This window comes from Equus caballus, chromosome 3 (assembly GCF_041296265.1).
Source record: "Equus caballus isolate H_3958 breed thoroughbred chromosome 3, TB-T2T, whole genome shotgun sequence".
Lineage (NCBI taxonomy): Eukaryota > Metazoa > Chordata > Mammalia > Perissodactyla > Equidae > Equus > Equus caballus.
The window spans coordinates 111,297,242-111,369,330 of record NC_091686.1 but is presented as its reverse complement, the minus strand read 5'-3'; positions in this window follow the sequence as shown (position 1 = coordinate 111,369,330).

The window sequence follows — 72,089 nt, the reverse complement described above, 5'->3', positions numbered from 1 at the left end:
GCTTGATGCCAGCCTTACCATTTACCAGAATTCTGTTGGAGCTAATGGGTCCTTACTATGGGCCAAATACTGTGTTAGAACCTGGATATATACAGATGAACAAAGCCATGTAGTCTTTGCCCCCATGGGACTTTCACTCTAGATGGGAAGACAGACCCTAAATAATTACACAGATAACTCTGTAATTATAATTATGACAAGAACTATGGAAGAAGACTAAAGGTTATTAGGTAATTATAAGAGGAGGAATAACTACATGGAGGTGAGGAGGGACTTGTCATCAAAATCTGCCCCAAGGTTGTGACATCTCAGCTGAGCCCTGAGTTTATCCAGCTAACAGGAAGTAGCTCTCCAAGCAAGGCACGCACTTGTCTGTCATCTGGCATGTCAGTTCCTGAATTTTTTTTGAACACTTGCTCATGCTTTGATTTTGGTACCAGTCTCACTCTACTCTGGGCATATTCCATTTCAGATAGGAAGTAATTGGCTTGGGCTTCAAACAGTGAATGCACGTTTCTTCTCTCACTGGCTTAGGAACTGGTTTGCTGCTACCTTCTCTATGTCTCTTGGTTTTTGCTTTCTTCTGCCTGCTTTGTGCTTGCACATTAAAATCGAAGAGGAAGAGATTTTAGAAAAATACATTTTTCATTTTAGAAAATGCTAGTTGTATTGAAGAGTAGTTCCCTGAGATGCAGAGAAAATTTAAATTGCATCTCTTATTTGATACGACTGCTGGTGAACATAAGAAAATAGCATCCATTTATTAAGGAAGCCATGTGCAAATGCAGGGCATGTTTGCAAAGGCTTATTATAGTACAAGAGGCAATTGCTGCTTTGTTTATTTGGTTTGTGGCTAAGTCATTACAATGCTCCTCTTCTAGAAAAGAAAATGTACGCAGACTAAGATGTCTCTGGCAGCATAATTGCTTCCATTTTATTTAAAGATAATTCAGATTTTAAAAACCATCATTGCAGTGGACATTGCTTATTTTGAGCTGTCCAACATCCATTTGCCTACTCTTGGAAACGTCACTCCAATATTCTTCATAGTATTGTATTAGTTAAAGTAATGCTGACTGTTTCAATAAGTAAATGGTAAATTTTCAATGCCTAAGCATTATAAAAATTGTATTTCTCACTCATGCCATAGTCTAATGTTGGTATTCCTGGTAAAATGGCTTCTACTTACTCATTCAGAGATCTCTGCTCCTTCCATCTTCTTGGCTCCGCCTTCCTTTAAATTTTTAGAGTCCTCTCTAGCTGACAGGTGGGAAAAGATAGAGAGGATCACATGTGGAAGGTTGTCATGAGCAAAGATTTCATGCCGTTGCCCACAACTCAGTCACATGGCTACACTTAGCTGCAAGAGAAGTGGGGAAATGCATTCTGGTTCCCTGTATGGCAGGAAAAGGAACTAGCTCTCTAAGCTGCAGATATCTATTGCTTCCCCATGTTTCAGAGGATTCTGACTCCACCCCAAAAAAGATGAAGCATGTAGCTCAGCCCTCACTTATTTTGCTCAGGAATGGACACACGATCTAAGCTAGTTCAATCAAACTGAAACTCCAGACTTTTGTTGAATGGTTGGGAGGCATGCTCTTTCTTGACGGAGATAAACAAGGGAACATGTAATTCTATGGCAGCCATCTTGGGATGATAGGTGGGCTGGGGTGGGGTGTCTTAGAAAGAGAAGCCAACACTAATAGTGGACCCAGAAATGGAGACCAAGAAACCAGTTTCTGGTCATTGTTTTAGTTGTTGATTCAGCTTTCCCTTAAGCCTTATCTAGTTTTCCAGTCAGAGGAGCCAGTTAGTTCCCTTTTTTGTTGAATTCAGTTTGAATTATAGTTTCTCTTCTTGAAAATTTGCCACCTTGCAGATGGCATTATAAGTGATACAACTACACAAAGATTTTGGGAGTATATACTATTTATGTGACTTGATTTGGGCATGATTTAATTAGAGAAATGGGCTCTTTCTTAATTTAAGGCATTGTAATTACATCTGATTACACGCTCACTAGTTCAACAAAGGCTTTGTATCTTGCATCTATTATGCTTTTTAACCTCACCTGGGACAATTTCCATTACAAACACTGAGTTCCCTACTGGCCAGCTCTTTGACATCCCCCTTATTGGCATTATTGGTCATTTCAATGGTTGCACTGTTTAAACTCATATCTCTCAATACATTGGATTTCAAACAAAAGCCAGAGTAGAACAGGGATCAAACTTCTCCCCATAGTTACACACATGTGACTGATAGCATTCAGCATTTTCATTTCATGCTTCTTGAGAACTAATGATCAGTGCAATGGTGTGTTCAAATTTGTTTATAAATGCCCTGGTAAAACACAGAACTTCAAAGTGTATAATGTTATGGTAAAAAAGTGGGGTTTTCAGGATTTCTTTGAGACTGAAGAGTAAGCAAGCAGCTAGAGGAGGCATGGCCTGCTTTACTGGTTAGGCTATAGATTCAGCTGTAACAAAATAAAATGTCTTAAACAAAATGGAAGTTTATTTCTCTTTCACAGAGAAATTTGAGTGGAGAATATGGCTCTGCTCTGTGAAGTTTTCAGAGACCCAGGCTCCTTCCATTTTCTTGCTCCTGTATCACTAGAATGTTGTTCACATGATCCAAGGTGGCTCATTATCAGTCAGAGTTTTAGCTAGGGAAGCTGTGTTTAAGATGGAGAAGGGAAGGGGATGAGATATTAGTAGGAATATGTTAGATTGTGCTATGGTAATAATCATATTCAAAATATTAGTGGCTTATTTTTTGCTTATGTGATATGTTTATCAAGGGTCACTAGGGGTTCTGCCTCACATTCCTCTCACTCAGGGACACCAGAGGATGGATCTGCACCATCTGGAGCATTGGGAGGGCCTGTGGCAGAAGGGCAAGCTGGAGAGTCTTACATTAGCAGTTAAATAACTTTGTCCTTCACCTATTGGCCAGAACTGATTACACAGCCACACCTAATGTTAAAGAGTCAATAAGTACAATCCTATAGTGGATTGTAAGTGAACAATCTTAAAGACTACTACAGAGGACATTTCCCTTGAAAGTGTGACCTGAAAGTTGCACATATCAGTTCTTCTTACTTCCTGTTAGTCAGAACCGAGGTATATGGTTACACCTAGCCAAAAAGGAAGCTAGTAAATGCTAGTCTTCATTTCTGTTACAGTGGTTATGATTTATCGCATTTCCTGTAGATTCTTTCTTAGCATTTCCATCTCTCTGCTTACATTGTATTTGTTCTTCCATGTTGTCCAATTTTTCCATTATGGCCTTAGAATATTAATTATAGTTATTTTGCTTGGTCTGATAGTTTCAAAATATCTGAATCTGCTTCTGTTGCTTGCTTTCTATGTTAAGATTGTGTTTTTCTTACCTTTGAGCATGCCTTGTAATTTTTACTGAAAGCCGGATGTGGTGTATTAGGTAATAGAGACTGAGATATATAGGCCATTAGGGTAAAGTTTTATATTTGTCTTGCTAGGAATTATGCTCTGTTTACTGTTTGCATGAGCTGTAGGTGTCTGAGGCTTCAATTTCCTATAATGTCCTTGTTTTTGTCACCTGGATTGTCTCTGGATTTCCTTAGGGACTCTTTCTTAAATAGAGTCTTAGCCTTACAGTTCTTTCAGTTGTAATCTTCTGCTATTATCCAGGAGCCCTGTTGTAGTGGAAAGGTGTGGGAGGAAGGAAAACATTCCCTACTCCTATGATTCACTTCCATAGTGAGCATGTGCCCCTGGGCTGTGACCATTACAAGTGCTTCTTAGCTTTTTATTTTTCTTGCTTAGGTGAGACAGGAAGTTTAGGGGCAGGCTGGAGTTGGGTATTTCCTTTCTCCCACATGTTAGGTTGTGATAAAGAAGTTTCCCTTAAGGACAGATGAAGAAGAGAAAGCTCAGGATATATTTCAAACTGGCTACTTTTCCCTCCCCTTACTGGAAGAATAAATGGAATTTCTCCCATTCTTCATTATGAGAATTTGATGGGGCTTCTGGAGGTAACACTCATGAAAGTGTGAGGGTCCTCCATAAGACTAGGCCCCCAAGAGTTTTTAACTCTCACAGTAGTACACACTCAGCCCCCAAAAGTTCGCCAGTTTTAGTTGAGTTCTCCTACTCATTCTTGGCTCTAGATGATACCACTCCTGGTAAATTGTATTCCTTGTATTTGCACGTCTGTCTGTCTAGTTTTGAAGGCATTGGTTTGTCCTATGACCTCAATTCTCTGATGGATCTAAGTAGAGTTGTTGATTTTCAGTTTGTTCAGCTTTTGTTCTTGTTATGAGGAAGAGAGTGACAGTTTCCAAGTTTTTTATGTGTCAAAGCAGAAGCCAGCTGTCAATAGCATTTTCATCATTAAAGTAATACCAATTGGTAAATGTTGTCTTTATGCTTGGAGGCCATGTGTCCAGCTAATGATTGGAATTCCATCACTATATAATAAGAAGGGGAGGATGGATATTAGGGGGAAATGGCAGTCTCTGACACACTCGCATGATTGCACTGCAGGTGAGAATACTACAGGGCTTAGGTGTCTCTGAAGAACCCACAAAAGCAACCATTAGAGAACAAATCAGCATTTGAAATTTGCTAAGCAAAGAGAGTCCCAGTGCTAGATGATAACTGTGCCAATAAAGCTGGAACTTTCTGTCCTCTCTCTTTCTTCTGCTGTGATGCTGGAGAGCCACTGGCAGTCTAAGGAAAGGGCAAGAGGAGTAGAGTTGAGGCAAAACAGAAGCAACTTTGCCCTGCACTTCAGTACACATGGGGAAGGCTTTAATTTTATGAGAGTTTGAAGTTTTAGTGTAATGACAAAGCCTTTTATTACCTAACTGTGACCAGAGGACAACCGAATTACGGGAAAAGCTGTGGAAGCTGTGACAGAGACTGCCAATTGCCTATTCATTCTCTCCTCTCTACTTTATAACAAATCTGAATTTTCAACTAGGCACATTGACCCCATCTAAAAAACTACCTTATACAGCCTTTACAACACTGTAAAGAGAAGTGTTGTATTGTACTTGTAGTAAGTGTCTTTAAGCATTCCTTTCCTTCTTTTCTCTTTTTCCTACTCCTTAGAATGTGGATATGATAGCTAGATCTCCAGCAGCCATTTTGAATCATGGAGATGGGGGTGAGGGATGTCACACTTTAGGTTTGGGAAGCAGTGAGCTGGAAAGAACCTGAGTCTCTGGGAACATGAAGTCACAATACCAGACCTGGACATTTCACCCCAAGATTCATTTTATATGAGATATAAATATGCTTCTATCTCATTTAAGTCTGTCATTTTCAGCATGTCTATTTCCCCTAATGAAACCTATCAAAGATTATATACAGGGGGTAGAAAAATGGGTCCATGGGGAAGGTTTGCAGGTCTGCAGTGGTAAGAAAGAATAAACTTGATTTCTCTAGAAGCTAGCTCATTCACTAAACCAGTTACCAAATAAGAAACTCAAGCTGAGCAAGGTCTCCAACTCAAACTAAGAAAGAGGAGGGAAGCTGTGTAAGCTCAGGTCCTTCAAGAAGCAGACATCAACATGGCATTAAATAACCAAGAATTTTATTGGAAAAAAACGCCTGAATGAGAGAAAATAATGAGGGAACTGGGTAGTGCAGGGAGAGCCATCGGACACCTATGAAAGTGTGACCCAGTGTGAAGCGAGAATGGGGAGAACATTGGATGGAAGTGAGACAGACTGTCAAGCAGCCGAAGGAAGGTTGGGCTAGGCCATCAGAGAGTCCTGGAACCCAAGCTAACCCTTGGAGGAATCCTGTGTCTCTCAGAGATGGGTCTGTCTTAATATCCCTGCCACACTCAGTCTGTGGCTGTGGGCAGCCTGTGCGAGGCATGGTCTCACACAAACCCCACTGAGAATTGCAGAGCTCAGCAGGTAGAGCCCTTCTCAATTACACTCCCTAAACCAGGTGCTCTGTAAAGTGCATTCTCATGGCCTCCGCAGAAGCTAAGGGTAGGCAGCTTCAGACAGCAGGTACCGAGATGTGCATGGTGTACCACTGTACAAGGTGAGTAGACTCACAGAAAAGTGGCAGGATCACCCTGCATCCAACAGGGTCAGGTGTCACAATGAGGGTCTCCTGTGGGAGGTGAAGAAGCATGTCAGTAATGTCAACTCAGGTGTCACCTTGAAGGAGATGCAAAAAGACCTTGATGTTTATGAAAACATGGACTACCAGGCTTTAGGCAAAGTTCAAGTTGAACTCAACATCAGCTGCAGTGCAAGACTCACTGCAGTTCAGTTCCACATAAGACATCCAAACCATCACTGCGTTTGCCAAGGTTTTAAGTGTACCAGGGGACAGTTCCACAATCATAAAGGCAAGTTGACTTTTCACAAAGTGTTGTATGTATAACAGTGGTAATATATAATATTATATTAGGAGATTAATAGATAAAATTATTTTAATAATTGTAACTTGATTTTTAGGGTTCATGGATAGTGATACATTTCCAAATACATGGTGATTTAAAGTTTTTAATTTAAATTTTAATTATTAAAATTTAATTTTATCATATGAAATACAGGCAGATGGCTTATGGATATGGCAAAAAATTATGAAGTGAGAAGGTTATCTACAAGGCTAACACAGCTGGCAAATGACATGGCCATGACAAGAACCAAGACCTTCTGACTTTCTTGGACATTCTGTTGGCTCTCCAAGAATAACTGGCTTCCAGAAAAAGAAAGCTGGCTACAGTATGAGCTGGGCGACATGCCTTTTAGAGAAACAGGCCCACTGTGGAGTAATATTGAAGATTTAAAGAACGTCCCAACTGCCAGTTCTATGTGCTTTTTCAGGTACATCAAATGTGAGGAGGGAAAATTGGATTCAAACAATATCCAAAAGAGAACCAAGATCGAAATTTATGTCAGCTATGGAAAGTACTTTCTAGGAAGTAGATTAGAGTCTGGAGACATCAGGATGGAGCATGTGAACCCAGAGAAGATAGTAAGAGAGGGAACAGTGGATGGAATCATGGCGTGACTGCTTTCTGTGGGACCTCTTGAACTTGTCAAGGGCTGGGAGAGGGAGCTGTTTAGGGGACGGGACACTTCTAACAGGAAAAAGAACATGGATGGAAGGTTTTAAAGGTTTATTTTGTGCTTCTGCTTTAAACTTTGAGAAGATATTTAGAAAAATTTAAGCTGTATTTTAAGTGTGACCCCTACTAGTGGGTAGGAGTCGTGTCTCCTTGAATCTGCCATGCACACAGTAGGTGTGCAACAAATGTTTAGAGGAGCAATAATCGAATGTTTTACATCATTACTCATTGATAAGGAAGACAAGGAAAAATAAACACTTTGGGAACCTCTCTGTTTGACATATAATTTCTTTCCTCCTTTTGTTTCTTAAGTGCTGCTATCATGGCTACATGAACGAGAATGTCCTAACTGCCTTAAGGGACATCTGGATTGAATGTCAGGGATCAGCAGAGAGAGCCCAGTTTAGAGGACAAGAGAATAGTGACAAGAATGTAAACAGGTTGAGCATTGTCAGATATAGTGAATATTTAGAATTGTCCAATAATGTAGAACCTTGTTCTCTTACTGAGTACATGCTGCCTGATGTTTCTTGCCCTGTGAAGGAATGGAATGTTTATGACTTGCATGACGTCCTTATTTTTTGGTTCTGTTGGGACAGGAGGTTTGATTGTCAGATGTGCTTTTAGGCAGCCTGTTGGGCAAATAGTGTACAGATAGGACCAATTCTCAGATGCCCCCACATCCCTCTCAATCAGGATTTGCTGTGTATCTTCCCCAAGAATTCTGGCAGCTATATTATATCAACTCTACTATTGAAATAACGGGAAATTCTACCATAGAACACGGGCTTATCTCTATGATAACTACTAAAAGGTATTTGGGCCATTGTAGGTACTTAATAAGTATCTGTTAATTAAATGAATAGGTAAATGTTTCTTATTCCAATTGTTATAATCGATTTTTAAATGTATTTTCAATTATGCTAGTCATTCAATATCCCCCCATAGTTTGTTAATTTCTTTGAAGGCAAGGGCTGGGTACATTTGTACAATAATTTCAAAGAAGTAATATACTCCAAGCGTTAAGAAAGAAGGCACTAGATGAGGCAGCATAAATCCTGAGTTTTTCTCTTGGTTCTATCAGGAATTGCATTGTAATTAACATTGATTTCATGCTCACAATATGTTAGGTATTTTACACAAGCTATCTTATTTAATGCCCTCAATAAAGCTATGTGGAAGGTACAGCGGGGGTGCCTACTTTTCCACCAGGACTCCGTGTTGTTTTCTCCTTCCTTGGCACTCTGCTAGACCATGTTTCCCAGCCCTCTTGCTTGTGGGAGCACATACACAACTAGTTCTCAGCAATGCAGTGGTGATACAAGTGATCTGAGTCACCCCTGGGTCAAGATGGATAATAGCTGATGTGTTTTCTCCACACCCTCTCTTCTCCACCTACTGCCTGAAGCAAAGATGGGGCCCTAACAAATAGCAGAGCCATACTATGAAACTTATCATTCTTAGCTCCATTTCACAGAAGAGGAAACTGAGGCCAGAGAGATTAAGTAAACTACACAGAGTAGGCAAGTGGCAAAGTTGGGATTTAATTAAGTTGTTTAACTCAGCCTGTCTTCATAACCACGAAGTGTACAGCTAGCCATATAAAGTCAAGTCACTCTAGCTTTAGAAGTCTCCACTTCCTCAGCTGTAAATGAAGATATTAAGACTGCCTTCTAGGCATGTTACGGGGATTAATGAGTTAACATACCAAAAAGCCTGGTAAGAACACAGCACAAAAGAACTCAAAAAAAATAGGAGTGTGTGTGTGTATGCGTGCATGTGCACATATTTGTAACTTTGTCACATCAAAGCACTTTTTAATAAATGGTCTGTGGTTGAGGCCTGAGAATCTCTTTATCACTCGAGGATTTCTGTTCAGTGACATTTGCTGGACAGGATTTGACCTGTTGTATGAATTATGCCTTCCATCTAAGGACACTGTTTGGATACTAATTTACTCTCTTGCTTCTAAGCAACCATGAATAGGGAGAGGGTCAGGCAGCTCCTCAAGCTGTTTCAGGGCAGCAGCTGTTACTGGGTCCTAAAGGAAGCTGTGTTCGTCCTGAGGAGAAAGGCAGCCAGGCTGAGGATGGCAGAGTGGGTGGTGAGCAAGTATGTAGCAGTGCAGGACTCTCCTGAGCTTCAGGAAAATGAAGTCAAGATCATAATTCAGAGATAAGACTGTTTGATTTTTACTTTGAATAAAAACATTTTGAGGCAACATAGTGTAGAGGACTAAGAGTCAGAAGAGTAGGGTTTGAGGCTTTAATTTAACTAATCTTTGGTCCGATTGCATGTGCTTAATAATTTCTCTAAGCCTCAGTTTTCTTATCTGTAAAATGGGGATAACACTGAGTCTGACTACCTTCCTAGAATTGTTCTGAGCATAGAATGCAGTTATGCCCATGAAGGTGATCCACAAAGGCCAACCCATTGTACAAATGTAAGTTCTTGTTGTCACTGTGACATTTTTGTGACTCAGTTGCATTTGTAGCTTTCAGTATCTGAAAGAAAAAACACACACACACACCTCATTTTCCGTATGGAAGAAAGGATGTATCTGTTCCCCAGCCCTGCCTGATTGTTTGGTCGTTATATGGCGGTTTCTTCTAGTTCTCTTCCTTGTGAATGGTTTTGTATGCAGGATAGGCCCATGCAGGTACAGATGTTACACTGTGGACTTAACTAAGAAGAGCAGGAAAGATGGGGAAGAGCTATTGATTAATTAATTAATTAGCTTGCTTGTTCGTTAATTCAACATTTATAAGAGCCTGCTAAGTGTGTTGGGTACTGGGGATAGAAAATGGAATAAGACAGAATCTTGATCTTGCTGCCAAGTCACTCACAGCAGAGTGGAAAACACAGACACCTCAATGGGTGTTATATAGTGATGTCATAGGTGCAACGAGAGAGCTAAGTTCAGGGGACTCTGGAAGAACAGAGGAGGGTACTTAGTGTATCCTGCGGGTTGGATGTGGAGCTCAGGGAAGGCTTCCTGCAAAGGATGACTTCTTGAGTCTTGGAGCATGATCAGAAAATACTCAGGTAAAATGATCTGGTGAAGGTGGGAAAAGAAGGGCATTATGGGTGGAGAGACTACTAATGATCAAAGTTACAGAGATAAGAAGTAGCACAGTGTAGTGTAAGCAGCTTGGTGCTCCTGGAGTGTAACAGTATGTTTGTGTGTAGGGCGGGGAAGTGGAAGGATGAGAGGAACATGTTAAGAAAATTTTATCTTGAATGTAAACATCAAAGGGCTTTAAGCAGGTAGTGATTGAGGATGGGGTGGGGTTATAGGCAGCTATGTCAGGAGAAATACTATTGTAGTAACTTACATGAGAGATGATGAATTTTAAACTATCTATGGCTATGTAACTGGGAGGGAAGTAAAAAAAAAAAAGGAATCAAGAGATATCCCGGGTGGAAAAGTCAGCAGCCCTGGAAGAGGGAAGAGCTGTGGTTGAATTCCAGCTTTCTAGTTTGGGTAATGGGTTGATGGTTTTGCCACCAACTGAGATGCAGAATGCAGGAAGCCATTCAGATTTATGAGAAGACGGTAAATCCGATATTGTATTTATTGAGTGTGAAAGGAAGGCAGATAGCCCCCAGTTGCAGGAAGCTTGTGGCTCCTTCCCCGTGCACGGCTAGAACTTCCTGGGCGTGCATGGGGTGGATCAGAAACATTTAGGGACAAGTTAGTGGTAACGAAGTGGGGGAATTTTCATTGTTTGGAGCAGATATTGCTCCTTGCTCTCCATGGCAGCTCTAATTTAGATGTCTTCTCTTGAACACTCTACCCTTAATTCCAGGTAGTGTCCCTTGGGCTCTCCTGACTAAAAAGTGAAAAATCAAATGTAAGATTCGGCGTCCCACAGTGGCTAAGTGCTCTGGGCAGGGAGTTGAGAGTCTCAGGTTCGAATCCCCACTCGGCCTCTACTTAGGTAAGTCAGTTCACCTCTTGGGCTTCTCCTTCCTTATCTTTTAAAGGGTGACGTGGGAATTGTTGACTTGTAAATTTCATTCAAGTCCTGAGGTTCTGTGAATTATCTATGTGTTTTCCTGTTTTATGATGCTGACTTCCAATTCTAAAATTAGTAAAATATTAAGTAATAGACTATCTTAAGTAAAAAAAAAAAGTAAAGTTGCAAAATCTTCTAAATTACTGAGTTCCTGGAAACTGGTCATAAATCTGTTCACAGCACCCCCTCTGCCACCTGGATTTCCATTAACCCAGAGCTCTATTAGCCAGCCCTGCACATGCAGTATAATCTCAGAGTGGGGCTCAAGTTTATGCCCTTGGTATGCTGATGATTGATATTCATTGTGGTTGCCTTGAGGCAATGTGAGAATCCAAAGTCATCAAAGACAGAGGAAATTATGTCCAGCCTAGTTTCAAAGGTGAACTGTATTGCTTTCGCATGATTTGAAAGTCATTAATCTATGTGTGGTGTATATCAGGGCTCCCTGACCTTTTTGTGGGGAGAGTTTTTTAATTTCCGTGAGACAGATTCTTTGATTAAGCAGAATTTCCTTTTTCTCTGAATATATTAGATAAGAGGGTTTCATATTTACTTACGAGATCCCTTGCTATAGTCAGCTTAATTTTATGCTCGTTTGATGTTAAACACAAGTGAAGATGAACCTGGTCTTTGAGATATATAGTGGGGAGATCTCTGGGTTGAAAGAGTCCGGAGACCCAAGTGGAGGTCCTAGCTCTGTCACTAATGAACTGTGTGACCTTGGACAAACCTCTTCATTCTCTGGGCTTCAGTTTTACCATCTATAGGATTAGAAGGTTATAGTAGATAATCTTTAGGTTCTTTAGATTCTAAATTGACATGTGTCTCTCTCTCCTAAGTGCTTCAGTTAAATGAAACATTCATTGACTATACTATTGTGTTTTGCATACAAGATCTTATCTAATCAACATAATGTTAGTTCTATATTATGACTAAGGAAACTGAGACCTAGAAAGAATAAATATCTTGTTAATGGCAGAGCCAGAGTTTAAATTCCAGTGTTTGGTTTTCAATCCCAGTGCTGTTTCTTACACATGCTCTGCTGTGGCTCTCATGAGAGCAGAGTGGGGTGGTGGCTCTGAGAACAAACTAGGGGTTTTGAGGACGAAAGGCTTTGTCTGTCATTGTCTCTTGAGAGGATGATATATATTTCCCTGTCTTTCTCAGTTTAAGAAATACTCTGCACTGCTTTTTTGTGGCTTCTGATTGTTGCTTTCAATCTTTCTTGGATCAGATCACGTCTCTTGGCAGTTGCAGTACTGTAATATGAGGATCAGCTCTGCCTGCCTGTCTCAATAGCTGGCAATTTATCTCTGGGTATTTTTAGGTGCCTCAGATAAAGGTAATATAAATATAATGAAAGAATGAATTTCTTTCTGACACTTTGTACCATTTGTATAGAAGAATGAAATCTCCTTTAAAAATGTTGCCTTTCTCAAAATATGTTCTCTGGATGTAGCTCGCTGTTACAAAACAGTAAAAATATTTTAGTGGCCAAATGAATTTAGGAAACTTTTCTTAACATAGTGGGAATTCTCATAGCCTTTAAAACAATAATGTTCATTGCATATTTAAAAGGGGAGAAAGCATGTGCTCTTTCCCCAACCACTGTTAACCATAGAATCTCCCCCATCCTGTGTCCTACCCCCAACACCAGAATGCTACAGGCCTGGTTTTCTGAAGAACTGATTTTGTAAATAGTGTTCTAAGGTGCTGTGTGCCCGAAGGGAGGGTAAATACCATTTATTAAATACCTACTATGTGCCAAGTACTTTTATAAGTGTTGTTTGTATTTACTTTTTTTGGCTACATGGGGTAGTCTTTTGATCCATATTTATAGATGAAGAACTTGAGGCTCACATGGGTTAAGAAATACAGTTCACAGAAGCATGGCCTGGAATCAAACTACATCTAACTGTCAAGTCCCGATTGTTCACTACACTTTACTGTGTGTCTCAGGGTGATATAGTGACAGTCTCTCAGCTGGGGCTGAGAGAGCAATGTTTTCTACAGCAGGATCACTCTGACCACACTGGGACCTGTGTGAGCTGGCTAGAGGCAACATGGCGGCTTATCTCCAGGGGTATCTTTCCCATCCATTGCTCTTTTCCCTCCCGCTCTTGGGATTTCTGCAATGGTTTCCTCAGTCTTCTGGGAAAAGGGTTATTTCTGGGTCTGTGAACAAGGCAGAACTTGTTGGGCTCCTGTTTTGTGGGAGGCCTGATTCAGAACACTATCTTCCACCATTGGCTCTACCTCTGGAATGGGAAATTTCACAGGAGAGAGGAGAAAGCCTAACTGTATGGCAAGCTTAATGGAAAGGTGACATTCATGTCCACATCTTGGATGCATTTCTATGACATGTGGAGTGTTTCGTATATGCTGTTCATTTTCTGACAGAGTCAGTGGGGCCATCTGGAAAGAATGGGGGCTTTGGAGTCTGATGGTTCTGGGGATGAATTCCAGCTCCAGCACCTATTTGCTGTGAGGCCTTGGACATGTTACTTTATGTTCCTGACCCTCACCTGCCATGCAATGTGCCTAGAGGATTAAATTAGGAAACGCATGCACAATCATTGGCACGTGGTAGGAGTTCAACAGATGGGAACAATGATTCCTGCTATTATTGGTGTAATCTGCATACCTGAGCCCTTTCTTTACATCTCACCATAGCTCTTTTTTGCTGTCTTTGGTGAAATGGAGAGCAAAGGAATATTTCTTATGGTTTTTCATGGTGGAGAGAGTCATTTGGTGGTCTGTCATCTTCTCAGGATCACTTCTCTCCACAAAGGGAGGGCAAGGTCTTAAGAAGCAGGAAGCATTCCGGATGCTATTCTTCCATGGACTGAGCATTACTGAAATACAGGGTGTAGGTTTAAGCTCTTCTTCTCCTAAAGGATGAAAATGAGTAACATAAAATCAATTTCAAGGACCAGGAATTATGGCTTTAGTTAGCTAATCTGTTTCCTGTACCTTATTTAGTAGAGGAGAGGACTATGGGGCAGGGAGGTGTCAAGAAAAGATGTCATGGTTTAGGATATCCAGTGGGGACCATATTTCATCCCTTTAACCTTTTATCTTCCCACTGCCTCCTTCTATACCCACAACGTAATCTTTTCTCCACTTCTGGTGTCTCCAACACTTTCCTTGAATTCTTCCATCTTTCAGTATAAACAGATTCTCAGCTCCATCTGTCATTTTGTACTTTGGCTGTGTTGGTTTCAGCTGACTATTAAAGGGATTTTTCCTTGTTTAGTCACCTATTGCCTCCAAAGTGGTGATAAGATAACTCTAGCATTCTTAGTGGAAGGCAGGGAAGAGTAGTGTGTATTAGCACCAGTTTCACCATTTTTCAACAAAGGTGGTTATGTCTACACTTGCCTAAATTACTTCAAGAGGGAAAATAAAATGAATTTCTCTACAGAGGGGCATTCCAGGAACCCAGCAGTCACAAAGGAAGACCAGTCAGGTCTGCAAACAGAACATGGACCTGTCAAAAATCTAATGACAATATGAATAAAAAGTAATAAGACACTAGATGAAATTCAAATGCAGCACACACACATTTTGTAATGGAACAACACCATCACCACCAACAAAAACACCCACCACCAAAACAACAATTAAACTCCCATGATTCCCTATGTAAACAATTCTGTAGAAGAATTGAAGGAGGAGATTGTTACTGTTGAGATCAAATTTGTGAGTGCAAGAATTATTTCAAAGCACAAAATTAAAAAAAGAAGCAAAACAAGAGGGAAATGATAAGAGTCTTAGGGATAGATCTATGAGGCTTGGATAGACATTTTAGAAGAGGAGCAATGAAACAAACACCTGAAAGGTATCACCGGGTCCTAGGGTGAATTGATGAGAGAATAACCAATATTTTCAGGTGAGGGTAGATGACGAGAAGAGGAACAAGGGGCAGAATCAATCTTAATTTCTCTTTCTCTCTATAAGTTAAATCAAAGAAGATAAGAACAGATTGAAAATATGTAGTATAAGTGGTAAACGAAGGGTCTTAAAAGAGAAGGTATGTACTGATTTACTGTGAGGAAAGATCAAATAATTATCTAGAACTAAAAGCAATAATCCATTTTGGCAAAACTAGGATCCTGGGGTGGAGGAAGGGGAGGAAATAGGCTCGTCTTATTAGGGTGGAGCAAGCGGAGGGAATAAAATGACCCACGGGAGGAAATAGTTGGTATCTTGTTTTCTCATGAGAATAGAGGATTTTGTGATGATGACAACCAGGAAAAAGAAGGTGGTCACCATGAAATGCAAAATAATAGGACTTCAAAATGAACAAGGGGAAAAATAGAAAAGCAACTTGATCCAATCAGCAAACAGAAAGGAAAAACAGGAAATAAGAATGTAAAATAAACAATCAAACTAAAGTATCACGAAAAGAAGGAATCAATCATACAGAATATGAGTAGAGTGAGTTTCCGCCTTTAAAATACAAAGATTTTCATTTGGATCAAAACATAAAACTGAGCTATATGTCTAAAAAAATCTATATCTATGTCAATATCTTTATCTATATTTTTATCTATACTTAAAAAAGTGATAAAGAAAGAGATGGGCCAAAGAGATACAAAAGCAAAAGGGCAAATGTGAGCAAAGAGAAAGCAGGCATGGCAGCATTATTATCTGGCATGAGAGAGTCCACAGTTAAATGCACTGAATAGAATAATAAGAGATATTATATAATTACGACAACTTGTGAGGACAATATATTTATATTCATTTGTCCACCAAATAATTACAAAAATCAATCATTTACTTGACCATCAATTAAACCTTCAAAATAAAAAAAAATAGAGATTGGATAAGACATATTCTCTGATCATAATTCAATAAAAATTAAAATAAATAATAAGATGACAAAAATCTTATAGTTTTGTAAATTATGAGAAACTCTACTAGATAAACTTGGAAAAAAAAGGAATTTTGAAGAGAAATGATAAATAACAAAAAATACTTAGTACCAAAACCTACAGGACATAGGTAGTGCTATACATATAGAAAATTTTAGAGTTTTAATTACCTCTATTATGGTTTCATTATTAAAGAATAAAGAAAAAAATGAATACTCATTTTAAGAAATTAATAAAATAACAAAAAGAAACTAGGAAGAAAGATTAATCAAGATAAAAAATTGAATTAAATGAAATAAAAATAACCATAGTAGAAATAATGAAACAATCCAAGAGCTGATTGCTTAAAAGTCCACTAAAAATAGATAAACCCACCGTAAGTCTGACTGAGGGTAAAGGGAGATGAAACATTAAAGAGAAAGTAGACATAAACAAAGATGCAACAGAGATGAACGATCAGAGAATACGATCAGAAAATACACAGCTGCTAGTGGGCACTGTGGGGTGCTGCCCAGGTACCCCTTTCAGCAGTGGAAGACTCCTTCCCTCATTGTGGGGAGTGTTGGTGGCTGATGGCTCACAACTGTGTCTCGCTCCAGAAATTGCTTTTGGGCAGGGTGACTGTCTGGCCCAAGTTACTGTCCTGTGTGTATTGTCCAATATGTATTGGAGATAACTCACATCTCAAAACTGGTTGATACAGAAATATAAAATCCCTGTCCTTTTGTCTTACTTTGGGGCAGCTCTGAAGGGCCTTAGCTCCTAGTGCGATATCCACGGCCACTGTTGCTTCACAGTCAACTGCTCCGTCTGCTCAATCACACCTTCCATACTTCCTTACAGGTGGTTTTCCTGAGCACACTTTCTAACAAACCTCCTTCACACAAATCTCCATTTCACAGTCTGTTTCAAGGGAATCTGATTTCAGATATAGCCCTATGACAAGAAAATGAAAATCCAGGGAATGTGGACAATTTCCTATGAAAAAATAAATTACCAGAAAGGGATGCTTATTTTCACCATACTCAGATTTCCAAACAAATTTTACTGATGTGTAATTTACATGAAAAAAACTACACCCGTTTTAAGTGCACAGATTGACAAATTTTGAAAAATGTGCACATTTCTGTAACCATCGCCACAATCAAGATATAGAATATTTCCATTATCACCCCAAAAGCTTCCCTTGTGATCCTTTCCAGCCAACTCCCACCTTCCCACCTCTGACCTCAAATAACAATTGATCTGCTCTCTATCATCATAGATTAGTTTTCGAGGGTACGTACAATGTGTACTCTGTAGTGTCATTCTTCGGTCACTTAGGACAATGTTTTTGAGATTTGTCTCTCTTTGTCACAGGGCTTTGCTCCTCTTTCCCTTCTCTCAAGGATCATAGTCCTGCTCTGCTTGTGGTCTATTTACTGAAAACAGTTGTCTCATGTGTTTTATGTAGTTTTGTAGTTCTTTAGAGGAGGATGATGAACCCGATGTCTGTGCTGCTCATGGCTGGAAGTGGAAACCCTCGCCATACTTACTGAATATTTTCCTAAAGTTGTAGAGAACATCCTATGAAAATGAAAAGGAATTAAGTGGCTTAAATACAGAGAAAAAGGAGATAAAGTTGCCTCATTTGCTGATGTTTGGTTTGTTTATCTAAAAAGTTCGAAGGACCTACTAACAATATTTTTATACAGTAAGAGAATTTTGTAATTTGCCTAAATATAAGATAAAGACTTAACATTAATTGGTTTTCGATGGTCTAGTTATAAGCAACTAGACAGGGAAATGTTTTAGTAGCAACAAAATCTATAAAGTTTTAAGAAGAAATTTTATGAGAAAGGCCAGGATTTACATGAAGAAAACCAAGATTCTTATTGGTAGACTTTTTAAAAATAGCTAAGCACTGACTTCATTTTCATCACTATTCTAAGAGCTTTACATGTGTTAACTCATTTAACCTTCCCAGAAAACCTGGAGGGTTATTATTCTCATTTCATGAATGAGATAACTGAGAAATAGACAGATTAAGTAACTTGCCCAAGTTCATCCAGCTCGCAAGTGACAGAGCAGATATTTGAAATCAGGGCTGAACAAATGGAAAGACATACCTGTTCTTCCATGGGAGTAGTTAATATAAAAATATCTTTCTAAAATGTAAACATGATCATGCCACTTTCCTACTTCAAACTCTTTATTCATTGTCTGATGCTCTTAGGATGCTCTTAAGAGAAGTCAAACTCTTAAGCATGGTCTCAATATTTCTAAGTATATGGAGCCATTAAGCATGGCTCCAAAATATTTCTCCAATCCACCCCTTATATGCATCACTGCTATTACTGTCCTAGTTCAGATCCTCTCATCCATCCATCCATCCATCCATTCAACAAATAGATGATTTTGGTGGCCTTGTAGAGGGCAGATCTGCGAGGCCAACAGAGACAAGAGTAAGCCCAGTTGTGAGGCTGTCATGGAGCAGGCAGAAAATGATGAGAAATCTAGGGGAAGATGTATCAGAAATATATTTAGAAGAAAAAAAATGACAGCATTTAATGGCTAATTGGGTGTGAAAATTGAGGGAGTTGTTCCCCTCCGGTATGATTCCCAGGATTCTAATTTAGATGACAGGTAAATACTTGCAAGGCCTGTGCCTTGTCAGAAAGGATAGATTCAATGATTGAACCCTACTCTAGAGTTCTTTGGCCAGACTGATGTTAACCTACTAGTGAATATTCTTTGGTTTAACATCAAAACTAGCTCTTACTCCATCAAAAGGTCCAGTATTCCTTTATCTGCTTCAGAGCTTATACTTTGAAAGTCTAAGTAGTAGAAGAACATAACAGCTGAGAAATTTATAGATGTGAGGAATTGGTTTGAGGTAATGGTTAGAATCTGGAATGGAATTGCTTGGGCCTTAGTCGAATCTCAGTTTACCACTTACCATCTTTACATAACCTCTCTGTAACTCAGCTTCCCCATCAGTAAAGTGAGCATAAAGGCATTACTATGGCATGGGGTTTTGTAAAGATTCAATGAGACAGTGCGTGTAAAGGCTTAGCAAAATACCTGGCACATAGGTTGAAATTCCCGAAGTGCTAGCTATTATTATTTATAGCTGATTAACCTCTTTATTGTTTTTTACATTTCTTAAAATAAAGCCAGACTGTAAAGTGACTATCAAGGTAATTTTGCATATGTTGATAAACATGGATACTGTGCAATTGATTCCTATGAGTTATTTCCTACTTGTTAGAGAATTTTTTATGGTGGTAAAATATATATAACATGAAATTTAACACTTTAACCATTTTTAAGTGTACAGTTCAGTGGCAGTAAGTACGTTCACACTGTCCTGCAACCATCACTACTCTCCATTTCCTAGAACTTTTTCATCATCCCCAACTGTCAGAGAATTTTAACTATCACCCTTCTGCAGAGTTTCAAAGAGCTCCTTGTAAACGCATTTTGCCTTTTTGGAGATACTGCAAGTATTAAGAGATAGCATATTCTAAGTTTGTTTTGCCTTCCAAATATTTGATGCCTTCCTAATTTTATGATTCAAAAGTATTGACTTTGACTTCCCAGTTCCCTCCATGGTCCTAGAGACATGGACTAAGCTGGATGTTTAATATGTTTTTTTTTTTTAATTTTTTTTTTTTTTTAAGATTTTATTTTTTTCCTTTTTTTCTCCCCAAAGCCCCCTGGTACATAGTTGTATATTCTCCGTTGTGGGTCCTTCTAGTTGTGGCATGTGGGACGCCGCCTCAGCGTGGTTTGATGAGCAGTGCCATGTCCGCACCCAGGATTCGAACCAACGAAACACTGGGCCGCCTGCAGCGGAGCACGCGAACTCAACCACTCGGCCACGGGGCCAGCCCCTGGATGTTTAATATGTTTTGAATAGCTCATTTGATTTATGTATCACAGCTGAGAAGGTATTTCTCACACTTTTTCCCCAATCCAGGGGTCATCAAGCCCTAGCTCTGCCCATGAACACATCTGCCCAAAGCAAATGCAATCAGCCCTCTTTTGCTTACCAGGATAGGGCACAGCTCCCAGTCCCAGGATCGTTTTCCCTCAGGTCTTTTTGAAAGATTTATTATAAATTTTTCTATCCTATTCTGTCATTGTTTTGTCTACTCTTTGCATTACCTACCTTAAAACTGCCCATCATCTCAGGAGAAATTATCTACTGGGACCATGTTGTCTAATCCTAGACTATTTCTAAATTGATGAAATGGACTTAAACCTTAGAGACTAATTCAGAAAAACTTTCAGATATTTTTTTCTTTCCCATTCTCTCTATTCTTTCCTTCTGGTGTTATTCTCAAACTAAGTGTTTTTAGACTTTGCCACTTTGTTCTCAATGTTTCTATTTTTCATCATATTTTCTATCCTCTCTCTCTGTGTGCTGCATTCTGGTAACTCCTTCTGATCTTTCAGTTCACGCTTTCTGTCTTCTGTTAATGTCTAAACTGCTGTTTCCCATGTCCAATGAATTTCTATTTTAAATGATCATATTTTTCATTTCTAGCACTTCCACTTTTCTATCTTTTTCAAATCAGCCTGCTAGCTTTACATAATCTTCTGATCCTTTTTCATACTTTTGATAGCCTTTTTTATTGCTTTAAATATTTATTTTGCATTCTGCTTTTGTAATTCCAATAGCTTTGTTTTTGTAGTCTGATTCTGCTGATTATTCACACTCACAATGGCTTGTTTCTTCACGGTTTGCTACTTCTAATGTGAGTTCATATTCCTTGGAACTTTGTCAGTAGGAATTATTTGACTCTTGGGTTTAGAGTTTGTTCCTCACAGAAGATTTGGGTCTGTTTTTGCCTGACTCTTGGTAGGCAAAAACCAGGTAGTGTTTTTTAGTTTGGATTTTTTTTCAAGTCACACAAGAGTGTAAATTCTGGCCCTAAAGCCCTATGAATGTAGGCTTTTGGTTAGGGATTTTCCTTTATCTCACTTCTATTAAAATCTGAGGTTGTTTTAGGTGGTATCCTTACTCTGTATATGTAGGAAAAACTGAATTTGAGTTTTCTTTTTTCAGGGTCCCAGCCTTATGTGGGGGCCTCTGTTTCAACTGCCCATTTTCTGGGTCCTTTAGCACCCTTCTCCTGTATACCTCACATGGCTCAGGAGTGCCCAGGTTTTAGGACATTATATGTTTCCTACAGAGAAGTGCCTCCTATCTCCGTGAATTGCATTTTCTTGTGATTTATAACTTTAAGAATTTTTCTTCTTTTCTGAATGGTTTAGCTATTCATTATAAAAAATCTGTTTCCATATTTATGTAGTGATTTTGATGGTCCAGTCCTGGGAGGTATTTTCTGGACATCCGGTTCTCCATGTTGCCTAAAACAGGAGTGTTTGTTTTAATATGGCATGATCTTCCCCAATATCATACCCCCTTCAAAATATTTGTCCTGTAGAGTATCCTAGGGGTCCTGTTCATTAGTGACCCACAGGAAGGGCCTCAAGTGCATACTGGCCAAATTGTTTAATTATGACATTTCTTTCTCTATGGCTAGTGACCCCTTAGAGATCACTTCTGTACTTGGTGACCATTGCTGATACACCCACTCCATTCCTGGTGACAAAAGAATGCAAGCTCTTTTTTAAAACAAGCTTTGGCCAATTTTCTTAAAGAAAAATTGCATGATTTACTTTTTGCCAGTTTGTTCTGGTATGCTTCTATGATATCAGAATGATATCAGAATCACCTGGATCAAAGACAGCCAGTGTGCATACTCTGGAGTATTTTCCACACTCTGTGCACTGTTCAATATTATTGCCACTGTAGTGATGGACACCAGTTTTGGCCAATATGGCATAGTACTCTATTTGAGATGGCCTCAAGGCTGGGCAGTTGTCGGCGAGGATGACCAGTTTCGCTTTGCCTTGTCTGATCATTCTCTAGTTACTCCTTGAGCGTGCGCAGGCTCTATCCATTTCCCCACTTCTAGCTGAAGTCTGCAGATACTGGAAATAGAATCCAAGTTATGCCACCACTAGAAGTAGCACCCAAGGGCCCAAACCTAACCTTAGAATTCTTCACCAGGTAGGCTCTCTACCTAACCTGGACCTACAACCATGTGCTAGAGGCCCTTTCATCTTCTACCAGTGGGCGTATCTCCCCATCTCCATTCCTCAGGATTTAATCCAAAGTGAGCAATAGTGGCCTTGCCCTTACAACCCCTCCACCCCAGCATTTCACATCTACCTAATGCCTGCCTTATTGCCTACTCTAGAGTTTATCTTTTTAAGGGATAATTGATATGAGAATATCCATTCTGATCAGGGAAAATGCCTTCTCTCTTTTGGGAGTGTAATCTGGCCACATCAGCTCCCAAGACAATGAGAAGGTCATTACATTTTCTAAAGCCAGGCATTCCATATTAAAGAGCTCCCTCCTCTCCCGATGTGTGTTACAAAAACATTTGGGTCCAGGTTGTGCTGGGCCCAGCACAGTCCAGCTCTTTTCCCCAGTCTATTCTTTAGCATGAAGTAAGAGAATGTCAGCCCTGCATGTCCACCTGCCATAGCTGAGCTCTGCTTCCCAAATATGGACAAGAACATGCACACTTTTCTAAGAACAGGTCATAGAATTTTGAGAGCTAGGACTGTCTGTATCTGTATTTAGAAGAAAAAAAATCATTCTCTTATGACACAGGGCACCAGGAATTTAAAAAGACTGTTTTGCATTTGTGATGGTTAATTTTATATGTCAACTTGGCTGGCTCATGGTACTCAGATATCTGGTTAAACATTTTCTGGATATTTCCATAGGGGTGTTTATGGATGAGATTTATGTTTAAATCTGTGGGCTTAGAGTAAAGCAGATTGCCCTTCATAATGTAGGTGGGGCTCATTCAATCAGATGAGGGCCTGAATAGAACAAAGGACTTGCTTCCCTTGAACAAGAAGGATTTCTGGAGCAGACGGCCTGCCTTCAGACTTGAACTGCAACATCAGTTCTTCCTGGGTCTCCAGTCTGCTGGCCCATCTTACAGATTTTGGATTTGTTAGTCTCCATAATCACATGACCCAATTCCATAAAATAAATGTCTTTACATTTGGTTCTGTTTCTTTGGACAACCCTGACTAATACAGGATTTGGAAACAGAAGATTTGCCTTATGGCTGGAATCATTTACGTTTGGGTGACGCCTCTCTCTAGGATTCCAGAATCCTCTCTCTTGGCTTTCTACCACACGATTCACCCTTTTCCAGGCACCTCTGTCAGTCCCATTTCCTCTACCTGCTCTCTTGATGTCGGATCTCTTTTAAGGGCTCTGTCCTCGTTTGTCTTCTAGACTCCCTCTACTGTCTCTCCCAGGAGATTTCATTTAATCCATGGCTACATGTTGAGGATGCTCCAATCTATATCTCAAACTTTAATCTTTTCTCTGAGTTCCAGACATACACATCCAGCTCCCTACTAGAAAACTCCATCTGGATATCTCACAGAGTTCTCAAACCTAACTTTGCCAAACTTCTCAAACTCAACATTTTTTCTCCCAGACAAATTAAGTAGCATTTTGTTATTCATACTTGGGCAATTTATGTAATCTTTCTAGGCCTTAGGATCCTGGTCCATAAAATAAGGACAATAATAGTGTGAGAATGAAAATAAACACGTAAAAACACAACACAGTGCTTAGCATGTGTCATATATTAGCTATTGCTCCTTTTCATTTTATTTCTCTTTTCTTGAATGTCCTGCAACTAGACTATAAACTCCATGAGGTCAGGAATGTTTTCTGCAGAGCCTGGAAGAATGCCTTCCACATGATAGATGCTCATTAAATATTTGATGAATGAATGAATGTGAGAAGGAATATACCGTTACTGGAAACTAGGATTTATCTTAGATTTTACCCTTTCTTTCACTACCCCGCCAAGCCAATCCATCAGTGAGAACTGTTAATTCTACTTTCCAAATACATCTTAAGTCTGTTTCACTAGTACTTCCTAGTCCAGAAAGCCATTATCAATTTGCTAGACTATAAAAGCCTGGCTTTGTTGTTTCCTGTCTATCAATCATGCTGTAGTCAGGCAAATATCAGGGGAAGGGGGAGGTACAGGAGGAAGGTCAAAGCGGAAGGGCCCTTTTAACTAGAAAGAAACGTGGTGCCCAGAGGAGTCCATAACTGGGCTATCCTCATTCTAGGCTATAGCTGATGCCCTGCTGTCTGGGACCAGGGTGTGGCCAGACACCTTGTCCCATGTCACATTCAGAGCTGAGGCTATGTTTGGTGGTGCTTTGGGAGAAGGTCTGTCTAGGGAAATGCTCCAGGTGCTGTATCGTGATTTGCCTCTGGTCTCTACCACGTCCTGGATCCCTGAATGCTGCCCAGGTGAGCCCTAGTTGTCAGCCCTGTGGAGCCAGAGCTAAGAACCACATCTCTTGCTCTGGAGGTTGGGGCTGTGGCAACAAGCCATCAATGCAGGGCAGCCTAAAGTAGTGGAAGAAGTGGCAGTCAGCCGAGCATGTCCTGGAGGCCAGGGGGAGCTAAGAGGACCGGGCTCTGGTCCTGGGGTGCGTGGGTGCTGGGAGGAACTGTCTTAGGTATTCCGTGGTTTTGTGTCTTCTCCTCTTGGCCTTTCTGTTTCATCTCTTGAGAGTCGAAAACACCTCTCAGACAGCTGATGCCTCCAGTCCCAAAGAGAATGTTCCTGTAATTTGCCTTCCTTAATGCAGCTTCCAGGTGGGGAGGACGAGAAGCGAAAGTAAGAGAGAAGAGGAGCTCTTGAATAGTCTCTCTAGTCTTCCTTCTGGAAGTTTGAGCTCATAATCTTGGAATATCTGATGAGGGAAGATGGGAAAGAGAGAAGTCTTCCATTTGGCACTAAATTATTTCTTGGACTGAATTAGAATGAGGATAGTGGAGTAGAGTCTTGCCCTAAATTCTTGGGCTATCATGACTTTAAACATTCTGCCTCTATTTCTGATATCATGAAATTTCTCAAACAGCTTGCAAACGCTTTCCCCAAGAGTGTATGTGGGCAGCAGCGTCTCAAGGGGAGATGTGTTCCATCTGACAGTCAGGTGTGTTTGCCTCTGCGGAAGGCCACTGAGTCAGCTGTAGTTGAATCTAATAAAATTAGCAGTTGCTTTAACCCTATTATATGCTCACTATGGTAACAAGTATCAAGAGGATAGAAGGATGCGTTTTCCACGGTTGCTGGAGAGATAAGAGGTATGCACTGGGAGAAACCTGGATGATGGGAAATAATATGGCTGCATAATTTATTAAGGTATTAAACTGTGACTTTCTCTCCTACACTCTACACTCATCAAATATATATATACATATATATATATATATATTTTTTTTTTTTGGTACTCTAAAGGCTTCATCCTTCCAGGAGTCACTGAGGAACAAATGATGAAATAACTCTACAATTAATGTCATGATTAGGTGAGCTAGTGTTATAGAAAAATTCCAGAGTATGTTTGGTGAGCCAGATTTTCCTTTTTCAGAGCTAGATTAAGTATGCCGTAGGCTGGGAGAGAGAATATGATAGAAGGGACCCTAAGGGCTTGAGAGCTGTGAGGAAGAAGCTGTGAAGTCTGCCTGAGTCACTTCCTTCCCTTGCCAGTACCAGGAGCTGAATGGAAGCTGAGCCAGGGAACAGTTGTTCTCTGGCTGCTGCCTGGTTAGGACCAGCTATGAACCATAAGGTCTCAGCTTGCAGTGAGTGATCTATACCCTGAGATTCTGCTTTAGCTCTGTCTGATCCATCAGCAGAAATGCCTTCTGTTCCATCCAGGTCCCTGGATACTTCTAGATTCACAGGTGGGGTGTTTGGACACTTTATAAGGTGTTAGTAGCCTGAAGTCTTTGCTCCTGCCCAAAGGGAGACCATTCGCAACACATTTGAAATCTCCGCTGAGCCAGGAAAGTGATGGAACACACCACAGGGGCAGCAAGTTCTCGGGTGAATATTAAATGCATGTGAGAAACATAAAAAGATTTGACGTGGGCCTTTCATGGTAATGTTGACCATGTCTTGTGCAGATGCAGCCTGAGTCTCCATAACCATCCAACATCAGAATAAACGGTTCTGAATTCTGATCTGACACTTATAAGGCATGAGATCTTCAGCAGTTCGCTCAACTTTCTGGGATTAATTTCCTTCTCTATCAGACATGGCTAAGTATTTTAAAAGTTTTCTTTGTGAAATCACTTTGGAAACTGGAAAGCCATGTAAATATGAGTTTTCAGTAATTCTTTCTTCACCTGTAAAACAAGGATAAGAATAATCCTTAAGGGTTGTCATGAAGGTTACATAAGTAAAGCAACAAGAAATATTTTCTAAAGTGCTTATATCTAAAACAGTTTATATATTTTTAAAGTGCATTGATGGATTTCATTAATTTGTTGCTTTAAACAAATAACTTGCTCTTTCCTAGCCCTTATCCTCCACCACTCCCATCCTTCTAGCACTAGGATTTAATAATATTTTGCCTGGTCGTATGTTTAATGGGAGAGACTCTGTTTTGCTAATGTAAAGATAGTTACAGGAGATAAATCCTTTCTCTTGGTGACTGAGGCTTACCTAAGTGGGAATTAACATATCTTCATGGATATTCCCCCTCCTGGCATTATTATATTCATGAATAAAAGCTATCCCTCTGGTTGTGGTTTGTTTAACTGTCATCACCATGCCCCATCTATTTCACTGAAATGCACAGTGAAAGTTCCTAAGGCAATGCTCTACTCAAATTGTGATAAATTCTATCAAGCACCTATTTAGGCCAAAATAACCCCAGTCCTTCGTTTATGTTTTAAGCAGCAGAGGCTCCTGGAATTTGCCTCCATTCTTCTGATGCAGATGCTCTCCAGAGGGAATAGTCACACCTACTATAACATGGTGAATAAATAATGATCAAACCACTGAGGGACAATGTAATCACTCACCATATTGATACTATTTAGTAGCTTATAAGCATTTTGTTAAAAAACTTCATCTGCATAGCATAACACATAGTGTTACATTTAATTTTTTCAAAAATGTTTTACAGATACAATCTTAATTGCAGATTTAATAGCTTTGTAGACAAAAAAGTCATGCAATTTGAGGTACTTTGGATGTTGTCCTTGGATCCTTATCAATGCATTTTATTTTTACATAGTTATTGCCAATATACACAGAGTCTCTAATGGTCTTTTTTTACTCGTGTATTTTCATGGAGCAAGGTCTACATATCTTTTTTTTGTTTGATGTCTTATCTCATAATTTGCTGCATCATTCACCTATTATGGGCCAGTTGTATTACAACGGTTCTTCCAGATGTAAAAGTCAGCTCTCTTTATTCATTGTTAATCTCTCCACTTTCAGTTTGTTCAAATGGTTCTCTCCATTTGATTCACACCTAAATCACCTTTGGAGATTTTTAAAATAAAGAGGTTATTTTGTCTCATGCCAGACTTACTAAGTAGAATCTGTGAGAATGCCAGCTTGTGAATTTTGAAAAGTCTCTTCAGCTGATTTTGATGGAAAAAGAAGTATATACTGTGTAGATACAGCTAAAATCAGCTCCAGAACAACCATTATCTTCTCTTGCTAACGTTTACACACACACACACACACACATCCACAATTTAATTTAATTTTTGTGTAACACTAACTGTGATGGACAAAATCAGCTCTAGCATGATGTCACATACTGTTTTACATGGTTCTCTGCCAGCGTCATGGGTTTATGTGCTTCATACCTCCTCACCTGGAGAATAAACTGAACAATTGAAAACAAAGTTTCTGTTTCGTCTATATCCCCAGAGTACTCAGCACAGAGCAGAATGTACAGTAGGGGCTCAGATAAAATATTCACTTGATATTTAACTTCCTCCTTCGTGGCACCACTCTATTATCTTCTCCATCCCTGGCACTTTGAATGGAGCCAGCTCACCCGCTCATATTGTGAAGCAGGTGGTGAAAAACAGCTCTGCTCTCAGGTGTTTACCCAGGCTCACCCGACTTGCTCATTCAACCATTTCTCTAGTTGAATGAGCTCAGGTCCTGTGATTCCTTCTTTTGTTTTCAGAGTTCTTAGAGATTCGTTCATTCCTTCAAATATTTACCTAGTTCCCATGTGTCCATGCCAGATACTGAGGACATAAAGGCTAATATACCATCGTATCTGCCAGCAAGGGTCTTGTCATCTGGTGGTAGCTCAGGGTAAGAGTTCCTTCCCCAGAGAAAGAAGTCAGGCAGCCAGTCCCAGCTCTGTGTTAAGGTAGGAGGTTACACTGCCTTCGCTACCATGCTCTAGCTCACATTGTATTTCTAAAATACTTGAAATTTTTGAAATATAGCTACATTTTTTGCGCAGCATGCATTGATTTATGCCTTAATCTTGTCTCCCAGCTAGCCTGTAAGCTCATTGAGGGGAAATAAAGTGTTATTTGTATTCTCTGAAACCCACTCAAAAACACACTCAAAAGACATATAATGTGTTGATTTACTGATTTCTGTAAAAAAGAGATGGATTGGCTGTGAGACTTGGCTCATATTTCTAAATGATTTCACTTGTCTTTTACTGCTTTGCACATCTCACTTCCCTCTCCACTTAGCCTACACTCCTGGACTCATCAATTTGACTATTCTCTTTCAGCACCTTCCACTCATTTGGCTCCTTGACTTGTTCAGCATGTATCCAATCTTGTGTCCACTCAACCACCAGTTTTTTTCTGCTGTTACCCGCTGGTGGCTGAGCCCTATGTAAAAATATCACATAACAGTAGAGGTGAGAACCCCAACAAGCTCCTATTTCCATCTTCAGCAATGCCCTAACTCTGCTTGGCCACACTTCTTTCATGTATCTTTCATCAGTGCTTCCTCCTGTTCCCTAGGGAAGCTCTTCCAAGTCTACAGTTCTTTCCTGAGGTCGTCTTCCTTACTACCCTCTCCCTCTCTCTCTGATGATAAAGTGCACAGAGAGAATAGAGGCCTCATGAACACATTCCTCATCTCCCTGCCTCCTTTATCTCTAACAACTCTCATCTTCAGTTGCTCTCTCTTGTTTGAAAGGAAGTGACTCCTTGCCTCTTCCCTTTCTTCCTGTTTAAGGCCAATCCCTCCACCTATGCTCTTGATCTTCTCCCCTCTTGCCTATTCAGGCTCTTGCTCCATCAGTTAACCCATTTCTTTCCTGACCCATTAACCCCTCCCTCTCTACTGGCTGTTTCCTTTCACCATAAAATAAGATACAAATATCTCCTATTCTGAGATCAGTTCTGTTTCTCTTTTCTGCCACAGGATGATAGATTGGACATTTAGACTGAGGAGCCACTGTAGATGTGAAATCCTAGAGTGAGCTGTGAGACAGACCTAGAACTGGTTCAGTGACTGACTTTCAACCAAGGTGTGAAGATCAGATCAACCAAAATGGGGAGAGCTTCCATGGAGCTCGCAGGAGTCCAAGAGCCACGCCAAACTGAGCAAACTGTGTGGAGGAGCCCTGACTTCAACCCTAAGACTGGAGCATGAATCCCACAAGTTCAGCTTGGCCTCACCAATTTGCAGCTGGACTGAATACCTAGGAACAATTATTTGGGGGTGGTTTGTCATGCAGCATTATTGCAGCAATAGCTGACTGATACAAGCTCACACTTAAAAAGCGGAGCAAGAAGAGTCAAAGGGTGGAGAAGAGATGGCCTTCTCTTCCTTCCCTGACCAGAAGGTCATATTTCTGCCACCCTTCTGGTTGCAAAGGGACGAAATTCATCTACCACAGTAATGATTATCTTAATGCTTTGAAGTCCTTTCTTTCTGGTTTGCGTTCTTTGCCTTCATCTTCCTTCTCTCCTTTTCTTCCTTCCTTCCTTCATTCTTTACCTCTCTATGTTCTTTCACTGTTGAACCCTTACATTTTGTTGGATACTAGGAATATAAAACAAATAAAATCCATCTTCTGGTTTAATTGGGGGAGACTGTAAACAAATAATTGATCTGCGTGGAAGAGTTTCCATAATAAAGTTGTATACAGAAGGTAGTTTTATATAGAAAAAAAGGGAGAAGTCAGCGGTGGGTATTGCTGCTGACAGTCACTGGACACCTGTGCCAGGCCCTGTGCTAGGAGCAGAGTTGAACAAGGACACAGTCCCTGCCCTTGCTCCCTTCCTTCCGGCTGTTTGGAGTCTAGTTACTTCACTTCTGTGATTGCACTACACTGTCTCTACTCTGGGTTCTTCACACATGTACTCCCTCTTCTGAAAATCTTCTCTTCCTCTTCACCTATGTGCAAACTTTGAGTCCTTTATAAGGGACACCTTTTCTACATGCAGGAGTAGGTTGGACTCCCCTTCTAGATGCATTCATAGCACTTGATATGTCTCTTACTGTAACATATGTCATACTTGAATTACTAGTTAAACATCTGTTTTCCCTGCTAGTCAACTAGTCCAAACCAAATCTGTCTGGTTTACTGCCTTATCTCCAGCAAGTAGTTTAGTGTAGGACAGTGAATATTAAGGGAATCGAGTGAAACTGAATTGCGAAAGGTCTTTTATGTATGTGAGATGGTAGGCATGGAGGCAGGAAGGGGTTTTGTAGAAAGTACATAAATGATCAGTTCACTTCCTCGGCCCTCAAACAAATACCCAAGTTGCTACACAAACACCCAAATCGCTACCCAAGTTGATCCTTGAAGTTGATAAAAAAGAAAAAAAGAGAAAACCAATTTGTGTCTCCAAGGAGCTGAGTAGCACTTTGCATTGCCGAGAACTTGCCAAGAGCTAGAAAATTCCACTCATGAGCAGCTGGCTTTGCTCATGGCCTATGACGCAGGCAGTGTTTGGTGATAACATTTCCTGGAATTGATGCATATCTGCTGTGTGTGTGGCTCGGGGACCTTGTCTTATTCATAGGAATACAAACCCCCTGGCAGTGTAGCACGGCCTCTGAATCCCACTTATCCCAGAAGGTGAGGATATGGGAGGCTGCATGGGAGGCCCCGTGCTCCACGTGTGCCTTGCCCGGGGTCTGTGGTTGCAAGAGTGCAGCACAAGGCCCTTCCTGCTCCAACACTGTCCTTTGTCTTATTGTTGAGAGGTTGCTGCTTGTGCTCTGTTCTCGATATGGTGAAATCATTCAGTTCCTTCTCTTCTTTGTTTACTGCAAACAATAAAAATATGAAACTTTTTACCTACTAGAACCAGATGTCCTGCGGTATTTATTTGACAATTGGAAAAGATTGCTCAGAGTGAAAAGGAATATTTCGTGCACACAAATTCATCTCCATATCCTCAACAAGTTTTCAGTCATCATGGCCACGTGGCCACGTGGACTCACGCATCAGGAGGCACACCATGGCAGGGCTTTCTTAAAACCAACTTCCCATCACTAGATTGAAGAGCGTGGCTTTACTCATCCAACAAGTGTAGGCAAACGCTGCCAGCTTTTGTGTAGCCCTCAAGCTAGGAATAGTTTTTACATTTTTATATGGTTGAGAAAAAAGTCAAAAGAAGAACAGTATTTCTCGAAAGAGAAAATTAGATGAAAATGAAATTTCAATGTCCATTAATAAAGTTTTATGGGAACACAGCTATGCCCACTTGGTGAGAGTTTAATTAGGGCTGCTTTCCTGTGACAAGAGCAGAGTTGAATGGTGGTGTCAGAGACTGGATGTGGTTGGCAAAGCCTAAAATATTTAGTCTTGCCTTTTACAAAAAAAAAGTTTGCTGACCCTTGCATTGGAGGGATATGGATTTTTTAATTGATTCATCCTAAATTTACCGGAAACTTGCGCAAGGGCCCATTTTGTGTTTCCAGTACGCTGAACATATGCGAAGATACGTGGCTGCAAATGGCTCTGTTTGCTACTGGCACTTCTCCACTCTCCTTCATGTTATGGGTGTGTGTATGAAAATCACCACCCAGAGAAGAGAACTGACTGAGCAGGGACCACTCCATGATTCAGCAGAGAAGGTGGAGCTAGTGTGCAGACCTGCTGCCCACACGCCTAATGAGACCGTCTTCTTTTAATAGGGTCCCGGGTACTCAAGAAAACCCAAGGAGTTCTATTTTCCCTTCTTTAAAGGGATTTGTACCAGGGAAGAATTATTAAGCAAAAATTCTTATCTAGACTATCTCAATGCATCCTCAGTGTGTCTTGTTGCCTTCCACTGGTCTGAGCCCCAGTCTTTCCTCTGCTATGCCCCACCCACCCACAGAATTATGACTGTTTGCTTCTCTGTATTTCCTAGACTCTGAGTTCCTTGAGGGCGAGGCTTTTATATCTCTGTATTATGAGCATCTGGAAAGGGCTAAGCACATGGTAGATGCACACAAAACGTGCAAGGAATCAACAAAGTCTGTCATGCTTCTCGCACAGAGTTACAAGTCTGGGGAGTCCATGGTGCTGTGACAGGAAGTACCTGCATCCACAGATTAAGCACGACTTAGCTTTCTCCAGTATTGATAGCTCCCTTGTATTGAGATCTATATCAATACCAGTATTGAGTACTATTAAGCATTGATAGTACTTGAAGATCTATGGTAAAAATAATGATTTTTGTATTTAAACAGCATGGCTAGATTACAGAGTAAGAACTCTGAATGTTTAAAAATGGAGCACAGACTTCAAAGAACTTGACCTGCCTGTGGTGGTCATTTGGGGGCGTCTGCCTCAGGCCCCTTGAGTGGGGAGGGGGGTGTCATGTACAAATTCACTCTCTCCTGCAGTTAGAGGTCTTTGGGTGGAATTCTCAGAGACAGACTAAAATACTGTATTCCCTCAAGTCCTGAAGATAGCAGTACTAACAGTGGGGTTTGGGGCAGTCAAATCAAACCTGATTTGTGCAGGAGGCAGGAAGGCAGAAGAGAGATGCTCTTGATAGGACACGCTGACTCTATCAGTACCTGTGAATGTACCATATCCTTTGTCAGGGATCCTCAGACATAGATGTGGATCTTTAGTCCACAGGGTCCTTTGGGAATCTGCTAAAAGCTGTAGACTCTAAGAAATCGCACTATCAACCAACTTGAGTGTAGAAGAAGGCAACTTTAACTTAATGTTTATTATAATCTTCTTTGCCGTCAGGTAGGGGGAGCTTAATCTCAACCAATTTAGGGTTATTCCCTGGGAGTGTGACTAAGGCCTTACTAATATGGGGAAGGGTGAAATGTGAGTTAATGTTTAGTGAGGCATATGGTCTAAGTTGTTATCCTAGATGACATTGTCCTTGATTCCTTCTGGCCTTTGGTGGTTTTTCCAGTGGGTCGCTGATAACCTGTCCCTCACAAGCAGTCTCTCACTCCTGTCTGTCCTTCTCTCTCTCTATGCTAATCCTTTTAGGTTATTTTTATTTTTCTTTTCCTGAGGAAGATTAGCCCTGAGCTAACATCTGTGCCAATCTTCTTCCACTTTTTACGTGGTCACTGACACAGCATAGCTGACGAGTCGTGCAGGTCTGTGCCTGGGATCTGAACCAGCGAACCCGGGCCACTGAAGTGGAGAGCACTGAACTAAAACACTATGCCACGGGGCTGGCCCCCCTTTTAGGTTCTTTTTTGCTCCTTCCCTGAAGCACTGGGCAGCTAAAATCTGGATGGAGCCAGCTACTGTCCTTCCTAATTCCCTGTTAGTCTTGGGGGGATTTGGAAATCGTGCAACACATACTAAGTTTTGGCATACAATTCCATCACGTCCGTGGCTCTCGGGTTAATAACCCCTGTCCAAGCCTAAGTCTAAAAAAGGAGGTCGATTATTTTCAGAGTGAATAGAGGTGAAGAAGAGAGAATGGGATGAACCAGGAGATTCTTTCCTGTTGTCTGAACCAGCCACGACGGGAAAGGAGGGGAGAGAAGTGAGTGGGCACCGGTGTGGAGAACCTCATTGGCAGCAGGCAGCAGCTAGCATCCCGTCATGGCCACATGCCTACTCTACTGTGTAATTCTATAGCTCTTTTGGTGGTGCTTACAGGCACGCTTTCTCTGAGTGCTATTGATTTCTTGGGGAAAGGAGATCAAAAGCAAGTGTTACACTTGTGTCATGTGTTTTCAGGGGGGAAATAAATAGATTAGCCAAATTGGACAGACAAGATCAGGGCAAAGAGAGACCAAGCTCCCTGGAGCTGACTTGCCTGAAATGGGATCTCTTAAAATGATCCACAGGGAAAATAAAATGATTAGGCAGGACAAGGATTTGTGCTGTACTCAGATTGAATGTCACATTTTGCTTCTGTCTCATCTGCGGGTCCTGGAACTGAAACTTCTCTGCTCTCCCTTGGATTCTTGTTTGATACCTGCAACTCTGCTTGCCTGTGTCTCAAACGTCCTCATCTCCCAACCTGCCAGGGCTCATTGTCACTTTACGTTTCTGGATATTGCTCTAGAGCAGCACTGTCCAATAAAACCTTTCGTGATGGTGTAAATGTTTGAACAGTTTTCTTCTGTTAAATGCAATAGCCACCGGCCTCATGTGGCTTTTGAGCACTTGAAATGTAGCTGGTATGGAACTGGATTTTTTTTTTTTTTTGAGGAAGATTAGCCCTGAGCTAACATCTGCCACCAATCATCCTCTTTTTGCTGAGGAAGATTGGCCCTGAGCTAATGTCCGTGCCCATCTTCCTCTACTTTATATGTGCAAAGCCTGCCACAGCATGGCTTGACAAGTGGTGAGTAGGTCCACACCCAGGATCTGAACTGGCGAACCCCAGGCTGCGAAAGTAGAATGTGTGAATTTAACTGCTGCATCACTGGGCTGGCCCCTAGAACTGGATTTTTAATTTTATTTAATTTTAGTAATTTAAATTGAAATAGCCACATGTAGCTATTTGCTATCCTCTTGGGCAATGCAGTTTTAGACTCTCGCAATACTGTAAGTGTGAACTGGTGGCATCCACACCACCTGGGATTGGGAGATTGTTAGAAATATGGTATCTTGGGCCTCACCCCAGATCTACTGAACCAAAATCTCCATTTTAACAATGTCCCCAGGTATTAGAGTGCATATTAAAGTTTGAGAAGCAGTGCTTGAAATGACTAAGCCTCAGGAAAAGATATGGTATCAATCAGGGTAAGCTGGGTTATGTTACAAACCAACGAGCCCAAATCCTAGTGGCTTAAAATAAATGTTTTACTTCTCACTAATGCTTCTTGTCCATCTTGGGCCAAAGGGGGGTCCGTTCTACATCATTTTCATTCCAGGACCCAGGCTAATGGGCCAGTACTCTCTGGATCATTTTCCATTGCCATGGCAGAAGGGAAAACAGATAGCATGGTGAATCCTGTCATTTCTACTCACATTTTGGTCAAAGCAAGTCACATGACCGCACTAACTCCAAGGGGGCAAGGAAGTGCAATCCTATCAAATGCCCAGAAGAGAGAGAAACAGAATATTTGCTGAACATACTTGGTGAACAGCACTAATGACTGCTACATGCAACAAGCATAATTAGAGCTTTTTTTTCAACAGGCAGTTCCGAGCATCATCATTTCAAGCCTGAACTTGCAGTAGCTTTCTAATTGGTCTCTCTGCTGTCCTTTCTTCCTTTGCATCACTACCACATTAACCCTTTTAAGGCATAGCTCCAAGTATGTCACTTCTCTGCTCAAAACCCTTCAGTGACACCTCATTGTCCAGCAAGTTAGGTAAACTCTCTTTAGCATGATGTAGTGGAAAGGATGCTACTAATTTATCTGTGTGACCCTGGACAGGGTTTCTTAAATTCTCTGTATCTCAGATTTCTCCTCATTTAACTTGGAGATAAAAATACCTACCTTCAAGGGCTGCCGTGAATCTTAAATGAAATAATGTGTATGAAGTGCCTAGTGTATTAAACGTGTAGTAAATCAGAACATAATCATTATCATGAGCTCCCAGAGCACTCTATTCATATCTATATCATAATATTTACCCAAAACATATTGCAATGACCTATTGCATGTCTGTTTCTCTTGGTAGACTTGAAGTCCTTAAGGGTAGGGACTGTGTCTTTGACTTTACAACTATTGAATCGAGCATAAGGCTCTGTGTGTAGAAGCTTCTTATTAAATGTTGTTTTGACTGCATATCATCAGTCAAGCATTTAGAGCTCTCCCTAGTAAGATTGCCTTATATGTGTATCTGCTGCTATAACCAAGCTGGACCACTTGCTCCTGCTTGAATGAACAGCACATTTCTCACCTCTGGGCCTCTGCTCATGACGTTTCTGTCTCTGATCTATACTTTTTCCTTTCTCTGCCTTAGCCTTTCAAGTGTTGAGTCTACTCATCACTTAAGGCCATATAAAATGGCACCTCTGAAACCAATATTTTTCTAATTCCTGCACCTGAAAGCAACATCTCCTTTCTTTGACCATCCATAGTATTCAGAGAAGACTTCCACAGAAGGCCATCATCTGGGATTCCTCTGAGAAGGCGATGACCAACGAGTTCCACTAGGAAGGCGAGGTTGAGAGCAGGAGACAGGGAGGATTTCCAGATTGATCAGGGTGAGCTTACACATCTGCAGATGGCTGAAGTGTGGAGAGTATGGGGAAAGAAGGCAGAGATAAGGCCAGAGAGCCAGGCGGGTGTGAGAGAACACTGGCCTTGCAGGCTGTAGTTAAGGACTTTTAATTTTATCACGAGTCAGTGGACATGGTGTTAAGCAGGGAAGTGACATGATCATATTTGTGACCTAGAAGAATCAGTTTATTGAGGATGAAAGCTTGATATGAAAAGAGATGTTAATAATTGATCTCCAATTCTCTGTTAAGCCAGTTAGCTTTGTCTCTGTTTTCTGATCATGATTTGGTCTTCCCAATGCCTCTCCTTTACTTGTGTCATTTATTTATTCCAATTACCTATCTATTTCTTGAAGATGTTTGCATTTTCAGCCCCGCTCTTAGACCTGCATTCCAAGCAAGTATCATTTGGTAGATTCAGTCATCTATCAATTAGGAATTTTATTTGGCTGTTTATAACAAAGACCCTCCTCTCAATAGTGGCTTCAATAAGATAGAGGCTTATTTTTCTCTCATGTAAAAGATGTCTGGAGGTAGCTTTTACAATTTTATCAGGGACTAAGACTTCTGTCTGCTTCTTTTGCTGTCCTTGGCCTTTGGCTTCCATTCTCAAAATTAACGGGTACAAAATGGCTGTTGGAGCTCCTACCATCACATCCCTATTTTAGGCAGTAGGAACGAAGAAGGGGAAAAGGATGCATTCTTTCTGTTCCATGTAATGCATCTGCTTATAATTATTGGCAAAGATTTAGTCACAGGATTACAAGGGGGATGGGAAATTTAGACTTTGTTCTAAGTGGCAACGTGCCTGGCTAAAATTTCTTTTTTAATTAGAAGGAAGAAGAGAGTGGGAAACTGGCAGCCTCTGCTATAATATGTGACTCCAGCCTTCATTAGGATACATCTGTTTTTTTGAAGACTTTATGCTTCCACTAGTGCGTACTTGCCAAGGGATCCATCTTATCAAGTCGTCCTAGTATATCTATTTGTCTTTTTGTATTTAAATGTCAATTCCAATTTCTGTATTACTTATACTCTGTGCCTTCATGCACATCTACTTGTCCCGAATTTGAAAATTCCTGGTCAGATTCCATCTTTATTAATGTTAACCTTCGGTCCTTTATCTCAACAAGGGAGAGAGGAACCAGGAGGCACTGTGCAAACTGAAGGCAGAAGCCCCAGATGTGTTTGAACAGATACGCTTCAGTCAATACCCACCTAGATGAGGAATACGTTATTTTCTCTGCCTAAGTTTACTTGTTCCCAAAGTGCTCTGTTTAGAGTGTTTGCTGTCAGCTTTGCATCCCTATGACCCCTTTCTAAGGTTTTTTCTGCTTTGCAGAAGAGAAGTCAGGACCTACCTTTATCCACATTCCCATCTCTATATTGCTCCGGTCTAGAATTTGCTAATGAAAGGAATTTATATAAGATTTGCAAGGCAGAGGAGCAAGAGACGCCTGTGTTCTCTGGAGGCCCTGAAAACCCAGAGTTGCTTCCTGGGAAGCTCTGTGCCCTATGCACTTTGTTGCTTCGTGCTGAGTTTAAGCTGCTGACCAAGTTTCCCTTGGATGACACTTCCCTCATTTCATAGCCAGCTCGCCTCCCCTCTGTTCCCCTAGAACTTCCAATGGCTGTATGAGCCCCGAATTCCTGTGTTAGATGCTTTAGACTGAAATAATAGAGTGGCTTCTCTTCTTCCCAGTGAACATTGATATATCCCCTCTCCCCTGAGTTATCTGGTTGCAAAAATTTTGGAAGCTCTCTTTATAGAAGACTATATACATAGCCAAGGAGGTATATTATTTTACGTTGCATACATCTTTTAAAACTACATATATGAATATTAAAATATATAATATGATTTTATCTTATATAATTTATCATAATGTACAATATGTTATGTCTTATAATAATATTACATCTTATATTATAAATGTATTTCTCTCACCACCCCCGAAGGGTTGTTTTCCCAGAGTACTAGAGAGTACTTAGTACCTATCACTTTCATAACATTATGACAAGAAGATCTCCCACTTTGCTCTGTAAAAATGCCTTATGAGCCAATGAGGGGGGGTGAGGTGGGAGTAGGGGTGGTGATGGAGTAAAAAAGTGAAGGGGGGGAGCTCCAAGCCTGGTGGGACTCCAACCTGACTTCCCAGCCCTGCACTCCTACTTCAGCTACGGAGCTCAGCTTCCGTTAATTGACACATGGGTGATCCACCCAAGATCTCCTTTGGCAGGAAGTGTTTCACCGCTTAAAAATAAGGTTGAAAACGGCTAATTTAAGCCCCTAGATTTGGGATGTGCATTACAGGTCTCAGCTTCTCCACTTATTAGCCATGTGATCTTGGGAATGTCATGAAAACTCTCTGAGACCAGTTTCTTCCGGTGTACCGTAATACCAATGCCAAGGTGTTGCTGAGGAGCGGAAAAGAAATAATGCTCATAAATTTCAAAGGCTATACCAGTTGAGGGTTATACTCTCAAATGCCTGCAGGGGCTAGGTGAGTGACATGAGTGAATGAAAAAGGCCAGTGTGAATGGTAGAGAGTATGTCCTGATGAAAAGAGGCATTCTCAACTTACTGTACTTGTTAATGTCTGGGGATGTGCTCAGATCTTTCCATTTTTGAGGAAAACCTGGAAGTATGGATTTTTGGAGAGGAATCTCAGGATTTTAAAAAGGTTGATACTAATTTAACTTTTAAAAGACCAATCAAAACACATTTGTTCCTTTGTGGGCCTTCTGTATGACCTTTAAATTACACGGATACCAATTATTATTATTTTTAATGGGCTTTGGAAGCCTTTGTTCTTTAGCCTTTCCTGTGAGCCTGCCTATCTCCTTGCTTCTGGTAACATACATTCCCCTTGACTCAGGTCCGACTGATCATAGTTTTCCATCTTTGGGGTAGGTATTTGGCCTAGGTAGGCCTGATCTGATTTTTTCTAGGGATCAGTATTTGGACCCTAGGTGGATTAGTCTATCCTTCCTTCCTTGTCTTTCTCAACTGGCCTGATGTAGGCCTAGAGAGGCCAATGGCCATATTCTTTAGTCATACAGTAAAAGTCCAGCTGTGGGAGAAAATGAGGCCAAACAGCAGAGGCAAGTGGAGAGAAAAGAGACCAAGAAAGTCCTGGCAGCACTGAGTCTGCGAGGCCTTTATTCTTATAGTTCTTTCTTTAGTCCTGCGAGTTACTAAAATATATTCCTCTTAGCCACAGGAGCCAACTAATTCCCTTTTGGTTTGTTTATGACAATGTGAGTTGAGTTTGTGTCAATAACATCTAACCAAAAGATGACTAATATTAGTAGTATTAGTAGAGGTAAAAATTCATAATCCATCAATTACATTGAAAACAAGGCACAAGTAAGTTTTTAGATTTTGAAGAACTGTCTTTGAACTAAAATTATTTTTTAAGAGTTTAAGAATTGTAGTAAGAGACTTGGTATTTGGAATAGTGAGAAGGATGAGCACAGAATGTGACTTTTTATTGTTGCATGCCGTGGTGTGCACTGACCCTTCATATATTTGCTGTCTGTCACCCTTTCACAGGCTCTTCTTAGAGAAGTTTCCTGGTACCATCGTGTGAACAGTTCAATAGATTTTTATTCTCTCAGAGCAGAAATCAAGAGCACAGGTCTAGAAGAAAAGATTCAGTAGGTGCTGTCGTTATCTGTCTGGGATAAGTACTGATTTGATGAGAAAATGAAAAATAATGTCTCAAACAGAGCACTTTCCTAAATGTTATGTATGATGTGTGTAACTAAATAGGTATGTCTGTCTTTTGGTAAATATAACTTAATGACACTTAAAACCAAGCTATGAGGAAGAGAAATAGAAGACAAAGAATAATATGTAGGATTCATATATGAGATGATATAAAGGCAAAACATAATCAAGCATTGAAATGCCTCTCTCTTTAGTATAATATAAGTTTATCTAGGCCTGGGAGGTTAAAGAGTTGATATTAGTGATAGGAAAAGTTATATATTAACTTTATGACATCCGATAAACATGTAGTGAATTCTGAATATTTTCAGTTAGTTTTACTTTAAATACTATCAAAGTGATCAGAGATTTTATGGAGAAAACATCTTCCCCAGAGATGGGCAAGTGTCCCACTGGCAGCACAGTTACATAAATGTTCCTCAGAGCCAGCAGAAAGCTTGGCGGTGTGCTCCTTAAGCATCCTTGAAGGTGCCACAAGCTCTATCTTCATTCAAGCCCATAGTTTTCTTGAAATCTTGAGCCTATACTAGAAAGGAAATCATAGATGTCAAAACAGAGTTGAAACAGTGAATTCTGTGGGTGCTTGGGTTAAAAAAAACCTCTCAAGATGCAGATCCCTAATTGGGATTGTTTTTGTGAACTTAGTCACATTAATCCATGTCTCAGTTAATTATGAAATAATATTTACATGCCTGGAGGCAAATTTACAATTTTTGCTCAGACTTTTATGAAAATGTGTTGTTACGCTCTGGAAACAATGCCAAGATATTAATTGTAAATCAAATTTTGGGGGGTTGGAATTTCTGATGTGGCTCCAAGATATGTTAGCATATGAAGGGATGGTCCCTGCCTTTCTACTCATCCATGATACTAGACTGAATTTTCTACTAAAGTTTCAAATTTTATCTGCTGACTCCACTTATGAAAAAGTTCTTTACTCTTGCCTGTGAGATAAAGATCTAAGCATTTCAGCCTAGCATCAAATATTCTAGTTCCACCATGAGAGACTAGGCTTCATACTGGGCCAGAGTGATTGTCTCAAGCCGATGTAGAAAGAGTTTGATGTAGGAAGAGTTTGATGTGTGAAGTATGAACTGAACTACAGAGGCCCAGTGAGATCTTCACTTCACTGAGCTACAGCGTGGCCATCAGTGAGGTAAGGTCTTTTTAAGGTTCCAAGTCTTTCCTTCAGTGTCCTGGGATTATGGAAGCCTACTGGTCACATAGGATTAGATAGAAACTGTGCCTAAATACTCCCCAAAGATTTATGGTTATGCTGTTAATTCTGTCTATTATCAATCAAAGTTCCAAAAGTTTCTATGGTAATATGTTTTGACTTGTCATAACTCTGAGAATCAGAAGATTATTGAGTCTGGGAGGTGAAGAATTTTTAACTCATGCAGCCTCCAACCCAAGACATGAATCTCTTCTGCCATCTCTTTAATGCATTCAGTCTGCTGGGAAATACTTATTAAATGCCTAGACTAGGCCAGTGATTGTGGCAGATTTTGTGAAAAACTCAGAGATTAGTAAGATATGTTCCATCCTCAGGAAGTTATAGTCTCATAGAAATTATGTTACATGTTTATAAATACACTAGCTGGTGGACAGGGATAGGTGGCTTAGTAGAAGTAGCGATAGAATGCTAGAGGAGTTTCAGGGTAGGGAGATTAATTTTGGCTGATAGAATAAAGAAAGTATTGGAGGAAGTGGCTTTTCAGCTGAGGCATAATGAAGTGTAGTAAGGTTTGAACTTGCAGGGATGGGAGAGAAGCAAATTCCAGTTGGAAGTACAATGTGAGAAAACGAAGGAGTTGTATAAAGGAGACGTGGAAGAGTTAGGTGTGGCTACATCATAGGGGATGATTAGCAGGGTAACTGGTTGGAAGCACAGTTAGAGGGATACCTAGGGAGAAGTGGATTTCTGCGAGGTCACTGAGCCTTTCAAAACCCAAATAAAGTATGCTGTGTGTTACTCTGCAGGAACTGAGGAGACACTGGCAGTTTTCAAGTGAGGAAATGACATGATCAAACTGTACTACAGGAAAATAACAGTGGGGGCTGAATGTCAGGTGTTGGGAAGCAAAGAGACTAGAGCCAGGGAAATGAGCTAGGGACCAACTAATATGAGGTTCAGGTAAGATATAATTAGAGTTCGAACTAGAGAAGTAGCTGGAGTTACCATGAGAAGGGGATAGGGATTGAACCTATGGGATTTCACGACTGACTAATAGTGGGGGGCATGGGAAAGAAAGAGGTAGAAGCTACCTTAACAGTTTATATCCAAGTATCTGGAAAAATGGTGATACTGAGGAGGAAAAATGGATCTGGTGGGGGTAACAGAGGGAGTTGAGATGAGTGCACATAAGAAGTTGGCAGTGTGTCAAGGTAAAGATGTCCAGAAAACAATGGGAAATGCGAGGGTAAAACTAGGAAGAAGCGTCAGCAGTGTAAGCAGAGAATTGGGAGTCACTCATGTAGAAATGATATTTCACGCCATCAAAGTTCAGGAAGTCGCCCAAGGAAAGAGTGTAGAGAGGGAAAAAAGTGGGACAAAGTCAGAGATTTAATTTGGGGAATTCATACTTTAAGGGAATGGGAGTTCAAAGAGTGGCTATGAACTAGAGGAGAAACAGTGACAGAGGAAGAAAGATAATCAGCAAAAGATAGGGTAATGGAAAGCAAGTGAGGTGAGAGATTTTTAGGCCTGGGAATGTGCTCATTATAAAATGTCCCAAGAAGGTCATCAAGGGTAAAGATTGAGAGAAAGTCACTGTCTCTTAGTTGCAGTAACTGGATGCTCATCTAAGAGAGCCCCTTTTGGAGAGTGTTGCTGCCATAAATCAACTTGTAAGGGCTTAAGAAAAGAGTTGAGATGTCTATTCAAGACGAGGCAATGAGTTCATGCTGTGTAAATACCTTTTGTGTTCCAAGCACACAATAATAGATTTAAAAAGTAAAAGAGGTAAGAAAAGATTTAGTGGGAGGTTCTAAACTCAAGGCCAATAAAAACACAAAATGTTGGTGACAGCTGCAGCACAGACCTTGTAGATTATCTAGTTTGAAGTAGGGAGTGGATCTGGGAGCTTAGTTTCGGCAGACATAGTCCTCATGAGGTGGGGAGCAGAGCTGTGCAACTGACTATAGCTGCCCAGTCTCTACCAATTGTGAAAGGAGACTGGAATAAAAAATGCCTCATCATGCGTAATTGGCGATTGCCTTAAAAAAGCTGTGAGCTATGAGCGGGAGAGGAGTTTGGGAAGTGGAGTTGGGAGCAAGGATTCAGGAGGGACAGAAATACAAACTCATGACTAGGAACTAGATTCCAGCCGGCTTTGCACCTGCATCTGTGACCTCCCATGATAATGGAGCAGGCCTGGATCTGGACTGGGAGACCAGGTGATGGGTGGAGATAACTACAAAACTTCTAGATAGGAAAGGTATAATGTGAAAAACTAAAACAAAACACATATACAAAGAGAGCATTAAAATAAACAAATTCAAAAAATCTATCCACTCAACACAGGCTTGTAAACAGAATTTTAAAACATATGAAAAAATTAACGCAATGAATAAAAGTAAAAAAACCAGAACATGAATTCACTGCAGATGAAATTATTTTAAGAGTCAGTCTGACAAAGATTTTTGTGTAAGTGCGTTTAAGACAAAGACATACTATCAATTAAAAATGGAAGTGTTACAAACAAGATGAGCCAAAGAACCTGCTACAAAAAAATTGTACCGTATGATTTCCATTTTATAAGTTTAAAAGTGGCAAAAATCATATGGTTTTAGAAGTCAGGATAAAGATAGTGTTATTTTATGATGAGGATGAGACAGGGTACAAGGGAGCATGAGGGGCCATTCGAGGGACTTTTGGGATGAAAATATTTTACTCGTTGACTAGGTTGTAATAATTGATTAAGTTACATATACTTATGATTTAGACTCTTTTCTGTATGTATGTTGTAATACAAAGAGTTTATTTAAAAAATGGGAAAAGAAATAATAAACCAAAACTAGGCAGAAATAAGAACAAGTGGCTTTATAAGTAAATCTTGGGAATTAAAAGTATAGTCATTGAAACTGACCAAGAAGCCAAAAATAATGTACTTTTATGTATTCCATAAATAACATCCGTCTCTACACCACTCTGCTTGAAATCAGTTGAGAGATAGATTGAGGAACCAGATAGAGAGAGGGTAAAAGTGAGCTTTATTAAGTGGAAGAAGCCAGACAAAAAAAGCCAACATACTGTATGATTCCATTTATATGAAATGACCAGAATAGACAAATCCACAGAGACAGAAAGTAGATTAGTGGTTTCCAGGGGCTGGGAGTCGGGTAGGGCGGGGTGTGACTGCTAATGGATTCAAGGTTTGTCTTTGGCGTGATGCAAATGTTTTGGAACTAGACAGTACAACTGTATAACTTTGTGGATATACTAAAAATGAATGAATAGCACACTTTAAAGGGGTGAATATTATGGTATGTGAATTGTATTTCAATTTTTAAAAAGTAAAAAGTGAGTTTTATCATTGATACAAAGGCTGTGTTGGAGGATGAGGCCAACCTATGCAACCAAGTGCCGAACAAGTTTGCTGAAGTTTCCTGCCTGCCCTGCCTCTTGCTTATCCCTACATTCCAGTCTGGATCCCACCTCTGGGATGGCAGGCACCAGCATTTCTACCTCACACCGGTTCAGAATGCAGAAGGAGAAAGAGACTGAACTCCCAGGGCTTACAGCCTTTATAATGGGTTTGCTGCTTCCAATCAAAGAATGCAAAGTAATGGCTGTCACACACCAATCAAATGCAAGGAGTGGATAAGGGGAGAAAGCAAGAGGGAATGTTGTCATCCCTCTGTGTAGATACCTGAGGAGTAGGAGATAAATCTTACTCCCTAAGAAAACCATCTCTAGACTGGACTTGAAGTGAGAATTTGTGAATTAAAGGTAGTACTGAGGAATTCACTCTTTGTTCAACACTGTTTTCTCATTGTAGGGAAACTGCAAAATATCAGAGAGAAAGGAAAATCCTAAAGCCATGACAGACAAAAGACAGACTGTCTACAAAGAAACAGCAATTAGACTCACAACAAATTTTTCAATCAGCAAAAACAGAGACCAGAAGACTCTTAAGTACAATTTCAAAGTGTCAACCAAGAATAATAACCCAGCTGAATTATTATTAAAGAAGGAAGGCAAAGAAATGCATTTTTTGATATTTAAAATTACAAGAGTTTACTAAACAGAGACTGTCAATGTAAGAATTATTAAAACTATGCTACAGAATGTAGAAAAGTGGATGCAGAGGGAAGCCCTGCAATACAAGGTACAATGAAGGTCACTGAAATTAATAAATTGAATAAAATTTCATTGAGTTAATGTAAAAGAAACAAATTTAAAGAATCAATACCACTGTGTTTTTCTTAAAGATAAAACTAAGGGGGAGGATCATTTGATGGATGAAGAGTGCTAAAATCCTTGTTGTGTCTAAGAGAGAGATAAAATACTGTAAGCTTTAGAGTATTAGAATAATGTGTAGCTAATTATGTATGCTAAAAAGTCAACTAAAACCATGGAAATAAAATCTACCGGTGGATAAAAACAGGTGGTAAAAAACATTATCCACTTAATGGAGACAAGAAAAGGAAAAAAATATAAAGAGAGAAAGAAAAATGTTGGTAAACTCCGGACACAAAGTAAGATGCAGAAATAACTCTAAATATGTCAGGTATTACAATATGTGTAAGTAGATTAAGCCTTCAAAAGACAGATTATTAGATGGATACAAAAACAAAATCCAGCCATATGTTGCTGACAAAGGACACCACAAAAACAAAATCAACCAGAGAGGTTAAAAACAAAGAGATGAGAAAATAAACTAATTAGAGTAGCAATATTAATATTGTACAAAATAGATTCAAAGTATTAATAGAAAAGAAGACAATTGTGTAAAGAACAGTTCTCTGAGAAGATGTCACAATCACAATCCATTTGCACCTAACATCATATCCTTGGAAAATATGAAGTAAAAATGGACTAAAATGTAAGGAAAGATGGTAAATCAACACTTTTAATGGGAGATATAACTCCTGTCAGATACTTACAAAACAAGCTGAAGAGATATTAGTAAAAACAGAGAAGATTTAAGCAATACAATAAAAAAATTAACAGATAACACCGAACTCTCAGTTGAACAAACAGAGAATAATACACACCTTTCAAGTACACGTGGAGTATTTACACAATGAACACATTAGGACACAGAAGAAGTGTCAGTACATTTCAAAGAATCCATATAACAAATTCCATGTTCTCTAACCAAAAAGCAGTTAATTAGAAATCAATAATAAAATATTGAAAAACAGTCCCAATATGTTTAGAAAAATAAAAATAATGAATTAAAGAGTAAGACAATGAAATTATAACATTTTGGAAGGATGCATCAACAATAGTATCTCAAGTGCATTTCTTAACAAATAAATGATTGAGCATAAATGAATTAAGTATTTGGTTCAAGAACCGCCCCCCCCAAAAAACCTAAGGATTTTAGGAAAAAGAAAATAATAAAAGACCAAAAAAATTAAAAAGAATAAATAAATTATACAAAGAAGCAAGAAAATCTAAATATTGCTCTTTGATAAAAAACTAATAATAGATAAACTCCGCAAAACTGATAAAAACAAAAAGGTACAAAGGATTAAAAACAGTGTGAAGCTATCTATACAGTAGGGATGTAAAAATATCAGAAAGAATACTATAAACATAGTTATGCTGCAAAAATAAATTTCGACACAGATAAAAGAAACAATTTTCTAGAAAAATATGTCTAAAATGCCAATTTGAGTCAAGACAGAGAACTTAAATAAAAAAATAACCACCAAAGAAGTTGAGAGAGTAATTAAAATTCTCCTTCTTTCCATCTGTTAACCCTGACCCCCATCACGCCCAGCACACAATCATTAAACGCATCTGTCTTCTGGCCCAGATGGTTTTAACAAGTTTTACCTGTCCTTTGAGGAACAGAAGAGCCTCATCTTATAAAACTGTTTCAAAGAATTAAAACAGAGGAAAAGCTACTCAGCTTATTTTGTGATAATATTATAACTTTGATATTCAAACTAGACCAAGAAAGTAAAATAAAATTATAGATCAATTTCGCTTAGAAATACAGATGCAGAAACCCTAAATAAAATATAAACAAATTGAAGTCAGCATGTGTGTGGGCTACGTATACCCTCTCAAGTGTATAAATGTCAAGTAGGGGTTATTCCAGCAATATAAGGGCAGCTCTATATGAGAAAATCTAATCATGTAATTCATCATATTATCATATTAAAGTGGAATACCATATGATCATCTCAACAGATGGAGGAAAAATTGATAAAATTCAATACTCAGCCACAGTTATATATTAAACTAATATATATATATATATATATATATATATATATATTTAAAAAGCTCTCAGTCAATTTGAAATAAAAGGAAACTTCTGGGGCCGGCCCCATGGCCAAATGGTTAAGTTCATGCACCCCGCTTCCATGGCCCAGGGTTTCACCGGTTCTGCTCCTGTGCGTGGACACGGCACCACTCATCACACCACGCTGAGGCAGCATCCCACATGCCACAACTAGAAGGACCTACAACTAAAATATACAACTATGTACTGGGGGGATTTGGGGAGAAAAAGCAGGGAAAAAAAAAAAAGATTGGCAACTGTCGTTAGCTCAGGTGCCAATCTCTAAAAAAAAAAGGAAACTTCCTTAAATTGATTATTTCTATTAAAACTTTACAGCAAACATAATACTGAATGGTACTACTTTACAAGTATCCTTACTAATGTCAGGAAAAAGTATAGAAGCCAGATTCAATCATTTCTATTATCATTATATTAGAGGTCATATCCAATGCAATAAATCAAAGATAGAGATTAGGGTTTGAAAGGAGTAGAACAATTGTTTTTAATTGCAGACAACGTGATTGTCTCCATAAAACAATCCAATAGAATCTGCACACTATTAGAATGCTAGAGTTCAACATGCTTATTAGATATGAGATCAATGTACAAACAGTAATGGCCATCTTAAACACCAGAAGCAGCAAAGTGGAATATGTAACAACATAATACATTATACGGTACCAAGGGGTAAATTTACCAAAAGATATTTGATACCTTTATAGAGAAAATTATGAAATATTTTGAAGGTCACAAAATGGACATGAATAAATAGAAAGACATACTATGTTCATGGATAAAAAGATTATATCATAAAGATATTAATCCTCCATAAGTTATCGTAAACATTCAATGAAATTTTAATTAAAATCCTAATTTTTCATGGAATTTGACAAGCTTGTCCTAAAAATCATGTGGAAGAAGAAAGGCACAGAATAAAGTCTCAGAAAAAGCAGATGGCAAATTGCCTTATAGATATCAAGAATTATTTATTAAAACCACAGTAATTAAGATGAATGGCATTGGTTAAGGGATTGACAAATGGACCAATGCAACAAAATAGCTCCATGCATATGTGGAAACTTGTTTTATAACACAAGTGGCATTAAAAATTTGTGACCAAAAAATTCCTTGGCAAAAAACCATTTGGAAAAAAATAATTAAAATCAATCCCTACTACACACTATGCACAAAATGGCCAAGGACAAGAATGTGAAGGGGCTGGCCCAGTTGCATAGTGGTTGGGTTCACACATTCCACTTCAGTGCCCAGGGGTTCATGGGTTCAGATCCCAGGCATGGACCTATACACTGCTCATCAAGCCATGCTGTGGCAGCATCCCACATATGAAATAGAAGAAGATTGTCAAAGATGTTACTTCAGGGACAATCTTCCTCAAGCAAAAAGAGGAAGATTGGCAATGGATATTAGCTCAGGGCCAATCTTCCTCACCAAAAGAAAGAAAAAGGAATGTGATAAGCATATGTTTAAATATATAGAAGAAAATATAGGAGGAAATCTTTATGACCTTGGGTTAGGAAAATATTTTATAAAAATGAAACAAAAAAAGCACAAATTATAAAGGAAAAGATAAATTTGACTATATTAAAATGAAAAAACTTCAATATAAAATGGCATAAATTTAAAGATAAGTCACAGACTAGGTAAAGATGTTTACAACCCGTGTAAATTACAAAGGTTTGGCTTCCAGAATTTAAGAAGAACTACATAACAGTAAGAAATGGGAAACTCTTCAATCGGATAATGGATGAGGCAATGAATAGGCGATCCGCAGAAAAAGAAATGTGAATGGCCAACAGGCTTAAGAAAAGGAGGTTAACTTCATTAGTAATCACAGAAATGTAAAGTAAAACAATCAGATACCTTTTTCACAGTGATCACACTTAAAAAACAAAATTAAAGTTGACTAATTCCAAAATTTGAGGGTGATGTGGAGACTTGGCAACTTACACGCCCCTGCTGGTGAGAGTAGTCACCAGTTCAATCAATTTGGAGAGTAATTAGGGAACATTTGGTCAATTTGAAACGTGCCTTAATTTTGGTCAGGTCCTCCAGAAGCCGACCCTGAGGCGATATTTGTGTACCAGTGATCTGTTAGAAAGTGCTTTCAGGGCAGACCAGTAAGGTACTGGGAGAGCGGGATGCAGATAGAGAGGAAGACAAGTGATGGTGAAAACCTCACAAAGACCCTCAGGGCTTGCTTTACCCTGATCCCAGAGAGGTGGTCTGGAGTGAAAATTACTCTTAAGATTTGTCCTGACTGGAAGCAGGGGGACTTGGTCTTCCCTTCTTTCCTACAGCCCACCAGACAGTCATTGCTCAAGGGCAGCTGAGATGGGGCAGTGAATGCTTGATACTTCAGGGTCAGCTTTAGGTGCTCTGTGTTAGATTTCACTTCTAACACCTGGGATGGGGGTAGATTATGATAAACGGGGAACAAGATTTGCATGGAACATCAACAGTGCAAGGCATACCTACACCACAGTCCAGCAACTCCACGTTCAGGTTTATACATGAGAAATCCTTGCTCATTGTGGACCAGGAGACACATACAGGAACATTCATAGCAGTATTGTTGATAATAGCAAAATACCAGAGATAATCTGAATGAACAGGACAATAGTTAAAAAAAATTGTGATATGTAAATACTGGAGATACTTTATAGCAGTTAAAACAAATGAATGAGACTATAGGTTTCTTTATGGATACAGCTCCAAAACACAAAGTAGTCTAGTTAAAAAAAAAGCAACTTGCAAAATGAAAAATGCAGTATAACAGACACCATTTATATACAGTTTGAAGAATCTACAAAATTCTATTTTGTTACAGATGACTACATATACAATAACAGTATAAGATGTGCAAAGGAAAGATAAACACAAAATTAAGACAGTGATTACCACTGGGGAGGGCAGGAGGTAATGTGTCTGAGCAAGTGTACAAAGGGAGCATTACCTTCATGTGTAATGTCTTGTCCTCTAAAAACTCTGCAGCAAGTATGGCATAATTTGATTAAGCTTGGCTGATGAGTACATGGTGATTATCGAGTGATATAAGTGGGGAAGTGGTATATCGCTTTTCAGAAGGTTGAGATAATGATAACTCAAGAAAGTGACTGGAGTATTATTATTATTTACAACAGGGAGGCAATGTCTTGGAGAATGAGACATTGAAGGTGTACTAGAAAAAGGATAATTGATGTTTGTTTTGAATGCTTCCACATCCTTTATGTCTTCACTTGCATACCTTCTATTCATTCCTTAAGATTTGGCTCAGCTGTCCCCTTCTCTAGAAAGACTTCTTTGCCATCTCCAGAATAAGGTATCCCCTCCTATGTGCTCCTATAAGAACCTATACATACTACGTCACCATTGCATTATTTCATAATTGTATGCCACATAAATGACTTTCACTTGAGGATAATGACTATGTTTTACTTACTTTTGTATTTCCAGTGCCAAGGATGGTGCCTGGCACATATAGACAGTGAATAAACATTAAATTTAATAAATTAGTCTTGTTTTAGTATCTGCCATTTGTGAGGCCGGAGCTCAATAAATATTGGTTGACTTTTAGACAAGTGGATAGGTAGAAAATAGGGCATCTAAATCAAAATCTTTTTCAGGCTTTTTGAGATTTTCAGTTTGGAGGTGTGAGAAGACTTGGAGGGCAAGAAGGCAAGAAGCAGAATTTCAATATGAGAAGAAATAATTAAATAATTACGAATAGTAAATAATAGTAATAAATAATAATAATTAAATAATTTGCTCATGGTCACAAAGCTAGGAAATGAGGTGGCCAGAATTTAAACCCATGGTTTTTCAAAACCCTCCGAATCTAAGCTACCAACTATGATACTGTTTTTTCCAGGAAATAGCTATCAATGATTTTAGCTCTGTTCTTTAAAAACATTTAGCTACTCGGTTTGGAACATAAGCTTAAAGAGTTAATGCCAGATCCCACAGGAGCTATATTGTGTGGTTTTAGAAGGAACAATAGTGCTGGTCATCAAGCTATTGTCTTTGGCCTCCACACCCACCTGGGACTCTGCAAATTAAGTTCTTCTTTGCTGGCTGGATCCCGGTAAGATTCTACCATCAGAAGACTGAGAGGGAAACAGGAAGGGTGGTAGAGGGAAAAAGGACACACTTCTTACTGCTTGCTCTTCCTGTTAGCTTTGCCCACAGGTGATCTTGCCTCCAGTCTACAGTGGCTTCTTCCAGCAATCCCAGAAGCAGTCTCAGTTGCACCTCTCAGAGGTCCCAGTGCCAGTTGAGGACCACCTCCTCCTCAGAGACTGAGCTCCAACTCCCCTGTGTCCCTGAGGACCAGCATGTGGCAGGCAGCACCTCTTTAGAGGTCCAAGACCCAGCCTGGCTGGGCTCCTCCTCTGAGCCTCAGAACCTCTGAGGTTCTGAACAACTAAATTTCTTGCCTTTTATCCCCCAGTCCTGCAGTTTATTACCTGTGCTCTACCATAGTGTTTCCTTTTTGCATCTCCAATCATCCAACTTGCTTAACCAATTGCCTATGTTAAATTCTCTTTGTTGAAATATCTATGGTGCTAGTTGTTTTTCTGTCTGGACCCTGATCAATACAAATCACTTGTTGGGGTTTCCTCTGTCTAGAATGCTGAATAGAGCATAAATCTCACTGCTCCAGTAACTGATGAGAAGACCAAGTTTTACATTTGGAGACTGAGGCTCAGGGAAATTAAGCAAACTGCCAAGGTAAAACTACAGGGAAGCACTTTTAACTCAGATACACATGACTCGAATTCCATCTTCTCTCTATTGTCTCATATTGACTTTCTTGAATATAATATATGCCATGCTTCCTTTCCAATCTTGTTTTTTTCACTGTGAAACTCTAGTACATATTAATTTTGTTCTTAATATCTTTTCCTAAACTCCAAGAATTTTGATATGAGTATGTGTGAGTTTCCAGTCTTTCAGCAGAGCAGAGATAAACGTTTTGTAATAATGAAGTTCTGGGAGGAAGCCAAGGTAAAATAAATGCAGGTTTTGAAATTATATTTGTCACTTTTGGTGAGGAGGAAGTGGAGATGAGTGTATGAGGGGCTGAGAGAGCGAAGCCTTGTCTTCAACATCAGCTGCCATTATTGAGCACCTATGAAGTCCCAGGCACCGGAATACCTGCTTTATTCACTTTATCACATTTATTACCATGATGCAAGGTAGGTATAGTATAATTGCATCATACAGTCCTACATGCATTTAACCTGGGTGCGTTTAAACTTGCATAGCAGAAGGAGAGGAAGAAGGAGAAGAAACAGAAGAGCAAAAGAGAGAGATGGAAGAAAATAAGGGGAGGTAAGGAGAGAAAGGAAGGAGTTGCACAGGCTATATTTAAACAGTATGATCAATTCTGGTTAGCCTTCTACTAATTAGTGTTTGGCTTGCAGTAGCCTGAGATGTGCACATGGAACCATTATTCTCTGAAATGGTCTCCATTTCAAATGCTTCTCATTTTGTGAGCATCAGCTGTACTAAACGCAATTCTAATGTTTAAATCTAAATAGTTCCCATTCAACATGGCTCTCAAATGCAAGCCAATGGCTTCATCTGGTCTTTAAATGAAGCAGCCATCCTTTCCAATACTTGAGGAAAAGCTGGCTCTGCTGGTCTTAAGGAAATGTGGGGTGGCCCATGGACTCCAAAGTAGCAGGCTTCTTAGAGACTAAAAAATTCTACGTAACTTTCGTTTTGTAATCTGACTAGAGTCAAACCATTAAATGTGCCCCATTCATATTGTTTTCCCTGGTCCTAAAATGCTGGAACTGATGCCTAGAAAGGGTTAACCACTTGCCTGAGGTCACCCAGGGAATAGGGCTGTGTTGGGCTGAGTTGGGATTTGAGCCCACGTTTCCTTTCCTCCAAAGGTCTGCTTTTGTCTTATCTCCTGCCTCATGCAGATTATAGAAGAACAAAGGTTAGCAGGTATATTTTGAGTGTCAGAGAGAGGAGAAAAAATGCATAGGTCTTCCTGGGGTCTGATTGCAATAAGGCACCGGAACGACCTAACAATGCTGGATCCAAAACCAACATCACTGCATGTAAAACTCTGAACTTTAATTTCTGCAGAACAATCAATTTCCTTAGATAACACTATTCCCTTGATGGAATAGCTTCTAAGGGCATGTTTCACTTCCCTTTAGGGAGGATAGTGAATTCCCTAGAAATAAAATGGGCCTATTAGTCACTGGAAATGGCCTGGTGACTTAGAATAGCCGTACTTATTTCTGCAATTTGTCTTTCCCTTGCCTTCACCATGGTCATCTGGGTTTAATATCCTGGGTGGTAGGAAGCGAAAGGCAGTGTATATTTTTCCTTGAGATTTTCAAATTTGAATTTCCTGCTGTGAGTGCTCTTGCTGCTCTGTCGAAATTAGAGCAGGATGAACTTCTTGAACTGTCACCAACTTGGCCACAGGCTGACTCCAGGACCTCCTGCAGGAAAAGTTCCCTGAAGGGACAGCGTGAAATGTCTCTGCAGGAGAGATTAAATGGTTTAATAATGTCCTATTAAACCCACAGCTTTCAAACAAAACTGAGCCTTTCAATACCACTTGTCACCCCAAATCTCCTGTTTAAGTGTTTTAATCTCAGATAAAGCTTTTACTATTAGAAAAGAAGGCACTGGCCGTGTTATCACTTTTTAGCCTTTTTTGGGGTGAGGGAAGGTGAGCTTTTGCCAATTCTCCTAAAACATGTTAGAATGGTTGCTTACGCAAGTAGGAGGAACAACGAGTGGGTTTTGTGAATAGACAAGAATAAATAATAATAAAATAGAGGGGAGAATCAAGGACCAATGTTGGCAATATACTATGAACTGAGAAGGTTGGTTGCCTCAACTCTGTCCCTAGGTTAAAGAAAGAAACAAACAGAACAAAAGAAAACAAGAGAACAACCCAGATCCCACCAGGATAGAGCATGTCTATGTTGTTTCCATTCCCAATGAACAGATAAAGTTTAAAAAGTACATGTATAATCCCATCAGGGCGATCAGCAGAGAGACTCCAAATAGATTTTTGATGCGCCTTATTCATTCTTTCTGGGAGTGATTGGATATCACAGTCTCCTTTAAAATACTATTTGTGTCTTTACTGTGGTCAGATGGTTTTTTAAAACAAACTTTTAATTTTAGAACAGTTTTAGATTTATAGAAGAATTTGAGATAGAACAGAGACTTCCCATACAGCCAGTACCCTGGTCGCCCTATTATTAACAGCTTACATCGATATGGCGCATTTGTTACACTTATTGAACCAATTTGATACATTTTTAGTAAGTAAAGTCCATCCTTTGTTCATATTTCCTTAGATTTTTACCTGATGTCTTTTTCTGTTTTGATAGCTCATTCGGGACATGTTACATTTACTTGTAATATCTCCTTAGGCTCCTCTTAGCTGGGACAGTTTCTCAGCCTTTCCTTGTTTTTGATGCCTTTGACAGTTTTGAGGCATACTGGTTGGGTATTTTGTATAATGTCCCTCAATTGGAATTTGTCTGATTTTTAAAAAAATGTTCTGAGTTTTTATTTGGGTGGTGATTATATAGGTGGTTTAACATTTTTAAATTTTATTTTATTGAGGTCATAATGGTTTACGGCATTGTGAAATTTCAGGTGTACATCATTATTTATCAGTTTCTGTATAGACCGCATCATGCTTACCACCAATAGTCTAATTTTTATCTGTCACCACATATATGTGCCCCTTTACCCCTTCTGCCCACCCTCCAATCCCCTTCCCCTTGGTAACCACTAAACAGTTCCCTTTGTCCATGTGGTTGTTTATCTTCCACATATGAGTGAGACCATGTGGTGTTTGTCTTTCTCTGTATGGCTTATTTCACTTAACATAATACCCTCAAAGTCCATCCATGATTTTGCAAATGGGACAATTTTGTCTTTCCTATAGCTGAGTAGTATTCCATTGTATATACATACCACATTTTCTTTATCCATTCATCAGTTGATAAGCCTTTGAGTTGTTTGCATGTCTCGGCTATTGTGAATAATGCTGCAATGAACATAGGGGTGCATGGATCTCTTTGGATTGTTGATTTCCAGTTCTTTGTATAAATATCCAGTAGTAGGACAAGGGGGTCACATGGTGTTTCTATTTGGAATTTTTTGAGAAATCTCCATACTGTTTTCCATAGTGGACGCACCAATTTGCATTCCTACCAACAGTGCATGAAGATTCCCTTTTCTCCACATCCTCTCCAACATTTGATATTTTTTGTCTTGGTAATTATAGCCATTCTGATCAGTGTAAGGTGATATCTCATTGTAGTTTTGATTTGTATTTCCCTAGTAATTAGTGATGTTGAACATCTTTTCGTCTGTCTGTTGGCCATCTGTATATCTTCTTTGGAAAAACATCTGTTCATATCTTTTGCCCATTTTTTTGATCAGGTTGTTTTTTGGTTGTTGAATTGTATGAGTTCTTCATGTATTTCGGAAATTAACTGTTTGTCACATATATGATTGGCAAATATTTTCTCCCAGTTGGTGAGTTGTCTTTCTGTTTTGTTTGTGGTTTCCTTTGCCTTGCAGAAGATTTTTAGTCTGATGTAGTCTCATTTGTTAATTTTTTCTTTTGTTTCCTTAGTAGACATGGTATTCAAAAAGATGTTGCTACAACTGATGCCAAAGAGTGTACTGCCTATATTTTCTTCTAGGAGTTTTATGGTTTCAGGTCTTAAATTCAAGACTTTAGTCCATTTTGACTTAATTTTTGTTTATGATGCAAGATAATAGTCTACATTCATTCGTTTGCATGTGACTGTCCGGTTTTCCCAACACCATTTATTGAAGAGAATTTCCTTTCTCCATTTTATGTTCTCGGCTCCTTTGTTGAAGATTGTGTCGATAGATGTGTGGTTTTATTTCTTGGCTTTCAATTCTGTTCCACTGACCTGTGTGTCTGTTTTGTGCCAGTACCATGATGTTTTGATTACTTTAGCTTTGTAGTATATTTTGAAGTCAGGGATTGCAATGCCTCCAGCTTTGTTCTTCTTTCTCAGGATTTCTTTGGCTATTTGAGGTCCTTTGTTGTTCCATATAAATTTTGGGATTCTTTGTTCTATTTCTGTGAAGAGTATCTTTGGGATTCTGATTGAGATTGCATTGAATCTGTAGATTGCTTTAGGTAATATGGACATTTTAACTATGTTTATTCGTCCAATCCGTGAGCATGGAAGATCTTTCCATTTCTTTATCTTCTTCAATTTCTTTCAATACTATCTTATAGTTTTCAGTGTACAGGTCTTCCACCTCTTTCATTAAACGTATTCCTAGATATTTTATTCTTTTTGTTGTGATTGTAAATGGGATTGTATTCTTGACTTATCTTTCTCCTGGTTCATTATTATTGTTTAGAAATGCCACTGATTTTTGTAAGTTGATTTTGCATCCTGCAACTTTGCCAAAGTTGTTGATTATTTTTAATAGTTTTCTCATGGATTCTTTAGGGTTTTATATATACAGAATCATATCGTCTATAAACAATGAGAGTTTCATCTCTTCCTTTCCAGTTTGGATTCCTTTTATTTCTTTTTCTTGCCTAATTGCTCTGGCCAAAACCTCCAGTACTATGTTGAATAGGAGTGGTGATAGTGGGCACTCTTTTTTTGCTCCTGTTCTCAGAGGGATGGCTTTCAGTTTTTCATTGTTAGGTATGATGCTGGTTGTGGGTATGTCATATATGACCTTTATTATTTTGAGGTATTTTCCTTCTATACCCATTTTATTGTGAGTTTTTATCATAAGTGGATACTGGATCTTGTCAAATTCTTTCTCCTCATCTATTGAGATAATCATGTGATTTTTATTTCTCATTCTGTTAATATGGTGTATCACATTGATTGATTTGCAGATGTTGAGCCATCCCTGCATCCTAGGTATAAATCCCACTTAATCGTGTTGTATGAACCTTTTAATGTATTGCTATATTTGGTTTGCTAGTATTTTTTTGAGGATTTTTGCATCTATGTTCATCAGCAATATTGGCCTATAATTTTCCTTCTTGGTGTTGTCCTTGTGTGGTTTTGATATCAGGGTAATGTTAGCCTCATAGAATGAGTTAGGAAGTGTTCCATCTTCTTCAATTTTTTGGAATAGTTTCAGAAGGATAGGTATTGAATCTTCTTTGAATGTTTGGTAGAATTCTCCAGAGAAGCCATCTGGTCCTGCACTTTTGTTTTTTGGGAGGTTTTTGATTACTGTTTCAATCTTTTTACTTGTTATTTCTGATAGCCTCTTATCTCCATTCACCTAAGCAGGTTCCATCTCTTTCCTCTTCTCCTTCTGAGTAATTTTCGTCACAAGTTATTCTGTTTTGTGTTGTGAGTTTGTGACTAAATTGAAGTGTTTATAGTTACTTTTGATGCTTTCCTTGCCTATCTTTTAAGTTGTGATTAAGTATTTGCTTCCATGTCCTGAAAAAGAGCTGCAGTTTTCTGATTTTATCTATCTATTTATCTCCTTGCTCAAAGCTTTGTAGACCTTAGCCTTTTTGTGCCAGGTATGAGGGCATCCTTGATCATTTCTTGCAGGGGAGGTCTAGTGGCAATGAACTCCCTCAACTTTTGTTTATCTGGGGAAGCTTTTATTTCTGCATTGTATCTGAAGGATAGTTTCACTAGACAGAGTATTCTTGGCTGAAAATTTTTGTCTTTTAGTATTTTGAATATATCCTTCCAGTCTTTCCTATCCTGTAAGATTTCTGCTGAGAAATCTGAAAGCCTGATAGAAGTTCTTTTGTAGGTTGTTTTTGGTCTGCCTTGCTGCCTTCAATATTTTTTCTTTGTCACTGACTTTTGCCAGTTTTATTATTATATGCCTTGGAGAAGGTCTTTTAGCATTGATATAGTTAGGAGTTCTATTGGCTTCATGTATTTGTAAGTCCAGTTCTTTCCCCAGGTTTGGGAAATTCTCAGCTATTACTTCTTTGAAGAGACTCTCTGCTCTTTTCTCCCTCTCTTCTCCCTCTGGAATACCTATAATTCTTATGTTGCTTTTCCTAATTGACTGAGATATTTCTCGAATTCCTTCATTTTTTGTAAATCTTAGTTCTCTTTCTTCCTCCACTTGAAGCAATTCTATATCTATCCTCTAAATCACTAATTCTTTCCTCCATAATATCAGCTCTATTTTTTAAGGATTCTAGATGATTTTTTATCTCATTAATTGTGTTCTTCACGTCTTGAATTTCTGCTTGGTTTTTTTTTTTCATAGCTTCAATCTCTCTGGTGAAGTATTCCTTCTTCTCATTAATTTTATTCCTGAGCTCATTAAACTGTCTTTCGTGACATTCATTGAATTTCTTTATGACAGCTATCTTGAATTCTCTGTCATTTAGATTAAATTTCCATGACTTCAGGGTTGATTTCTGGAGAATCGTCATTCTCCTGCTCTGAATTGTTGCTGTGGTTTCTGATGGTGTTTGATGAGCTAATCTTGTGCTGGGGCATTTGTGGTAGTATCAGGTTGCAGATTCCATCTGCTACCACTGAGGGGAAGCAAGAATTGTGTTTCTTATCCCACCCTGCTGGAAGTTGTGGGGTATTATAGGTGCTTGTGCCAGCTGGGAGAGTGTTCACCTGGACATGTGGGTCTGCTGCTGACTCTTGTTATGGTTATGACAGCTACTGTGCTTGGTGGGCAGGGTTTCTTCTAAGGGTTTCCCCTGGCCACTCCTTGGGACCACAGCAGCACTATAGACTCTCCCACCAGATGGGAAAGTGATCATGCAGGGGCTCAGGGCTTTTTCTGCCTGCTCCCACAGATACACTTCCCACCTTTGGGGCCACAGCAGTACTATGGGTAGTCACACCAGCTGGGAAATCATTTGCCTGGGTGCATAGGTCTGCTGCTGCCTCTTCTTATAGTCACACTGGCTGCTGTGCTTGGTGGGCAGGGCTTCCTCATGAGATTACTATGGGCACTTGTGCCAGCCAGGAGAGCAGTCACATGCATGCACAGGGCTGCTGGCGGGCAGGAGAGTACTCACCTATCTCCACCACCTCCCTGGGAGCAGTCCATCCACCTTCAGATGTATAGCTGTGTGGGTCTCTCAGGTGTCCTGTTGCACTGTGTGGGTATCCTCCAGTGATCAATGAATGTCCATTTAGTTGTGGTTCAAAAGGGAGAGATAAAGGGAGCAGCTCACTCTGCCATGCTGCTGACATCACTCAGTCTGTTGTTTTTCTCATGATAAGACTGAGGTTATGTGTCTTTTGGAGTAAGATCATAGATGTGAAGGGCCATTTTTACCACCTCTATATTTATCTCTCTATCTCTATCTATCTCTAAATATTCATCTATTTCTATCTGCATATATGTGTATGTGAATATATATATATAGAGAGAGAGAGAGAAAGAAAAGAGAGAGATTTTAAGGAACCAGCTCATGCTACTGTGGAGGTGTATAAGTCCAAAATCTGCAGGGCAGTCTGGCAGCCTGGATTCCTAGGATAGAGTAACAGTGTGAGTCCAGTGGAGACTCAGGGTAGAGTTGTATTCTGATTCCAAAGGCTGTTTGCTGGCAGAATCCCTACTTGCTCAGGGGAAGTCAGTCTTTGTTATATTAAGGCATTCAACTGATTGTATGAAGCCCACCACATTATGGGGGATAATCTGCTTTTCTCAAAGTCTACTGATTTAAATTTAATCTCATCCAAAATAACCTTCACAGAAATGTCCAGAATAATGTTGACTAATAATCTTGGCACTGTGGCCCAGGCAAGTTGACACATGAAATTAACCATCAGAAACAGATTCATGAAAAGATGACAATGCTTTCTTCTTGTAGCCCTCCTTCACCCCAAACCTTGTATTCTGATAGCCCAAGGAAGAATTCATGGGCCTTTTTTTCATTAAGAAATGGAGATTGATTATTTGATGAAGGGCAGAAGGAGGTCTCAGGATGGAGAGTTGGAAGTTACCTGAGTTGAGAGACAGTCTTGGGCTTCCCAAGACTGGGGATTTGAAGAGATGGCAGGTTTCTCAATGTGACAAGGGTCTATGCCATACTCCCCTGAAGCTCCTGGTGGTGGTCAGATGAGGTGTTGGTGGGGAAGGATGTGTGGGCTGGAAACAGGGTGCCAAGGCTTGGAAGTCTCTGGTAAACATTCAGAGAATAGACCTATCACCCTTCTAATAGAACACAAGAATGTGGACACTGAGCATCTCAACTGCAGTTAGGATGGGTTGAAAACTGAAGGCCTGACTCCATTTTCTAGGTGCCATTCAAATCCTAGGATTTTTATTGAAGCTCAGGAGGGAAAGAGGGAAGCATGAAGTGACATAGGAAATACGATTGCAATTGGTTTTCTTGTGATCCTAGTGAATGGAACCTCAGATTAAGCAGGTTAGCTATAATTCAGAGTAAATAAAGTAATAGGCTGTGCTTTTCTCTCAGTGTGTGGAACAAACTATAAAATCTTCAAACTTTATAATCGTTTCTCAGTGGTTTTAGGCAACTAATTTCTTTATGAATAATTTTAAAACATAAGGAATCTGAGAAATCTTCATGTGCAAAGGTATCTCTTCAGTGGTGAGGAAAGTGACTAGTTCAAGGTCGCATAGTGAAGAGCAAAGGCAAGATTAGAACCCAGGCCTCCCATGCCTCTGTTCTGGCTTTCCCTCTATCCTACTGTCATAGAGATCTGACACTTTATATTGTATGACTCAATTATTTCACTTTTTAATATAAACTAGTTTTTCACTTTTAGAAACTGTTATAGACAGAATTGTGTTCCCCCCAAATTCGTATATTGAAGCCTTAACCCCTAATGTGACTGTAGTTGGAAACAGAGCTTCTAAAGAATTAAGGTCAAATGCAGTCATAAGGGTGGGACACTAATCCAATAGGACTTGCATCTTATAAAAGAGAAGGAGACACCAGGGATGCAGGCACACAGAGAAAAGGTCATGTGAGGACACAGCAAGAAGGCAGCTGTGGGCAAACCCAGGAGAGAGTCCTCAGGAGAAACCAAACCTGCCAACACCTTGGTCTTGGACTTCCAGACTCCAGAACTGTGAGAAATAAAAATCTGTTGATTAAACCCCCTAGTCTGTGGGGATTTTAGGGCAGCCCTAGCAAACTAATACAGAAACTATTTTCTTTAATTTATTTTAACAAAAATTTGATTAAAGAAAAAAATCACCCATAAACCCATCACCATAGCTCAATGTTTCCCTTTTTGCACATTTCCTTCTAGTACTTTCCATTAATACATATATTTTACACAGATAATTCACTTACTTCTAAAACTACTTATTTGTGCTACACTACAATCTCCTCAAGTGCCCCCTGAACTACTTTTGTTTTTCCAGCTGTTCTATTTTGTTAGATTTTGCTCATGCTCCACATTATGTTCATTCCTCTTCTCTGGACTTTTGGGGACTGTCATTTTTTCCCCCGCCTGCTATCTGGGGCTGAGGCCCAGCTGCTGGGGTACATTAAGTGTCAGTAGCCCCATCCTCCTAGGAGGCATAGTGGTCTTAGAGCCAGCTGATATCTAAGACCCCTGTCAATGAATCTGAAGGAAGCTTCTGTCTTCCCTGGTTCTTCACGTATGAGAGCTTCAAATATCACTCAGCCTGCTTCAGGGCCAGAGAGGAATGAATGTCCCAATAGTTTAGCTCCCTTATGGCTCCTGCAGATCACAGGGATCAGAAGGATCAGCTGATCCCCAAGATAAACTCATATGGGTACACCCAGCTTCTTTGCCTGTTGATCCTTAGATCTCCCAGGCCAGGTTCTTTCAAGAATTTACCCCTTAGGTTCTTCACCTCATAACTGGTACCCAGTCTCTCATGTGGCTCAGAGCATAAAAATTTCCCTTATAGCCTAACTCTGTCCCTATGGACCTCAGCAAACCTGAGATGTTGCTCGCTTAAGAACCCCCAGCTTCAGTAGCTGTTGGGTTCAGGAAACTGAGCTGCAGTACTTGAATTTCAACCTATGTGGTCATGTGAAGCTTTCCAGGGGAGGGAAGATAGATGTTGGAAAGGAGCATGTGATATTGTGGTTTATAATAGGAAATATCTATTTGATTCTCTTCCCTGTTTCTGGTACAGAGCTCTGAAAACCCTCAGAATTTCCGAAGTGATGAGAGGGATAAAGGGTGTCTTTTGTTATGTTAATGAGCTGACTTTTGGACTCCCCCTAAGGTGGGGGCTCCTGGTCAGGGGAATCAACCATGTGATTAGAGGGTGTTGGTTTGCAACCTCGGGAATTTCCTCTTTGAAATCTGAAACTGGCCCTATTATATGGAGGGCAAGGAGAGAGCGAAGAAAGAGGGAGACCACTCCAGATTGGTAGGTGGCAGTTTTAATAAGCAAGGCTTGTGTTGGGTGGCCGCAAGACGAGTAGATCTCCCTACCACCCTGCCAGAATCTTAAAAGTTTATATAAAGGCCTTAACTGGGTTTAGTCACATATACCATCCAGATGGTCTCAACAACACCTTAATTTCTGAAGGCTACATCATTGAAATACCTCCTAGTGTGAGAACGGTAGTGGAATGTACATTTCAAGGACAGGGGAGGGGGTGAGGAGCCTCTGTTTGCCTGGGTCCAGCTTAGAGTCAACAGGCAGTCAAGTCCTCTTGATGACCTTCTCCAACAGAAGACTGGAACTTTCAGCCTCACCCCCTAACCTCTGGGGAGCAGAGAGGGGATGGGGGTTGAATCAATTGCCAATAGCCAGTGATTTAATCAATCATGCCTATGTAATGAAGCCTCCATAAAAGCCCAAAAGGGCAGAGTTTGGAGAGCTTCTGGGTTGGTGAACACGTGGAGATTTGGGGAGAGTGGCTGCCTGGAGAGGGCATGGAAGCTCCACACCCCTGCCCCATACCTTGCTCTATGCATCTCCTCCATCTGGCTGTTCCTGAGTTATATCCTTTTACAATAAGTCAGTGATGTAGTATGTAAAATATTTCTCTAGTTCTGTGAGCCACTCTAGCAAATTAATTGAACCTGAGGAGGGGTCATGGGAACCTCTACTTTATAGCCAGTTGGTCAGAAGTACAGGTAACACCTAAACTTGCGACTGGTGTCTAAAGTCCAAAGAGGGGCTTGTTAGAACCTCCAATCTATGACTGGTCAGTCAGAAGCAGAGGTGACAATCTGGGCTTGCCACTGGCATCTGAAGCCGGTGGAGCGGGGCAGCAGTCTTGTAAGATTGAACCCTTAACCTGTGGGATCTGATGCCGTCTCTGGGTAGTCAGTGTCAGAATTGAGTTGAATTGTAGGACACCCACCTGCTTTCCAGAGAATTGCTTGTTGGTGTGGGGGAACTTTCCCTCCCTCCAACATTGGAATTGGGTCCAGGAACCTATAAAGAGTGTGGTAAGGACATTTCAGGCTGGGAAAAATCAAAGATATGTCCTGAGAATAGGGAATCTGTAACCAAAGCCCCTACACTCATAAAACTCACAACTCATCTGTTCCACAAAATACATCATGAAGAACAGCTACTTTGAAAACTCCTTATATATTGCCTAATTATAAACATATAAATATGAATTTATTATACACATAAATTTATATTATATATGACGGTGTCCTTACAGTTCTCGTGTAATCTGAATTTGCAATAAATTACTTCTACATAGGATGTAAGCAATCTGCAAAATGTGACAGAGAGAGGATTTACTCAGATTTAAAATATTGAAATGTTAACATTCAACAAGTCTACCATCATCTCTAATACATTTAGACATAACCATTATTGTACATAGGGTTTATTACCTAGAAAATGAAATAAAGATATTAAAACAAATTATCCTCTGTCGTATTTTGAAAATTGTTTTATATGATACACAGATGTGATTTATTTACTACTCAAACTGAACCAGGACTTTATATACACCTTGTACTTACAGGATACACACACACACAACAGTAGTTCTCAGACTTGAGTGTGCATTAGAATTAGATGCATTTGTTAGAACGCAGATTGCTGGGTTCCACCTAAGAGATTCTGATGTAGTTGACCAGGGGTAGGACTCAAGAATTTGTCTTTCTAACTAGCTTCCAGGTGATGCTTATGCTGCTGGTAGGCGGCTACATTGAGAGAACCGCTGGTTTGTAAAATCAGTTGAGCAAAATACACTTGAGAGTGATAGGAAAAATAAAAGATTCTTCCTCCCTGCCTTTCTCCTTCCTTTCATTCTTTTTCTTTCCTTCCTTCCCTCCCTTCCTACCTTCCCGCCATGCCCCCCTGCCCCCCCCCCCCCACTCTCTCTCTCTCTCTCCTATGTATGTACGTATGTATGGGTGTATTTCGACCTTCCCCAGGCAGGACCAATTTGGCATGGCAATTGTTGCCAATTTTTGGTGATCCTAGCTAATGGGAAAGAATGATAAGATCGCTTATCATCTCTTGTCATTCTGGTTGCCATGGTCTCTTTACATGTTTCCTTGCCTCCCAGCTCTGTTTTTCTAATTCTTTGCCTACACAGCTGCCAGTTGCTGTCTGAAAACAGGTCACTTCTTGAAACCTCTGATGAATTCTGCTGCTACTTACAGTGGAGTGGGAGTTCAGGCTCGGCTCTGCCTAACTTTAAGCAAGTAATGCTTTTAACTACTGCAATTTATCATCCTCATGTGAATGGGATGGAAAATTCAAACATAAGACTTCCAATGTTAGGAAATAATTGCAACCTTACTCTTCATTAAGCTCTTAAATTCTGACCAATAAAGAAATTGTTCGGTTGAAGTCCACAAACGTTCAATAAACCTCTGTGATGGACCCAGCATCGTGTGTATGGGGATATCTTTCCTATTCTCTGAATTTGCCTTTGAGTTAGAATATTGGCATGGCCCAAGAAAGAAAAAAATCTTAAAAACCTCCAAAAAGCAAAAGGCAGAACACCGGGGAGAGATGGGACAATCATTCCCTGAGGTTGTCCTGAGATTAAAAAACTTACACGAATTCTGTCTCTTAAAAACTGAGGCATACTCAGGACAAGCAGAAATTGTATAGTCGTAGAAACAACCTGAGTTCTAGCGCTAGCTCTTCTAAAAGTCTGTGTGTCTTTGATGGATTCTCTTTATTTTGCTGGGTCTCTGTCCCTTCATCTGTAAAATGAAAGGCCGGGCCCAGGTGATCTTGGGAGTTCCTTGCAGGGCCAATATTCTAGGATTGCAACCTTCTGTGGACAAACACACAAAGCAGTCTTTAATTAAAAGTTTGCAAAGGCATCTAGGGGGCCAGCTCCATCTGCTTCTGAAGTCTTAAACCTTTATTAATTACTTGTTTCCCAAGGCCACCTCTGTTTGTGGGAGGGGGCAGGGAAGCAGAGAAACCCCTTGGACCACAAGCCTTGCACTTCTGGTTTCTCACTGCAAAATATTCCCCGGTACTTTGGGGCCAGATGGCAACATTTTTGAAGATGCACTAAGGATTTGAATTCTGGTTTGTATTAAATATCACATGTAAATTATTAATCTGTAGCAGATGTAAATGTATATTATTACACTACATTAAACATTAATGTTGCAAAGACCAGCCTGTGGACCACATGGAGCTGCTGGGGGACCACCATTGGTCCTCCAACTAAAATCCAGATTTAGAATCCAGATATATTAGGTACAGGTCTTTAGAAGGAATATTTATTACTAATGCAATATACAAGGAATATGCTCACTGTTCCAAAACAAATAATAGTTAGCATTAATTGAGGTCTTATTATGTGCCAAGTACTCTTTTAAGTGCTTAACACATACTGATAAATTCAATCTCCCTACTAACAAGGTAAGCATTGCTCTTACTACTGTTAGGGAGCAACCTATATTAAGCACCAACTCTAAACCAGGAACTGTTGTAGGTAGTGGGGATACAGAGGTGGGATAAGATGTTGTCATGGTTTTTACGGAATTTATTTTCTGGTGAGATGAGACAGACTATATACCCCCAAACCAATAAATGAACAAAATGATTTCAGAGAGGGATAGTGCCATGAAGTGAATGAAACTGAGTTATGTGATCACAAGGAACTGGGAGGGGGTTATTATAGAATGGCTGGTCTGAAAAGTCCTCTTTGATGAGGAGACATTTGGGCTAAGGGTTCTAGATTAATTGGCTTAATTAGAAATTTCCTAAAAACAATTCAACAAATATCAATCCTTCAAATAATCCATGTGTTGAAATATCAATTTGTCAAAAACTTGTTTTAATCAACCACCTATCAATTTGACATCATTTCATGTTTCTCTAAGGTCACTTAATGTGCAGTGTATTTTTAGAATGACAATTTCTTAAGTGTTGTGAATTTTAGCTGTTGTAATGCCACTGATGTCAAGAACGTTATAAACAGTAGTGTGGGTTTCTGTTTGCCAAAGCATTTTCTATCTAGTCAACAGCTTTTTCTTCTTCTCTCAGTTTACATCTCTGTTTGGATTATTCCATTTTCCTACTTTGCCTCAGCTTGTCTATGAATGGCTTGAGATAGTTGTAGAAAGACAAGCTGGGCAGCTCCAGTATAAAAATGAATATAAATTAGACAGAATAGATATAGTGTCTAGAAATGACTGCTGTCACTCTAGTCTTTCTTCAAGTCTGTTCATTCCCTCCTCTCCTAGGCTACCGCCACCAGAAGAATGGCTTTGTTACTACCTCTTAAACAGCACCATCTTTGGAGCCCTCTATATTTTTTGGCAGACCCCTTTGCCTGCCTTAGAAGTTAGTCAAGCCTTTATTCAAGGTCTCCTCAATTTTTATCGTTGATTATTTGATAACTACTAAAGATCAAAAGCTGTATGTTTGTTGCCTCAAACCTCATTCTAACCCACTTGGAAATTGCTTTCTTTTATTACAGAGCCTGGCGAGCCAAAATGACCTTACTTAAACTACTTTGTAGCTAGGGTGTATGCACACAACCTAGGATCTGTTGATCAAAAGACCCCCAGATTTGGAGGGGAAATAAGCAAAGGAAAGGGACAGTGTGTCGTGGAGAGATGAACATTTCTAACAAATGTGGTGGAGAGGTGTCTAGGGTAGCTAGGCAATGGTGGTATTTCTTGCATCCAGTCCAGGATGTTATACATGAAGCAGGGGCAGTAATAGTTCCTCTAGGATGGGCCCGTGGTGGGCTAGAATGGTTTTTCTAGATACATTTCTCCTAGCTGTATCTATTTTGGATTATGTCATATAAGTCTGGTAAATTGGGTCTCACAGAGATTGTATGACCCACATAATAAATGTTTTCTGCTAAATTACTTTATACTTTGACTGGAGTGGGTTCTGTTGTGTTTGACTAAGAACTCTGCTCAACACACTTGATATATTCACTTTTTACGGAGATACTTGATGATGGTATCTTAGTTTGTTTGGGATACTTAACAAAATACCACAGACTGGGTAGCTTATAAACAAGGAAAATTTCTTTCTCACAGTTCTGGAGGTTGGGAAGTCCAAGTTCATGGTGCTGGCAGAGTTGGTGTCTGGGAAGGGCCTGCTTCCCAGATGGCCGTCTTCTTAATGTATCCTCACATGGTAGAAGTAGCAAGGGAGTTTTCTTAGTCCTTTTTATTTTGGGCACTAATCTCATTCATGAAGGCTCCATCATATTAATCACCTCCTGAAGTACTCATCTCCTAATGTCATCACCTTTGGAGTTGGGATTCAACATATGAATTTTCAGGGGACACAAATATTCAGACAATAGCAAATGGAAAAGCATCGTAGGAAAGATGTGATAATGAGGAGTGACTAGTACTGAATTCGCTTGGGGGATGAAATTCATACCATGTTTGGGGTCACTCATTCTTTCTCCTCCTATATCTAAGTTGCCTTTTCATTCTTTCTTGCATTTCCCTTCTTAAATGCACGCCACAGTTTCCTCGTCTGTAAAATAAGAATCGTAACCGTAACTGTCTCACAGTCCTGTTGTTTTAAGTTTAATAAAAAGATTAGACTAGTACCTGCTCCACAGAAGTTTAATAGTAAACATTGCCTAGCACTTTTGTTAATATTAGGAGGGACTGATTAGTTCTGTCTAGAATAGTACTAGGGTTGATGCCTTCAAACAAGGAATAGTGGATCTGGGAGAAAGAAACAAGGAGAGGGAACATCTCCACAGTCAGATGCATAAAAGAGCACAGCACGTTCAGGGAGCCAAAAGAATTGTGCATGACTAAATTCCCCTGGGCTAAGGTAGGGACTGTTGGAGGGGTACTGCTGGAATAAGCAGTGGGACTGGAGAATAGGGTGGGGGCTGGATCACACAAAAAAATTATAGGCCCCCTTCGTAATGAGGTTAGCTTGACCTCAGCCCCTTCATCCTCATCCAGTTGGAAGGACTCTTCCTTTCTCAATGTTAACTCACTTAGCCACCTCCAATTTTCAGCCATGTGCACATCCCCCTGTTAGCTACCTGGTGGCAGGATCCTGACCTAATGATCAAATGCATCTCTCCAAAATGTTGAGGAGATTGGGCTAAATGCATGCTAAGGCTATGGCAGAGATATGCTTGAAAAATTCTGGTTAACTGAGGGGTTGGATCACTTGGGTTCTGGTAAATTCCTTCATGTATTTATGCTCTAGTAAAAAACTGCCAACACACTTTGGGAAAGACTAAGAACTCAGTAGTAAAACTGAATCTTTCTGATGCCAGAATGCAAAGGGCCAATTTTCAACTCAATAATACATTGATCTGGCATAGTAATTTTAGGATTTCTTCTTTTCTTTTTTTCCCTACCTTCCTCTTCCTCTTCTTCCTCCTTCTCCCCATGCCCCCCCATGCCCCCCACTTCTTAGTTATACTTAAATTCTCTATTGAGGTTTCCAATTGACATCTTGGTGCTTAATTCAGAATGACCTCTGTCAGTTTCTAGAAATAGTCTTTATTTCAGAAGATTTACAAAGACTTGTTGATTTTATCTGAGGCTTGCCTTACCTTGTAAAATCAATCCATTGCCTGCAACACCTCAAGAACTATTAGCACAATGAATGGCTATTTCACATAAAACAATCAGAAAAATTTTAGTGGGCATAGGTAGGTGACAGGTAAAATGGTCATTATTATGGGCTGGGGCAAAACCAGCCTTGGTTTTTGTTTTATTTTGTTTTTTCAAAACATATGTTAAAACTGAAAATATATTTTGTCAGCCACCTCCTCCCTTGCCTTTTTGAAAGTCCATATGTTCTTCAGGGGAAAATTGAATTCAGCTTCATGTGAGTCTTTGAAAAATTTTAAAAGAGCCATTTGATGTGCAAGATTTCTAGGTCTTTAGAAATCAGACCCAAAGTCAACCGCTTGGACAAAATTCAAGTTGCGTTTTTCCAACACCTTGAAGCAAATATTTGCATCAGATTCAAAAGTTCAGTCTTCGTGTGCTCCTTGGAAGTAGATTCATACACTGGCAGGGCGTATTTACACATCGCTTATTTGCCAGTAGACTTTAGGAGGTCATAAATTGGGTCCACATTCACATTCAATAAACATGTTTTGCTTCAAACTAGCATCTGGGTAGAGTAGTTTGGTTAATTCGCTTTTCTCATGGGTGAAATGGGCTTATTTTCTCAGTAGAAGACCACGTTGCTCTACGCGACTCAAACAACTTTGAGAGAAAATAACCCGTTGAGGGTTGTCAAGAGGATCTGAGCCTCCTAAAATCTATTTACACCTGCTCTGGATTGGGCAGGAACCTGATTATTGTAGAGTTCAAGTCCAGATTAGGATTCCATTCAAGAGGGTGAGGCAAGTGTGCTGCACTGGAGGTTAGGAGGAAGTTGGGTTCCAATCCTTGGCTTTCTCACCACTTGGCTGTGTGACCCCATGAAGGCAGTTTTTTTTTTCTCCCTGGGCCTGAGTTTCCTCATTTTAAAACAGAAAGGGCTAGATCATAGCAGTGTTTACATCTGGGCTCTTCAAAGCCCTGTGGTTCCAAAACCTGTCTCCAGAGCTCTCTGTCTTGTACAGGTTTTATATGTGAAGATTTTGCAGAAAACTACTTTAGATTAAAAGGATTCTGCTACTATGAAACAAAGATGGATCAACCCTCAACTCTAGTATTTTAGATTTCTAAGTTTGTTTGTTTTATTTTAAGATATTTAACATAGTGAGCAATTACTATGTCTTGTCATGGGTTTAAGTGACTTGGAGGAAATGATGCTTGAATCTGAGCTGAGGAAATGGAAATTTGGTTTTACTTGTTGACACTGGTCTCTTACATCCCAGAGTACACAAGCCTAGAGTTGCTTCTCTGCTGTTTGAAATAGACTGCTGGGTTTTCAAAGTGGCCTACGTTGCAAGGACTTCGAAAAAACTGAGTGGCACTATCTCTTACAGCTAAATATATGCATAATCTATGACCAGAAATTCCACTCCTAGACTAATACCCAAGAGAAATGTGTATAGATGTTCACCAAAAGCCGTGCACAAGAATGTTCATAGCAGCACTGTTTGTAATAACTCTAAATTTGAGTTGCATTCTCATAATGGAAAATTACTCAACAGTGAGAATGATGGATCTACAGCTACACACAAAAATACAGAAAAATCTCACAAGCACAAAAGAATGCATAATTATGAGTTCACTTATAAAACACAAAACAGGCAAAACTAATCAATGTTGTTAGAAGTCAGGATTAGGGATACCATCGTTGGGGGAGAAGGAAAGAGGGAAGGGACCATGAGTGGAGGGTTCTGGGATGCTAATAATGGACTGTTTCTTAACCTGGGTGGTGGTGACACGTGTGTGTTGAGTTTGTAAAAATGTATTAAACTGTACATTTATAACACGTGCAGTTTTTAATATGCAAATTATACTTATTAAAATTTAAAAAATTTCTCTAGATTGTCTTCTCAAATCTGCTTCCTAAGATTAGTTAGCACAAAAGAAGATAATATCAGTTCGTAGTATATGATATCATGGGCAAAAGGGCATGTTTTAAACTTCACGATATTAAGTTGAGATAATAGTGGGTTCAAGGGATCTACCTAATCATGCAAATGATTACCTGTCACCCTTGCACCTGTGGATGTTGGGCATAGTGCTTCTGCTGGTTGTAAGCTTGAGAGGTGCTGATTTAAACTGTCTTACACCACGTGACAGGGCTTTCTTTCTTTTTCTAATTGACTTTGTCTAAAACCCAACTCCTAGAGTCTTCTGTTTTCTCTCATGAAAGATTAACTGCAGCAGGAATTTCTCTCTTGTCATAAACAACAATAACTTGGAAAAGTATATGAAATAATCATTTCCAGACATTGGATAATAGGCAGAGAAGGACTATGATGCCTAAGAAAAGGAAAATAGACATGGGAAGCCCTGTGATGGTCCTAGTTTACTCCTTGAAAGAGGAACTAAAACAGAATCAGTAGCCTGCTAAAATTTGAGGAATGAAGAGGAGGTACAAAGAGGAGGGAGTGAGCAAGCG